The sequence below is a fragment of the Neomonachus schauinslandi genome, chromosome 4, assembly GCF_002201575.2.
Source record: "Neomonachus schauinslandi chromosome 4, ASM220157v2, whole genome shotgun sequence".
In the NCBI taxonomy this organism is placed as follows: Eukaryota; Metazoa; Chordata; class Mammalia; order Carnivora; family Phocidae; genus Neomonachus; species Neomonachus schauinslandi.
This window is the reverse complement of record NC_058406.1, coordinates 67383610-67455698: the sequence shown is the minus strand read 5'-3', so window position 1 is coordinate 67455698 and position 72089 is coordinate 67383610.

Here is a 72089-nt window from a genome sequence, read left to right as displayed (position 1 = left end):
ATATGGAAAACTTCTAAAATCTGCAAGCCTGAATTAACATAAAAGGTGGCACAAAGCCTATAAAATAAACTGTGGTCCTCATAGGGAAGGTAATATATGAAACCTCCTTAGATTCTGAACTAATAAGTACATTTAAAATGCATTTTCTTACAATGGTTTTCAGTTCTCAATCTCATGGGAAATGTATAAGATTTTATTATCAACATTTAGTAAATGCATACATTTATCTCCTCCCTATAAGAGTAAACTTTAAAACATTTAAAAAAATAGAACTTAATATTTTCTCCCTTTCCAGATATTAACATTAACATGACTACTCCAGCTTTCATTGTTTTGTTTTGTTTTGTTCTGTTCTGTTTTGGTTTACATGGTACAGGTAACTAGGATAACCCACTACACAGTCTATTCAACTATTAGTCTAAAGGAGAGAGAGACAGGAAAACAGAAAGAGAGAGAAAAAGGGAGAATAATCTAATGACAAATTTGGGATATGGACCCCAACAGAACTGAATCTAAAACTTAGCTCGGCAACTTACTTGTTGTGTGATCTTGAACCTCATTTTCTTTATCTGTAACACAGAGAATATAATTATATGATAAGGATTAATTGAGAAAAAACATGTAAAATAATTAGCTTGACACTTAGATAGCTATTAATAAATATCACTGCCATATTTCTTCTGTCTTTCCTACTAAATGAGGAGTAAATTGAGAGCATGGAGCCTCAATTGTTTATATTTGTATTCTCAGTGCACTAGTAATATCATTCCTTAGCATAGAGTCAATATTCAATACAAGTTTGATGAATAACTATTTTTAAATTGACACTCAGATAAATTGTATTCTGTAGCAAATTTATTTAAAATATGATTCAACATTAAGTTATATTCTAAGCAGAAGAAAAAATGATGGTATCTGAAACATTGCATTTGGATATCTTATCTGCTGTTATACAATCATTTACAGTTTTAGAGCCTGTGAGAAAGAACTTGTCACAGTGGAAAGAGAATTACACTCTAATTGCTTAGGGGACTTAAGTTCTTCAATTTCTCTGAGCCTCAGCTTTCTCACCTGTGTAATGGTGCATATTCCTTGGGTGTGAGATTGATTAAATGAGATAATACATGTAAAGTAGCTAATCTAGTACTTGACACATAGTTTGCTCAACATAGGTCAGTAAATCTCCCCACATTCCCACCATCTCCATGTCTATCTTATCATTTAGAAACCAACCCACCTTTACAAAATACAAAAGCCATCTGTAATAGGGTAACCAAACCTATGTATGGTAAGTTAGGCAAGAAGTCTTAACGGAGTTGAATGAATCTTTCTGGAAGTAATCAGAAAAGGAAGGGATATATGTCAATGATTCTCATATTTACATTTCCTTCCATAGTGATCCAGATCAGTATATCCAACTGTCTATTTGCCAGCTCTATTTGGAAACTCAGTGGCACATCAATTACACAAAATCTATGCCCCAAATCCTCAAAACCTGGTCTTTCCCCAGTGCATCCTATTTTAGCCAATAGGAAGTTGCTCAATCCAAAGGTGCAAAGTAGTATTTTAAAATCATCATTAACCCTTATTTCTCCAATCATTCCCTCTACCCCCAGCATCTTATAGATAACCTGTTGAGTTTTCCTTCTAAATATCTCTTGAATCTGTCTACTTCTCTTCATCTCCATCACCTTCACTTTGTCCAAGCTATTATCATGTCACAGCTGGAACAATGCAATTGTTTCTTAACTTGGCTATTTATATTCACTCTGTTCTTTTCCAATTTATTCCCCTAAATTGTTGTGATCTCAAACAAACAACTAACAACAACAAAACCCCACTGTGTGACATCTTTGTTTAAAACACTTAAGCTGCACCCACTGACCTGATCCACAGAGCCTTCCATTGCCCATCTAGGCTCTGCTTAACTCTCCAGCTACATCTTCTACCCCTTAATGGCATTCCCCCTCACTCCGCTTCTCTTTATGCTCAATTCTTCAAAGGTACCATACATCTTCTTGCCTCCAGCACTTGGCACATCTATTCCCTCTGCCTGCAAAGGTCGTCTTACTTCTCCAACATCTACCCTCCACCTGATTACATCCTACTGAGTCTTCAGAGTTTTTGTTTCATCCTTACATTCCCCAGAAAAGCTTCTTCTCACCTGCCAGACTAGATCTGTTCTGTTTTCCCTCTACTTTTCTTTCACAGCCTTATCAAGTCTGTATTTACACATTTATGTGTCACTTTATTAATTTTCCCCTTCCATTTTAAACCCTGAGTTTTTTTAAGTCTTTCTGGCTCACTGCTGCATTCTCATTAGGCTCACCAGTGCTGGCATATACCACAGATGCCTGATAGCTACCAAATAAGTTAGTGGATGGATGAATATAAACTAAGCTGAGGCCATCACTACTCCTCACTTGTTCATTCCCTAAACGCTCCTTCCCAGCCCCACAAAACATGGGTGATTTTTGTTTCTTTGACTTTTGTTATTCAGAGAAGAAAAATGAGACCAGAACATTGGAGAACTGAAGCATACGGTAGACAATGGATACCATCTGCTGAAGTGAGATCTATAGGTGATTATAACTATAGTTATCAGGGTAAACAGACGTTAAAGCAAGGAGTATGTTTTGGCCTTTAACAGTAGCTTTTCTATTTTATTTTATTGGTACTAATAATTGGACTAAGAAGCAGGTTGGTACTCAAAGCACAGAAAGATACCCTGGACTCTATCCTCTACTAGAAAAGAAAACAAACAAACAAAAAACAGACAGTAATCTGCTTCCTATTATTCAGAAGTCAAGGAAGGTCCATTTGGGCTTTTCTTATATATATCGTGGGGATCTAAGATCTGTCTATGAGGAGTTAAGAAGGCAGTATGGCTGTTTAGAATTGAAATGGCAGTGATAAAATAGATTTCATCTCAGGAGCCAGTTCTGAACTATTAAGAGTGGCTTCTTAAAGATCTATGTTGCCAAGGATTCTGACATCACACCTGAGTCAAAGAGCCAAGAGTGCTATGATCAATTAGTGATGTGAGTCAAGCTTTGAATGGGTACTGGTGGAATGCAAGTTAGGTATTAGCCTTTACTCTTCAGAAACCAGAAAGTTGATAGGAAGATGGTATGGGAGATTGAATTTGCATTCCATTCATTCCCATTAGAGGATTAAGAAATACATTTCTTTGGAATAGGAGCTCAATATCTGCTCCCTACCCAGGCCAAACACGCTGTCCATCATTCCTGATTAACAATTTGGAAATTGGCCTGAGAACTGTAGATATAGAAATGCTAAGTGGTTTCACCCAAGATATTTATGAGAGCTCATGACAGGGTTAGAAGAATTTTCATTCTAGTGCCTTATCTTAATCAATATGGTCTCATTTTAAATTCACAACCTGTGATGTAAAAATACCTTAACATGTTTAATGAGGTCAATTAAATATTTAGCTTGACATTGTCAACAGGAAATGGAACATTTGCATGGAAATAAGCGCTGCTACCTTTACTAATCTAAGTAATACACTGCTCTGCAGTTCAATTTTCTGGTCACACTTACGCCACAGTAAATGTCCCTGGAGATAATATCAAGTCTGGCTACCCTTAGGGGAAGGTGAAGAGTGAGTATGCCTAGTTTGCATTACTTATTTTTTCTTATTGTGAAATCCAAGCTCAGAGTTCCTTATCAGTGTTTGTTGAAATATACATTAAAGGGTTTACTGAAATCTATCTACTTCCACCATCAGTTGTCACTGTGACATTAAGTATGTAATGAATGTATATAGATTCTCTGGGTCAACCCAGAAAGCACACATATATTGTTTATAAAGACATTTTCTTCCATCTGCTTTAAAATATGTAAGTTAATCAGAGTTGTGTGGGTGGAGCGATATCTGCAGTGCCAAACCACCTACAAGCCATAATATATCACCCATGTCTCTGCGGGTCCAACTCACTAATTACTTCTCCAGAAATACATAACAGGTCACTTGCCTGCTACCTTTCATCATTACTTACCCACCAACAAGAGTGTTAAAATGGTTGTAAAGAGACAAGGGGAAAATGAGTGACAGGCATTTATAAAACCTGGAAGCCAACTTCACTAGTAAGAGCCCAAATCACACTCCAGATATATGCAGTAAATGATTCGGGGAGAGCAATCTCAAAAATAGGATAGTCAGGGCGCCTGGGTGGCTCAGATGGTTGAGCGTCTGCCTTCGGCTCAGGTCATGATCCCGGGGTCCTGGGATCGAGTCCCGCGTCGGGCTCCCTGCTCGGCGGGGAGCCTGCTTCTCCCTCTGACCCTCTCCCCTCTCATGCTGTTTCTCTCTCGCTCGCTCTCTAAAAAATAAATAAAATCTTTAAAAAAAAAATAGGATAGTCAGAAAGAAGAGACCAATAGGGAGAGGGAGGTTTCCACCACCCCTTGAAAGTTTATAGGATTGAATTCATTAAAAAAAAAAAAAAAAGAAAGAAAGAAAAAAATCTATACTAGATTTATACATATATATAATAGATTTCTTTATAATCATTTGTAAACTTTGCAGCGAACTCTTAGCTGTCTGCTATGTATAAAAATGATTATATAGGGGCGCCTGGGTGGCTCAGTCAGTTAAGCGTCTGTCTTCGGCTCAGGTCATGATCCCAGGGTGCTGGGATCGAGCCCCGCATCGGGCTCCCTGCTCGGCGGGAAGCCTGCTTCTCCCTCTCCCTCTCCCACTACCCCCGCTTGTGTTCCCTTTCTCGCCGTCTCTCTCTCTGTCAAATAAATAAATAAAATCTTTTTAAAAAAATGATCATATAAACACATATGATTTGTGTAAACAAAAATCCTATAATTCTTTCAATGTAATATGATAAGTGGTGTTTCCTGTTTTGAGTTGGACTGGGGGATAAAATTGAAGACGTCCAACCTCGGTTTTCAGTGCCCAGATATCATTCAGACACTGAAAGCATCAGGATTGAGAAGTCCTATTGCCCACTCATGGAGCTCATCTAGCATCTGGAGCTCTTCTAGCATCTTTCTCCCCACAACTGGACAAGGCTCACTACAGAGCCTGGAACTGGCCCTTAACCAACTGGTTCAAATGTGACTTTTCTTTACTTTACAGGTATAGGTGGGAAGGTGTTGGGGAGATAATGATAATATCATTGTTCCATTTGGGGAATATGGGAGGAATTCAGATTTATGTCATATTGAAGAATCAAGATATCAAAAATTAAAAAGGGAATTTCTCTTTTCATGCTTAAGAAGTTAATTTGCTCCTGAAACAAACAAACAAACAAATCAGGTCTATTTTAAGTTAGAAAATCAAGGCACACGAATGAAAATATATTTTTTTTTAATCTCAGTAAGTCTAAAATGCATATTAAAAAATAATTTCCAGGACTCAGGGGCGCCTGGGTGGCTCAGTCGTTAAGTGTCTGCCTTCGGCTCAGGCCATGGTCCCAGGGTCCTGGGATCGAGCCCCGCATCGGGCTCCCTGCTCAACAGGAAGCCTGCTTCTCCCTCTCCCACTCCCCCTGCTTGTGTTCCCTCTCTCGCTGTGTCTCTCTCTGTCAAATAAATAAATAAAATCTTAAAAAAATAATAATAATAATTTCCAGGACTCAGATTTAGTTTTATAGTCAGCTGATAGTATATTTTCTTCTGGTTCTCATATGTGAGAATTGACACATATCTAACTGATATGCATGCACATGTAAGCAGGATTGCATGTATTTTCAAAAAGCATAATAACATATCTAACCATTCTTTATGAAGATGAAGGAACTAGGCAGGATTTTTTGGGATTAGTTCTAGGACTCTATATGATATCACCCACTGCCTCAGGTTCTTATAGCAACTGCTTTAAGATCTTTAAGATTAGATATGTCATACATTAACCTTGGACTCCCCTTATGGCATGTGAAGTTTCCTATAATTCTCATTAACCTCATGATCATCAAGATGATCCTCATTAATTAAATACCTAATAGGTTCTAGGAGACCTGGAAGGCCACAGGCATCCGGTAGCTGAAAATTATCCTAAAACAAACCGAGCAGAAAACACAGAGGAGCCTGATGAACTTTCCAGACTGATTTAACCAATTTTTAGATGCAAGATTAGCAAAGGGCTACCTGAATCTCAAGAGACCACTAACTGGCAAATACACGGTTATTTTTCCTTCATGTATTTATTGGTTTTCGTCCAGTGGTTTAATTTTTCTTCCAAACTAACTTTCCAGTCTAGATAAACAAGATCATATATGAAAGAAAAACTACTGTGAAAAGAAAAACAAAAGGGTACTTTTAAGATATTCTGAAACTGAAGGGCAAAATCATGTAATGTTGATTATTTCAAAGGTCTGGATAAACAACAGCATAAATATCTTCATTTACTGTAGGAACTGTAACAAAAAAATAATCTTTAGAAAGAAGCATAGTAAGTACTAGTATCTCCAAAACATAGATGGGTTTTATAAATAGATTTAGATAAACTGATCATATTCATATGACCAAGTAATTGAACCTACATATTCTTAGTCAGTAGTCTCTTATACAATATCTAAGTATGTTTTTATTTTTCTTTCTCACATAAATTTAGACAGTAATGCTATTTGTACAAGTATAAATTCATACCTTAATGATATGAAATTTAAATGGTGTTATTGAACTTATAATCCACTATGCAAAATTATCATTCTATCACAGCCTAACTTTGACAGGGAGTAGACTATATTCAGTATTATCTCGATGGTAAATTTTCAGTGAGAGAGGAACAAAACTTGAACTTTCTTCGAAAACAAGCTAACATGAACTTACAGGAAAAAGAAATCTTAATTTTCTAAGCACTAGGAGTTAAGAGGACTTTGAAAAGTTTTAGGTGGTTTTCATAAAGCAAATTTCCTGTCCTATGCTTTCCCTGCTGAAAACTGACAGAGAAGCCACAAATGGAAAGAAGGTACTCCATTAGTCCACAGTAATTTCCCTTGTACAAATTAATACGAGGTGGACACGGAAATAGCTCGCAGTTTGCCTTCCTGTGGGGGTGCCCATGTGAGCCTGTGCAGACTCCGTCTATGAGTAATTGGGTGACAAGCTTATGGGCACTGCAGGCATAGGAAATCAGCTATAAAGAACAGAGTCCCCCACCCTGATTTCCCACATAAGAAAACCACTTTTCACATGTTTCTCTCTTTGTTTAGTTTAGCTTAGGTTTCCTCCCCCCTTTTTTTTATTCTAAACAACCACAATCCACAAGCCCTGCCTAAGGGTGTATATTGTAAACCATATGGATCGCTGAGCTTTCAGCCCCCGGCTTTCATGGCTTTCTCATCCAGGATGCTAATATTTCTATGATTCACTAACATGACAAGAACAAGATATGCTGCTTCTGGCACCCTTCCTTTGGGGGGAGATAAAAAAAAATCTGAAAGCTGTACTTTACTAGTAAAAATTGCCAGGAAAATCAATCCATTTGATGACACCCCCCAAGGTTGCACTATCATCTCAGAGTTGAAAGTGCATTATCTTTTCCAGAAAAGGGGGTAAAAAGCAAGAGACAAAAGTTCAATATGTGGGTCATCCCACAATGTTGAGAGGAAGTTCACGGCTCAAGTGGTCAGATAATACTCTCAAGCTACTGTTTGGAACAATAACCCACCAGGATGAGACTCATATCTTTGCCTCCATCTGCTTTCCTGTCTCTGCAAAATTAAAAAAAGGAAAGTATCTATTTACTGATAGACAATCCCCTGGTAACATTCTTATAATTTCTACATCCTGCTTAGTCATGCTATATCTGAAACACTGGGTTCATTTTCTTTAACTTGTTTTCATAAGTTATCCTTGCATTTGAAGAATATTCACCCACAGAAAACAAAAATTAGATCTTTTTCTCATAAACCAAAGAAGTAACTCTCTCCTGACCTAGGATTTGTGCTGTTTGATTTCTGCCTCAAGCATCTACAATAAAATATTGAAAACGCTTAGTAGAGGCTTCAGCTCATAGGAAGACCTGAAGCACAATTTTCATTCTGGCACTAGGGCCACTTCCGAGGGAGAGAGGGATGGAATTGTGCAACAGGACTTTCTTCACGGACGCAGTCTTCTGTGACTAATGGGCAACCCTTTTCACTCAATTACTTATGCTCTGCATAACCAACCTGCACACAATTATTTGGGGGAGAAAAATATGCCCTTTGTGTAGATGCCCTCAGGTAGGAACTACATGTCCCTATGATGCATTTTATAGGATACTGACAATTGTTTGGAATCTTGCAGGTCAATCTGTCATGCAGGCACGACTACTTGGCAACATCATTGCCAAGTAGTTATGTAGTGTCTACCATTTATGTATTAGCAAATATTTACTGAACACTAAGTGTAAGCAGTCAGCTGAGCACATGCAAAGATTTTTTTTGAAAAAACCAAATACATAAATCTTGCCCTCAAGATTCTCACAGTCTAGAAGAAAAGAGACACATGTCACCAATTATAAGCACTGTGCTAAGAGAGTAGAAGGGAATAATTAATTCTGAGTGGTTGAAAGAAATGATAAAAACGTTAATAATAGGCTGAGATCTTACGAATGAGGAGATTGTAACCAGATGGAGAAGGGATAAAAGGACACTCTAAGCAAACAAACAACAACGACGACGACTCCATCTGGAAATGTGAAAATTCTCAGTGTATTAAAGTCATGTACACACAGTTATTTCTTTTGGGGCTGCACTGTCTAATATGGTAACCACCAATAACATATGGCTATGGAACACTTAAAGTGAATTCAAATGGAAATGTGCTTTAAGTGTAAAATATACATGAGATTTTTAAAAGTATTTTTAAAAGACTATAAAGTGTATTATAATACATTACTGCATAGCAAGTTACTCGAAACGTTTAGTAGTTTAAAACATGAACGTTAAGCATCTCACAGGTCTGTGGGTCAGGAATTTGAAAGTGATTCTTGTTTATGAACTCTCCTGAGGTAACAAGATGCCAATCAGGGCTGCAGGCACTTGGGAAGGCCTGAGTGAGGCTGGGGGATCCCTTTCCCAGCAGATCATTTGCAATGCTGTTGGTGCCTTGCTAGCTGTTGCTCAGAGACCTCAGCTCTTTGCCCCATCAACCATCACCATAGATAAGAATCCTCAGTTTATGGCAACTGGCTCCCCACAGAGTGAGTGATCAAAGAGAGAAAGCAAATAGGAAGCTGTAGTACCTCTGACGGGGTTCAGGACAGGCCACTCCGAAATATGCCACTTTGGCATATTGATTATTTTGAATTAAAGTTACTTAAGAAATAGCCTGCTCAAGGACACCGTGACCCTTCTCTGTCCCCCTGAAAGCAGGAAATAAATTCCCTTGTGAAAGGTACCTTCCCAGCACCTGGAGGGTAGAAAGTATCATTCTCACCAGCGATCGATCGGGAATTCAGGGCCAAAAAGACTATATACATAAACTTTGTTACTTCTTCATTAATTTGTTAAACCAACCCCAACTTCTTTGTCCTGTCAATTCTTCACAAATGTGTTGTTCTTTGTGTGATTGGTTGTAAAAGCTGCCTGCTTCAGTCACTTTTTTGAGTCTCATATCTTTATGAGCTCCCATACGTACAAAATTAACTTTGTTTTTCTTCTGTTAACGTGTCTTATGTCAACTGAATTATTAGACCAGCCAAAAAACCTAAAAAGGAGGAAAGATTTTTCTTCTCTACCCCATTTATGACTTAGTCTCTACAGTCGAACATCATCACCTCTGCTTTATTCTATCCAGTAGAAACTATTCATTAAGTCCAGTCCACACTCAAGCAAAGAGCAATTTGGCTCTACCTCTTAAAAAGAAGAGATGTGTTGAACACAGTCCACCCTTTGGTTACAAATTATTTATATTCTTCTCACATGCAAAACATGTGCACTCTTTCCCAAGGGTCCGCAAAGTTCATTGTATCACAGTAGCAGCTTAAATTTAGACTCTTGTCTTCCAGATCATGTGTAGGTGCTGACAGAGCTACATGGGTCCAGTTTCTTAAGCAGAGCTCCTCAAGTGCAGTCCTTCTTTACCAGAAGACCTGTGAACAAGAGACAAGTTCCATGGCCCCCACTATGGAAACATACAATGGTGAGGCAGGCATAATTTCACTAGGAGAGACATTCTTGTTTAAAAAGGAGGAAGAAGCACAAAGAAGTCATGAGTCTACAACATTCCTGAACTTGAGCCAGGCATATTTGGAATGTGTCTTGACTTGGTCCCATTCCTTCCCAGGAATCACTGTCCATGGCTTTCAGCTCTATTCTCCGGCCTTTTGGTTCTACTCAGTCACTCATCCTTCCTTTTCCAAGAAAGCAGCCTGTGTTTTCAGCCATGTACATTTCTCAGGCTCCACCCAACCAGTAGAATTCCAGGAGTTGAACGGTCTCTATTTATTTTATTTTATCTCTGTATCTTTTAGTTCAGGCTGGCAGTCTTTCTTTGAATCTACTTGTCTTTAAAACTTTGTGTACCTCCTGGGATTCTTATTAGCATTCTTTCCGTTAGACAAGTCATGCCCACAAACCCTTCAAAATGAGTCCTTTTCTATCTTGTGGTTCCCCTGAGATGGATGAGAGACAAGATCCCTAGGTGTTAGAAGCTGTACAGTTGGAGAGGCTCTATGGGGTATATCCAGAAGGCTTTGAGAGAGACTTTGGTCTGGACTGAACTGTACTACCCTCTGAGGCAATACCTGTGATCTTTCTGAGGTCTTCACAAAGGATTTCAGTCTCATTCATAGCAACATCTTTGAACCATATTTTCTTGACAGGATCCTGGATTGGATCTTCACTCATAAGACATTTCTTAACTTTCACATCATTCACTCTCTGGGTAGGCTAGGAATTTCCAAAAGCATCAAGTTCCTGTTCCTTCCTGTTTAAGTAATTCCTTTATTTTATTTCTCTCCTCCTCACTTTACTACAAGCAGCAAGAAGAACCCCGTTTGCACCTTCACCACTTTGCCTGAAAATCTCCTTAGCTAGATCATTCAATTCATTGGGCACAATTTCTACTTTCCAGATTACTGGAAGCAACAGTGTTGATCAACTTTCTGACATTATATAACAAGCCTTTCCTCAATTTCCCTTAAGCTCTCATTCAGAGCTCCTCAAAGGATAACATGTTTCTGATAAGATTTTATAAGGCTTTCTGAGCTTTTGATATTCCTGTCCTTAAAGATCTAGCTCCTACCCACTGCCTGGTTCCAAAACCACTCCCACATTTTAAATGTTATTTATTTATTTATTTATTTATTTATTTATTTATTTATTTATTTATCATATTTTACAACAGCACTCCTCTGGCAGGTACCCAGATCTGCATTAGTTTAAACTTTTGTGTAACAAATGACTGCGAAATTTTGTATCTATAAACAACAAATATTTATTATCTCACACAGTCTCGGAGGGTCAGGAATATGGAAGTGAATTAGCTGTGTTGTTCTGATGCAGCGTCTCTTATGAGTTCGCAATAAAGCTGTCAGCTGGGGTTGTTGTCATCTGAAGCTTGACTGTGGCTGGACAATCTGCTCCATGATGGATCACTTCTGCGACTATTGGCAGGACACCTCAGTTCCTCGCTGGTTGTTGGCAAAAAGCTTCAATTCCTCTCTTTATAGGCCTCTCCACAGACCTGCCTAAGTGCCCTCACAGCATGGCAGCTGACTTATCCCAGAATGAATGATGCAAGAGACAGCAAGGCAGAAGCCACAGGTTTTTTATATACCTACCCTGAGAGGTAACATACCATCTGCATACTCTATTGGTCATACCAACCAACACTGCTACAGTGTGGAAGGTAATTACACAGAAGTAATCTAGAGCCATTGATCTTGGCAGAGATCAATAAGGGTCATCTTGGAAGCCGGCTAGTATATATATATATATATATATAAAACTATTGATTTTTAATATTGGCTGCATGATTTGCATCATTTATGTATTTAATAAAATAAATTTAAATGTAAATATAAAACATGAATATAAGTTATATACATATCAATATATGTAAATTATATAAATCTAATAGATTACTAAATATTTTCACCTGTTCATATTTATTTTTATATTAATGTGGCTCCTAAATAATTCCAAGTCACATATCTGGCTCATATGAGATTTCCACTGGACAGCATTGTCCTAGACGATACATAAAAGAGAAAAAGTATGATTGGAGGTAAAAAGCAGAAGACAAATTGAGAAGCATCTTGAATCTTCTCTTAGAGCATTTGGATTCTTTTCTTTGAAAAGTAAAGAGACCTTGAGGTTTTGAGCAGGGAAGTGACTTTATCAGAGATATGTTTCAGGGTGATTACACTGAACAGCAGGGTGTTAGACGGATTAGACCAGAGCAGACACTGAAGAGAGATCGAAAAGACAGTGAATCAGACAAGGCTAGAGGCCAAAAAGAAAAATCAGGGTCGAGAGAATAAAAATTTTTGGAGGTGCATTCTCAGGGATCACAGTTGAAGGCTTGCAAAGGATGAGTCCACTAAAGGGAACAGTGTGATGGATCCGTAAAGAAAATTTTCATTTAGGAAGATCGGTGGGTGAAGAGAAGCCAGAGAAGGACAAGGAAGAAACAGACAAAAGGAGTGATAAGAGAGGACAGGAAATGAACTTTTGCCATTCTCATTGGGGTTGTAATTGTGGATTCTAGTTTTAGTTTTTGGTAGTCCCAGAGGCTCTAGAAGAACACAAAAGCATCTAGAACTACTGCTATACAGGATAATTTTTTTTTTCTCCACCGAGTAAACACTGCTTTTAAAACAGTACTGCTTTGTTATTCACAGGTGGTAAACTCCTCCAGATCCGGCAACTGGCAGAGCTCTGATTAAGATATCTTGTCTGTATCTTTTGCCAGCTCCTATCATCTGTCAGACTTCTGGGAAGGAGACAGTTGTGGATAAGCAGTTTTGGTGTCATCCAGAACTCTGGTCTCAATGTTTATGATGTGCTGCTATAGAAGAGGAAGTGAATAGAACAGCTGGCTTTATTCAGTTGAGATTGAAAAGGCTTTTAATGAAAAGTTTTAATTACTCTTCCATCTTAAAAAAAAAAATGCTTTGTCAGTAGCCCTACAAATGGTGAACTCAGTAGCATTTCAGATTATGCAAAATATAATTCTTTAAGTTTTAAGAAACACATTTCCAAGTAACTTTTCCTCTTGTGCCAAACCTGTTTTCAGAGGTTTTTTTTAATAATTCCCACGATATGTTGACTAAGTCACCATTATCTAAAACATGACAAGCTTTTGAATAAAGTTGATATCAAAAATATTAATCACATTTGTTGACAACTTAAAAAATTTAATACTGCAAATAAAGATACCCAAAACAGTAGAAAAAAGCAATCAGTTACACACATGGAATATTCTAATTATTTTTCCATTTGCTACCACCTAAAATTTAAAGCATGTATGTGCTATGATTAAGGCTAAGCTTGTAAATAGAACCCAGGGGGAAAAAAAAAGGAAGTTTCTATTTTAGTGTCATTTTCTCCCTTAGCTTCTCTGGTAATTTGAAAAGTATAGTTGCCAAGAGGATTTTTTTTATGCCCACTAGATCTTGGAACAAGATCAACAATTCTCCTAAGACCTAAACAGTCTTATTCACTGCATTGTTAAGACTTGCTCAGTTGATTATATCTGATGATGAGTGAATATTTATTTTTCCATCAATGTGACAGGTTTTTTTTGATCAAGTAATTTTTATAGGTTAATTATACCCTGAAAATAAGGAAGCCACAAAAGCAGTTGTCATTACAACCCCAAGAATGATTCAGTGTAAAAAAAAATTTTTAAATCTATTCTTTATTCTAGATATGTAACAAGGTAAAGTGAGCATCTGTTAAAGACATGATACAATGTTCCTTTCCTTACAGATAATACTTTGCACACTGTATTTTGTGAATGGATAAATGAAAAAGAAAAAGTGAGGGCAGTGGAATCCCCCTAAAACTGTAAAGAAGCACAGAATTTTTATCTTTCTTTCTTGCTTCCTCTCATGCATTCAGCCAATATTTACCAAACAACTACTTTATCCCAGGCATGCTTATAGATGCTGGGGAATACAAAGCTTAATTACAAAACAATTTCCTCTCTCTGATGTGATTATATATAATCCATCAGGGGAAGCATGCATTTATACAACTAACTACAATACAAAGTGGTAAGTACTATAATAATAACTTACATCTGTATAGCATTTCATACATTGCAAATAATTTTCACATTCATTTTTTCATTTCATTTCATCCTAATAACAAACCCATTTAGTAGGTAAGTTATTATCCTTGACAGCATCAATTAATATAACAGGAAGCTGAGACAAGGAGAGTGCTCAACACCACACACTTTAAAGAGAACAGAAGACATGGGTTGAAGTCCAGTGAAATTTCTCCTAAAAAGTATAATGGATCTTGCAAGAAAAATGGATCTTGCACGTCCTAAGTGAAAAAAGATGATAAGTTTTCATAGAAAAGCTGACGTTAGAACAAATTCTTCATGGACTAATAGCATTTAACTCAGAAGGAAAGAACATTTCAGACAAAGTAAACACCATTAGTTGTGTAGAGCTGTTCCCACAAATGGAAGGTTCTAGCATCAGTAATTCTGGAGTTGTAGGCAATGATGCTGAAAGGTAGATTGTAGCCTGTATGTGAGAGACTTCAGCTGTCATCCTGAGTAGGTTGGCCTTTGTCCCAAAAAGTAAGGAGAGCCACTTAAGAGGCACTTTACATTTGAAGCAAAAGAGTAAAACAATAGGCTTTTTTAAAGAAAACAAACTGGGTGCCTCTATAGAGAACAGACTGGAAACAGGGAGAGCAGTTAGTGACGGCACAGAGGACCAATGAAAGAGAGGGAAACACCAAATAGAGCAATGAAAATGGGTGAAGAAAGGGGTGCATAGAATCTAGAAACATCCTTAGATCAAGAAAAGAACTAGGCAAAGCCCTGAGGGATGTCTCTCACTCTTTAGTGCCAGGAGACCCAATATTCAGAAAGATTGGGTGAAAGAAGCAATTTGGCCCATTGTGCCACAAATGCCTATGTAAAAAATGTAATAAGAAACACCCTACAAAACCATTGCTTGATGAGTCTGCCCAGCAAAAGGTAAACTCTAAAGATGTAAACAAATATCTCTTAACCGGTAAAGAAAATCCACAGCTGAATGCATTTTGTATAAGGGTATAGTACAAGCTGCAATTATAACCACATCCCACAGGCATTTTTGTGTTCTGAATAGGTAGTTAGAAATGGTTTCTTCAGGTTGAAGTGGCATATCTTGCTATCACTTGGCAGCTCTTTGAATGTGTCAGAGTTAGGAAACGTATCATTGACCCCAGGGTTCTTTGTTACAGAGGCAGCCTCTGTGCTCTTCAGCTAACTAGGCAGCAGTGAAGGACAAGGTCCCAGGACCAGTCATCTGTCCTCAGGGAGGGAGCTAGCAGCTTAGCCGGCTATCAAACACTCGTTGGGAGTCATTTCTGCTAAGTAGCGCTCTTACCCAAGGGCACCAAAAAAATACTTCGGTTTTCCTTAATAAAACCGAACTTTTTTGTAGCACTTTCTAATCATTAATTAGTTAATCTGAACACATCCTTATAATTATCCTCATTTTACAGCTGAGAAAACAAACACTAGGAGGTTAAATGACTTTGACAAGGTTATTTAGGGAGCTGGGAAGGCAGAGCCAAGATGCAGAAAACTTTCAGACCTGGAAAAATAAAATGCTCTTTTCTTTACCTCATAGTAAATACAATTCTAGTATATTTAAGCAATCCATATGATGCAATTGTTTTCCCTTTGATCTAGATGACTTGGGGCCTTAAACCTGGTCCAGTGAATCACCATTTAGTGATGGGTAGTAACTAATCGGACGATATATGTTGCTATTGGCTGCCACCAGTGCTAACTGGCTGCAAATGCTGGCAGCAAATTTAAGAGGATTAAAAAAGAAGTATCATAAGCGAGTCACTTCGACACTGAGTTCAAATAAAAAAAATTGATGATTTTAATAGCCCTATATTAAGAAATATGGCTCTCAAGAGTTAGAATTCCAATCAAAGCACATATCAAAATATTAGGAACAAATCAGGATTTATTTTAAAACATATAATCTTAATAATACTGTCAGTCGAGGGCCGTCTGGGTGGCTCAGTTGGTTAAGCATCTGACTCTTGATTTTGGCTCAGGTCGCGATCTCAGGGTCGTAAGATAGAGCCCAGGGCCGGCTCCACTCTAAGTGCAGGGTTGCCTTGGGATTCTCTCTCCCTCTTCCTCTGCCCCTCCCCCAACTTGTGCTCAGGCTCTCTCTCTCTCTTTCTTTCAAAATAAATGAGTAATATCTTTAAAAATAACACTGCCAGTCTACAATGGAAAGGAATCTATAAATGTAATCTAGAAATATCTGCATCAATATTTTCCAAAAATTACCAAAGAACTGGTGGATTTCATATATTTCACTGTAATTGATTGGTTAAGGAGTAAGGTTAAGGTTAAATTTTTTTAAAAATTTAACACCTATAGATATTTTAAATAAACAATTTGTCAAAATATTGGTTTCTTTTCATATTAAGGATCTATATAAAAACAGTGATGCTTTAAAAAATTAAACTAAAATCACATGTTCTCATTCATGCTGCTGTTCCCAAAATGCAATGTTGAATTACCTCAGCAGCAGTTCTTCACTTATGGCAATTGTCATATGAACTATAAAACTATAATTTCTTATCAAGATTAATAGATATTCATAGGGCCGTCACTTGCACATTGGCTTCTATGGGACTAATGTTACACAGCATTCGCATAGACACCAAGGATGTTATATTGTCCAAGAGTAATGAAGTTTACAATTATTTGGTTAGGGTAGGTAGCGCTTGTGATGTTAGATTTTTTTATAACAGATTTCTCAATCTAAAACTTATGCATGTCTTAGGAACAAGCAATCTCCTGGGAAAGACCTCAGGAAGGTAAAAGAAGAAAGAATTCACTGGAAATAGCACATTTAAAACCATTTTATACACAGTTTTATATGCATTCAATTTGTATTTTGTGTCTTTTTATTTTATTTTATTTTATTTATTTTTTTTAAAGATTTTATTTATTTATTTGACAGAGACAGAGACAGTGAGAGCAGGAACACAAGCAGGGGGAGTGGGAGAGGGAGAAGCAGGCTTCCCGCTGAGCCGGGAGCCCGATGTGGGACTCGATCCCAGGACCCTGGGATCATGACCTGAGCCGAAGGCAGTCGCTTAACCAACTGAGCCACCCAGACGCCCTGTGTCTTTTTATTTTAAATTACACATCTTTTCCATGGAAAGGGAAATTTTAAACCCAAATATAATTGAGGAAGGTCTCAATATTCTCTTCAAAAAATTAACTTCCCTGAGTCCAAAGCATTGAAAAGTAAATTAAATTTTTAGTGATCTTTTCGCAGAATGGAGTAGGGAATGTCCACTATTTTACATCCAATTACAAGATTTCCTAAACACCTCCTTGAACCTTTGCTCATTTTGCTCAGTTTATCTCTCTCACTCTTCCACCATAACCCTTCTCTCCGCATCCCTTCCCCCCCCAAACCCCGCCCCTGGTCCTGCTCCTTCTTGGTCTACTCCACCCCTATTCTTCTCCCCCGGAACCCTTGGACTACCTCCAGCCTGGGTCTGTCTATCCCCACCTCACACCTTTTTATTTCTACACCAGTGTTCACCTTTTCTTTACTTTTCTCACATGAATTCTCACCCATCTGCTTAGCAAAACGTTAAATCCTCCTCTTGATCCAATTTCCTTAAATATAGTGCAAGAGAAAGAAAATATAAATATTTGCCCTTTGATATTTCCTCGCTACAGATTGAAGGAATAAAGGAAAAAGAATATAGGACATAATGAAAAAGAATGGAAAATAGAAGGGAGTCGTGTTAACTCTGACATGTGTAAAACCAGCAAAGGTGAAAACTGATAAAGGTCCCGTGGACAGAGAAGTTTAAAAGCAGCCTCACAAGTGTAGGGATTTGCCTCTGTGAAATCAAAAAGGGAAAGGAAAATGATCAGATATCATAGCAGCCAACACGCCTCCCCCAGTAGGACATCGCTTTCCCAGCAGGGGGGCTCTCTCCTGTATTAGCCTCTCAGAATCAGTGTTCACAATCAATCTCTATTGAGCAGGGACAATTTCAGTCCACTGAGTGAATCTTTGAAAACCTACTAAAGAAAATCTCTAAAGAGGGACTTACTGCAGCACAGCGACCCCAACGATGGCAAAGAAAGGTCACAGGCCTCCCACAGGATGGTAACCCAACATCAAAGCCTGGGGGTGATTTTTTTCATTTCTTCTGCCCACAGCTGAGGGCATCAGATCGGTTCGGTAATGCGAGCGGAAAGAATGATTTTAAGAAATAGAAAGACACTAGCAAATCAGGAGTGATAAAGAAAAAAAGAAGGAAATGCTACTGAGGTTTTACAAGAGCTCTGTGTCTAACGCTGTGGAAGCGGCAAGATGAAACGTTATTGTCTTCTGCTGGTGAGGACAGGGATGAGGTGGGAGCTAGAGGTTGCGTGTGAGCATTGCACTTGAGCACACTGAAAGGAAAGTGAGCTATCCTTGGGAAGGTCTCATCCTAGTCTTGGAAATCAAAGAGAGAAGAGTAGACTGACAGTTGATAATGAAGCTACTGACAGACTGAAGTCTGTTAAATATGCAGAGGTTTGTCATTAGGAATCTCCAGTGGGGTGGGGGAAGCCAAGACTGAACTCACTTCTGAAGATATACAAGGGTACATATCATGACTGAATGAAGGTAGAGGTGCAGGTAGGAAATACATACATACAGCAGAAAAACATATCAGAAACAGAAACCAATTCCTTGAAAAAAGGGACTATATTGAAGATGCATCCATGAAATTCCCAAACACTAACAGATAATTCAGATTCTAGGGGAGACTTAGATGTGAGTAGTTAAAGAATACTAATCTTAACAATAGAGAATAAACTGAGGGTTGATGGAGGGAGGTGGGTGGGGGATGGGCACTTATAAATGTGTGATGGGGATTAAGGAGGGCACTTGTTATGATGAACACTGGGTGTTATATGTAAGTGATGAATCACTAAATTCTACTCCTGAAACCAATATCACACTGTATGTTAACTAACTAGAATTTAAATAAAATTTTTTTAAAAATTAAGAATATTAAAACTTGCAATCCACACCAAAACAAACAAACAAAAAAACCCACTAAGTACGAGTAATAAGTAATAGTAATAAGTAACAGTAGTAAGAAAGAGAAAAGTAAGTAAATATATGTTAAAATATGTCTGGAGCCTCTCAAAGTTTAGTGAACATCAGAATCACCAGAAAAGTGGGCTTAATACAGATTTTTTGGCTCCAGTACCAAGGGTCCTGATTTCAGTAGGTCTGGGGCAGGGCCTAAGGTTTTGAATTTCTATCACCTTCTAGGTGATGCAGATTCTGCTGGTGTATGGATCACACCCTGAGTAGCACCGATCCAAAATATGCAACCATATCATGGACATTTAGGTTTCCTGTAAATGCAGATTTATCACAAGCAATCGGTCACCAGGGACCTTAATTTTAGTGGTTTGCTGAGACATCTGACAGCAATCTCTCAATCTCTATGCACCTCAGTTTCCCTTTATGTGGCATTAAGATAGCTATCCTTAATTTTCTAGCACAGCTTGATAATTAGGTTCATTCTTAATGGTGGGTGGGGTCCCTAATTACGCAATTAACGTTCTAAAACCTTTTGAAATCCTAACATGGAGAGTGCTTTCACACAAGCGTCCTTGTTATTATTTTTAAAACCCCTGTAATATCAACCAAATCTAGCAGAAGCAATTCTGCAATCTATAGCCAATTCACACTTGCCCCCAGATAGTAATTATAGAAAACTTTTGACTTTTCTGTTTTGAAGGCTGAAGTTTTTGAGGAAATAAGCAGCTTGCAAACGTCAAGCACTCAGCAGAGCCCCCTCTTCCGTAAAGAGGTTGCTGCAGCTGTGTCTAAGGATGGGAGAGTTTCTGATATTAGAAAAGGGATTTACTCTGACCAGGCTTGAACTGACCCAGGAGGCAAAGAGTCATTTTTTCAGTTGGTCTTTACTGCAAGAAGGAGAACATTTTGACCATATTTCTGCCATAGTCTTTTTATTCTCTAATCTGACCCTGTTTCTGGACTCTTAGCTAAGGAAAAGCAAGTGGATAAAGACATTACTTATTTTTTTCTTATTTTTCCCCAATAAATACAATGAAATCTTATGATTCCTAGAAAAATATCTCCTTTACCAAATGCATCACAAAGGTTTGAAAAATATGTCCATGCTAATATGATAATAAAAGTATTGACAATGACAATACTAAATTAATTAATCTCTTCTTCCCTCTTTACTTGCTTTGTTTCTTCTTCCTTTGCCTTCTTTTTCCATTTTCCTTTCCCTTCTCTTTACTATTCCCTTCTTTCTCTCTTCCTCCTAATAAAGGGACATTACATGATCTGAGTTAAAACTCATCATCATCATCATCATCATCATAAATTGATTCAACATCATTAAGTACAATCATGTGGCATTATCATCATCATTATCTCGGGCGGCTGGAGATGCTGAAGCATGTTCCTCCCTTCCTCTCTTTCTTTCCCACAGCTCCCAAGATAAGAGGATCTTTATCCTCACCATTCACTTCCCTGTGTCTGAATACAAGAGAAAAAGTTATTTTCTCTTTTCTCCTCCCTGTTCCCCAATATACCATATACTGCCAGTGGAATTTCGCTCATGTCTTCCCTCTATTTGTTTTACCAGCAATTATTTACAGCTCCTCAACTGAAAATAAATTGGCAAAGAGAGCTGGCATTGGACAGCATTTTACGTTTCATTCAATGTTGTAAAGATGTGGAAATGACTTCCTGTGAAGTACCAGTGGACTAGATTGTCCTATTAACTATTTAAGTGAGCATGCAAGATGATTACTTCAAAGCTTCATCTCCTGCAATTATGTCTAAGTATGCCTTCACTGAGAAGATCCTGGATGTGATGTCAAAGGGTCATTTCCAAGATAAAATCATGCCTCTCTTTCCATACTAAAATAAGATGTCAACCCAGCCACAGCTCTCTGAAGGAGAGGGCGTGTGCACATAGTCATCTTATCACAGGGTTACAGCTCAAGTCAAGAGATCTTCTCTTAGATAAATAACTTAGTGTTGCTTCAAACATCATTTTATTTCCTAATTGGTAGTGCATACTTCTTTGCTGGATAAATGGAATAGACTAGGTATGGCATCATCCTTAATTAATTGGTGTGCTAGCTACTTAAGAGGGCACACACCACTTGTGTTATTAAACAGTGTCATGTCAGATTTAATGGATGTCATTATGGAGGTTCCTCAGGGATCAATCCTTGGACCATTGTTATTTATGATCTTATAAATGAGCTGACAAGGCAGTGTTCTGACTGTAGTGTGCATCGTTATGTTGATGATACAATCCTGGGTGGGAGTGTTCAGTCACTGAGTGAACTTTGAAGCAGCCCTGTTCAGGGATTCCTTGGACGGAACCTGAATTGTTTTCAACAAGGCAAGGAAAGATTCAGGCATTTGGTGTGGAAATTTTCCAAAATTCTGTGCATGCAAAGATAAAAATGAAATGCTCAAGTATCTCTGTGTTCAGAATGATTTTAGAGAAAGTGCTATTATTGGCTATTACTGACAAATACATTTACATTTAAGTCATCCCAAGTAAATTGTATTCAGAGAGATAGATCAGAATATTTTGATTTTGAAAATTTAGATGAAAATTTACCTTCTGCTATGGGAATAATGGGTAGTAAGAGACCTAACTGGTTTTAGTGTAGGTCTTCCCTCTTCCTAAGAGTGCTTCCTGACCTCCCCAGTCTGCATTAGGTAAGCTTCTTACAAATTTTTTCCCTTAATTTTAAATATATATTTATTTGAGAGAGGGAGAGAGTGCAGGAAGGGGCAGAGAGAAACCTTAGCAGATGCCTTGCTAAGCGCAGTGCCCAATGTGGTGCTCTATCTTGTGACCCTAAGATCATGATCTGAGCCAAAACCAAGAGTGGGAAGTTTAACCGACTGTGCCACCCATGGGCCCCAGTTTCCTACAAATCTTATTTACACTTTGGGCTCATTTTTCAGTCTTTTCATTAGATTTCATCTTTGTGAGGGCAGGACCATATCTTTAGCTCTGCAGCCTCAGAGTCCAGCCCAGCATTCGAAACACTTCAGATACTAAGAAAATGTTTATCAGATGAGTATATCAGTCTGTTTTTCATTCAGGAAAAGAGAGAGAGAGGGAGAGAGAGATTGAAATGACAGGTATTATGGTGAGAAAGGAGTTAAATATAACAAGTGGAATAACATGAATGTGGGGCGTGAAGTTCTAGAAGGCTGTACCTGTACCTGGAGGACTAAAGAAACAGGCACTCGGGACTTTTTCACCTGAAGCACTGCAGCAGATGGAAGTACAGGAGCTCAAAGAGAACTCTGAGAAAATGCAACAACCATGGGACAAATGGGAGCTTGTATAGGAATCTGAGAGGCTGCCATGTCTGGCCACCTTGACCATGAATGTTGAGCTCCTGGCACAGACTGAGAAATCATCACATCTGATAGGCACATCTTCTGAGAATAACTTCTGAGAATAACTCCTCCTCTCTGCCTTCTCGTTGTCAAACTTTAACTGGGGACCATACAGAGAATATTATGGGTAGCATAAGCTGAGGGAAGAAAGGATCTTCCTCGCAGAGGGAAGAGAAAGGAGAGGAGAAATGCAAAGTTGACAGGTAACAATCCCAAGTGACAAAGGAAGTTTAAGCATCCCAGCACAGAGGAATGCTCATTCACCAAGCATTACCCCCAGTAGAAGAAGACTTTGTTTCGGGACTCTATTTGGATAGAAGTTCAATCAACATCAGAGAGAAAGTACCTGCAAACTTGTCTATATTGTCTTTAAAGTTAGGCTGTGAGATAAGAGAACAAACATGGGCAAAGGAATAAAAAAGAATAATCTCTGCTAATATTTCTATTCTGATGGAATAGGAAAATTAACACAGTAAGCAGAATTTAGCTTTTTTATTGAAAATGACTGAGGACACAGGGTCAAATATGATTTATGATTTAACAAGTACCATGAGAATAATGCCAGGTCTCTCCCTCTTGGGGCATCACAGACATCACTGTCATTGAATCTGCCCAAAATGGTCTTGCCTGTCCTGGCTTGGCAGATAGCGATTACACTGTCATAAATTCAGAACCATCCCATAGGGACTCCCCTTCCAGTCACTTCATTAACATCACACTCTGCCTTCACACAATGAGAAACCACAAATAATTTTACTATAAGCAAATGGTGCTTGATTGTTATAGTTCGACACACTATGAGTAGAACTACTGTAATTTTGTATGTCAGGAAATGTGCCACCATTCCTCTCTGGTAGTAAAAATGGTCAGAATAGATTTGGTGCTATGACATCCATAAGACAAAACCCAAGAGGTTTAATGAAAAGGAAGGATCTCTTTTCTTCTTCCTTTTTTTTTTTTTAAGATTTTATTTATTTATTTATTTGACAGAGAGAATGAGAGAGAGAGCACATGAGAGGGGGGAGGGTCAGAGGGAGAAGCAGGCTCCTCGCTGAGCAGGGAGCCCGATGCGGGACTCGATCCAGGGACTCCAGGATCATGACCTGAGCCGAAGGCAGTCGCTTACCCAACTGAGCCACCCAGGCGCCCCTTTTCTTCTTTTTTTACATGCCTAAATACCTTCTTTTTAAAAACCTTTTTCTGAAGATTTGTGCTGAATATAATAATATTGAAGCAGAGTTCTCAGCAAAGTTCCACAGTGAGTAAATTAGAAAATAAAGAATAGTTTGCTTTAGCTTGACAATGCTCTGTACCTAAAGAAGATAGAACTGTTTTTTAGGTAGAATTTATGGTCATATGTCCATAGTTAGCGTTCATTTATTTACTTAGTGAATACTGACCAAGAAGCATGTAGTATGTACATGGCACCATATTAAATCCTATTGGGGATACAAAGATGAATCTAAAATAAGCTCTTTCCATGAATACTCATGTACTGTGGGTGGGAATGCAAACTGGTGCAGCCACTGTCGAAAACAGTATAGAGGTTCCTCAAACAGTTAAAAATGAACTACCTTATGACCCAACAATTGTACTACTGGGTATTTACCCAAAGAATGCAAAAATACTAATTCAAGGGGATACATGCACCCTTATATTTATAACAGCATTACTTACAATAGCCAAGATATGCAAGCAGCCCATATCCACCGAGTGATAAATGAATAAAGAAGATGTAGTATATATATATATACACACACACACACACACACACACAATGGAATTTTATTCAGCCACAGAAAAAGAATGAAATCTTGCCATTTGCAATGCCATGATAGAGTTAGTAAATGCTAAGCAAAATAAGTCATTCAGAGAAAGACAAATACCATATAATTTCACTCATATGTAGAATTTAAGAAACAAAACAAATGAACAAAGGGAAAAAATGAGAGAGATGAGAGACAGAAGGAAAACACACAGAGGAGAAGGTCATATGAAGATGGAGACAAAGACTGAAGTTATGTGCTCACAAGCCAAAAAATGCCTGGAGCCACCAGAAGCTGAAAAAAGCAAGGCAGGATTCTCTTCTAGAGACTCCAGAGGGAGTGCAATCCTGCTAACACCTTGATTTTGGACTTCTGGCCTTCAGAACTGTGTAAGAATGAATTTCTGTTGTTGTAAGCTGCTGGCTTTGTGGTAATTTGTTATAGAAGCCCTAGGAAACTAATAATAGATGCCAAGTTTTCAATGAACCTTACCTTGACCACCCTTTTAAAAATGTCTCTTCCTCTCCCTGGTGCCCCTGGTACTTCTGGTTTTGTTTATCCTGCTCTATTTTTATAGCACATATCACTTTCTAAAATACTGTAAGCTTATTTTTCTAATATATATTGTTTATTATCCATTTCCCATTAGAATATAAAATCCACAATGGCAAGGATTTTTGTATGTTTTTTCACACTAATTTATCTCAACTGTCGAAAACAGTGCCGGGCACATGTTAGATGCACAATAAGTATTTGTTAATGAGAGCACGGTCGCAAACATGAAAAAGCCCATGGAATGTTTAATGAGCAATGGGATCCAAAGTCTTGAGTTTACCAATGGATCCTCGCAATATAAACCTGGAAAATCTGCATTGCAGAAGATAAGGATTTCAAACTTCACTTGTGAACCGACAGAGCTTGGTTTTGTGTCGGGACATGGTGTGATCAGAGCTGTGCCTTGTTATACATACACATAGGACTCCTTCCTTGTTGAGGAAGTCACATAACAAAACTCCTGGCTTCTCATGTCTCCTTTACTCATTTTTCCCCAAAGAGGAGATGGAATTTACTTCATGATGGCTTAGATACGGGAATAAACTACACTAGTTCAGTCCACATTCTTCCTCTTCCCTTGCTTTTGAGAGGCTGCTCGTAGGATGAATGTGCTTTGTTCTCCCATGCCATTACTTTTAAGAAGGCCAGGTCCCTGCATGGAGAGGCCTGTGATGTTCAGTGCTGCTTGTGAAACTGTAGTTGATCTAAGAGTCATAAGAACGGCAATAAAACCTGCATGTCATGTATGCTTTCTACCCCATTATACCGTCTTCTTGCTAGATAAAGTTATCAAAATCGGCAAAGATCTTTTGTTCACTGACATCAGATAATATAAGGTGAATTTCCCCCAATCCATGATTTCCATATTATATTTTGACATAGCATACAGAATCCAAAGCCATCCACAGAACAAAAGATGTGTTGAGAAGATAGAAATTAAGTATCACTTTTAAAATTGAGAAGAATATTTTGGAAAGTGTAGTTAAGGCCATCAGACATGTTGGTTTCTCTGAAAACAAGTCAAAAATGATTGTTTTTCAAGAGTGTAGAAGGAAAATACCTCAGCCCAAGTCTAAGTTCTGTATCCTTCTAGCACTTTTAATCTGGCCAATCATTTTGTGTCTCTTAGCTTCAGTTTCTTCACATATAATTTAGGGGAAACTTTTTTGCTCGTAAGTTTGTTCTGTGTATTAAATGACCTGTGTTTATGGGAACCCCCATACCTCCATGAGAAGAGACTTCTTCTAGAATATCACTCTTGTTTCTTTTCCACTCTCATCCATATCCGGGAAGGAGGAGTAATTTATCCAGTTGAGGTGTTTGAGAGAAAGAAGTGACCACGTTCTGCTCAATCCTTCCCTGTCTCTCTTGGAAGCAGCCAATTATAAGATGCATACATTTTCTGCTACTCCATACCATAAGTTTAAAGAGAAGGCCCCAGTGGGCAGAGGCCTGCAGCCATCTAGGCATGCCATGACTTGGAAGGAACTTTGTCTAATTAGAAGGTAAAATATTAGCAAATCTATTGTGGTCACACATATATTCAGGTTTCAGCCGTAACAAAACTTAATTTTTCTTCTATCTTATTGATTTTTCTATTTCTTTCTCATATGGTTCCAAACTTGGGTACAGAAGAGGTACATTATTAATAGCCTCCCTCAAAACTCCAACATCCTACAAATGCAAATTAATGCGATTATCACACAATATCTTTGAGCTGTGCTTGCAAATGACTATCACGTGTATTTATTTTTGCTTACTTTCTCTGCCAGAAGCACAGAAATATCTTCATTTTAGAGATCAAATCTTCTACACCAATAGCAAATCAGAAAAGGTCAGAGGAGGAAAAAAATGAGATTAAATACTCAGTAAGTGATGTAGATTTGTTGTGCTTTGTAATTATGCAGTCCTTCACTGTACACTCCCTTAAAAATAAAAGTCTTCCTGCTCATATATTTAAATGGTTCTACTGGTTTGGGGGTGTGTGTGTTTATGGTTTTCATCAAAAGAATTGCTCTTTCTTATCTTCAGAAAAGAAATGATCAAAGAGAAGTTTGCTCCTCTATGTTGCCCCTGCTCCCCTCAACTCCTCTGACTCGCCGGTTGAGGTCATTATCCCTGTACCCAGAGAAAAGGAAGAAACTGGCCTTTTGTTTTCTTCTTCAGTTTCAAATGGCTGGAAGACATTGCTTCTTGAGCTTAATCACTAAATAGCATAATATCCTCCAAGCATGGGTTATATGGTTATTTAAGAGAAAAGTGTAGTTGTTTTAATATGGTTATTGTAGTCATACTTTTCGTTTTTATGAGTTTTTATATAGCACTATTACTTGTGTGGTAATCTTAAGGATATTGTTATAATTTGTTTTATGTGTTAAGTATTACAGAGGCCTTGCTAGCACTGCTATAGTTAAAGGTCTGCAAGCATCTCATTTGATTCATATTCTCTGACTTACACAACTTCTTGTTACCATGGGCTCCATACACAGCTTCCGCTCACTCATTTAAGCCATTTACTATTGGAAATTTTTGCCCCTTTTCCTCAAAAGTATACATCATCTCCAATCTCTTCGAAACTATGACAATGAGAAATGGCCCACATTCTACACACTCTTCTACACATGCAAAGCTCTGTGGCTCCCTATTCAGACTGACAGAAGTGGTACAAGTGATATTTCACTTCTTTTGATTCCTGTGTGCCAGTGGACTGTTTGTTTGTGACCCAATCCTTTTTTATGTTTCCCTAACTTTTCAAGCTGTAACATTAGTGCTTTGTTTGTCTTTTTTGTTTATGTTTAAGAAATCATAGATTTTAGATTTTATTACTCATATGCCTTCAACCTATGCTCTCTTTTTTGCCCTAATTCACACAAAGAGAAGGTGTTGCTCTGAGAGGGCCATTCTGAAGTTGCCATGACATCTTATTTTACTGGCAAGACTGTTTATAAGAAAGCCATTGCCGGGGCACCTGGGTGGCTCAGTCGTTAAGCGTCTGCCTTTGGCTCAGGTCATGATCCCAGGGTCCTGGGATCGAGCCCCGCATCGGGCTCCCTGCTCGGCGGGAAGCCTGCTTCTCCCTCTCCCTCTCCCCTTGCTTGTGTTCCTTCTCTCGCTATCTCTCTCTGTCAAATAAATAAATAAATCTTTAAAAAAAAAAAAAGAAAGCCATTGCCATTATTCAAGCAAGAACAGCTTACTTCTTATGCTGTGGATTACGGCACAGGTGATAACATCTGACATCATACAAGAATCACTGGGGACAAGAACCCCATGCTTATAGCTCATTTCATTTTATTAGGAATTGCTCTACACTCATTAGGTGTGTTTGTTATGTTTTGAGAGTTTTTTGGCTTGGGCTACCATATAGAAAGAGACATGCTGAACATTCACCCACAGATGTACATGAATCGCAGATGGCCTCTAATCACCTCATTGTACATTATTTTAGCTTTACACCTCATAATACCCACAGCCAGGTAACAAAGAGAAGAAACAAAATTACACTGTAAATATCATGGTCACTTACAGTCTCAAATAACTAGTCCATTTCTTTAATGACATTAAAAAGGGACCAAGAGAGGACATGCAGTTTGGGTCAGGATATAGAAAGTCGCAAGGTACAAACTTTCCCACCCTAACAATGAGCCAGCTAAACTACAAAATCATAGATTTTTTTTTAAAACAATATGAGAGCTGGGGAAACAAAAATAAACCAAATTCCAGAAAGCGATGAATTTTCTGGAAGAGAACTACGGCTGCTTTCAGTACTGTTAGAGTAGGAGAGGAGCTGGGAAGGGTAAACCTGCCAAACTTTGAACAAACTTGTGCTGACCACATGTGGGCTCGTGTGATGGACGAGAATCACTACCACCACAGAGGGGGTCTATATCTACTTGCCAGCTCTTTCCATGACACTTTACCAAACACACAGCTATGATATGCTGATGGCTGGGGCCCAGCAGGAACTCTGAGAGAGACTTCCCTTAGAGTAAGTCAGTGGCAGGGCAGTGGAGGAGAGCAGTGGGAAATCCCTCTTGGACACACTCAGAGCCTTCATCTAGTGTAGTCACTGGATACTAAAGATTTGAGAAAGAACTAGAGGACTGAAGAAAACAAAATAAAATTCCTCCCAGACACTTGGAGCCTTGACCTAGTGCAAAGCAGAGGTGTCCCAAAGGTTAGTGCAGGAAAACGGAGTGGAGAAAAGTACTCCTGAGGTACAGAAAGCCAAGGGTGGAACTGGATGGAGAAAAGAACTCACCAGTGACTAACAAAACAAACAGCTGCGTGTACAGGACAGAGAACATCTAGAATTTGGAAAGCCAGCAGAAGGACCCTAAAACGTGAAGAAATCTCTGGAGTTCCTCAAACATTTGAAGCTGGTGTTGATGTACAACTACCTAAAGCTGCAACAAAGCCCAAACCCAGATCAATTATCTGATTAGATTCACACCACCAGACACTCCAGCAGATGACAGAAGGGACTATGCCTTTTTCTGGGAAATAGACATTATTTACTTCAGTCTCTAGTGTTCTTTTACACACACTGTGTGGCACATAATTAAAAAGTATAAAGACATGTGAAGAATCAACATAATGTCACCTACAATTAAGAGAGGATGCAATAGAAGTGGACCCAGAAATGGCAAAGATGTTGGAAATATGAGACAGGGATTTCAAATCCTAGGTTCTTATATTTAAATATGTTAAAGAACCTTGGGAGGAAAGTGGACAACATGCATAAACAGCTATGGAATTTGAGCAAAAGAACATACACACACACACACACACACACACACAAGAAAAAAAACAAATAGAAATATAAAAATATAAACTACATTATCAGATGAATAATATATTCAGTGAGTTTAATATAAGTTTAATATAAGAAATAATCACTGAACTTGAATACAGAGCAGCAGGAATTATTCAAATCAGAATACAAAGGAAAAATACAAATGAAAAACCAGACCTGAGTGTCCAAGATCTGTGAGACAATATAAAAATATGAAATGGTCCAATATATGAAGAATTGGAATCTAAGATGGAAAGGAAAGAGAAAGTGGAGCAGAATGAGAATGAAATGACCGAGAATTTTCCAAAATTGATTAAAGATATCAACCTAGGATCCAAAAAGCACAGGTGAACACCAAGCAGGACAAATTTAAAGAAAACCACAGTTAGTTAGGGATTTTATCATCAAAATTCTGAAAATCAGAGTAAAAGAGAAAGCAAAAACTTCAGCCGAAGACGAAGATACATTATATACTGAGACACAACAAGAAGACTGATGGCTGACTTATCATCACAAACAGTGAGGCTGGGACAAAGCTAAGCAACACAAAAAAAAGAGCAGGAAGAAAAAACATCCTAAAATTACACAAACACCAAAAAATATCCACCCGTTATGAAGTGAAACAGAAATATTGTTTTAAATATTGAGAAATAAGCGTAGAGAATTTGCAGCAGAACTGCCTTACACAGAACGTTAAAGAAGCGCTTCAGGATGAAGGAAATTGATGACACATTAAAGACCTGATCATCAGGAAAAACTAAAAGCAACAGAAAGAGTAAATATATGAGAAAATTATAGGATTCTTGTTTAAAAGACTATTGGCCAGTTCAAGTAAAAATAATAACAATGGGTTTATAAGAAAAATAAATGACAACAGAGGGGAAACAGTGATAGGACGAGGAAAAAGGAAAGTGTATGGATACAAAGCTCTTACCTTGTTTGTGAAATAATAAAATACTATTTGAAGGTACTCTGTGATAAGGGCAGGTGAGCATTCAAATCTCTAGAGAAATCACTAAAAAGAATACATGTACAGCAAAAAAACTAATATAGGAGAAAAAAAAGGGATACTTAAAAAAAAGTTGATTTACTATACAATTGTCAAAATGCATCAACCTGAATCTTTGAGGTCTCTACATTTTGTCGTTTGTGAATTAGCTCTCAATTTGAAAAAATATAAATAAATAAGTAAATGTTTTTTTAAAGCTGCATAACAGCTTCTTGAAGAAACACTTTACTGCTTTATAGAGGTAGATCCCAAAGTCTTGGACTAGAAAGAGAGAACAAAAAGAAGACTGAAGAGGGTGTTGGCTCCCTCCCCCACAACCCCACCCCCAGAGAATATGGCACACTGCTTGACATCATCCTTTTACCTCTAGAGACAAAAGGTAGAATAAAAATAGTAGAACTACTTTTCTCTGAAACAAAACAGAACAAGTCTAATCAATTGGTGTTGATTGTAGGTGAAGGGACAGAAGCTTGACACACAGAAGCAACCTCATTAAATTTTTGCACTAATCTACATTTTAAAGGGTAGTTAATTGAAAATAAAGGTATTTGGGGTTTTGTTTTCTTTTGTTGTTTTTTAAAATTTCATGTTAATCCTATCTTAAATATATAGTACCTTTAAGTCAGACACAAACGCAAAACAAAGCTTGCTAATCACACATGGATACCAAGGGAATGGTTTCCTTAGCAATGCTACCCCTAGGTATTAAGCCCCCAGCTCAAACTTAGGATAGTAGCCACACAGAGACAGAGTGCTAAATTGCCTATATTATTACTTGGGGACTACATGTAGGATTTTACTAATTTGTAATGGAAATGTTTCACACTACAAAGTTCTTTCTTTGAAAGAATTTATCTAGCTCTGTAGAGCTATGCATGTCTCATACTACACATATGTAAATACATATATATTTATGCATATATATTTATGTATAAATGATTAATAACATAACATTTGGCATTTTGAGGAATTGAAATTGTTGGAATGTTCTACATCGTTTTTCAACGATGACAGTAGCAAATCTTCTGACAGAGATTGAAGAAAGAGTAATGATGTAGGTGTTTATTTTGGAAGATATTTTCTAGGGAGAGGGTTTTAAGCAAAGATATATTACTCGAATCCTAGGGCTGAAAGGAATTAGGGGTCATCTGGTTCATCTTCCATGCCCAAACTAGAACTCTCTCTACTACTTTGACTGATGACCAACCTGTCTCTGCTTGAATTCTTTCAGCAACAGGGAAGTTTCTACTTTGGAAGTCAGCCCAATGGGATTCCTCTCTTGAGAAAAATGAATGTAGAGTTGCAGATACTGACTGTATTTAGTCTGTTCTTAGAAGCTCTAGAGATGAAAGGTCACAGAGAGTCAAATTTGGAGATACAAATAAGGTTGGGGGAAGGAGAACTGAGATAGCAAAACAGGAGAGGAATGAACAGAGAATAGTAAGCAGAGAGAAAGAGAGACAAGAAATCAGGTCGTCCTAGCCCAAGTCATCCTGTTTCCTTGTCCAAGCATTTTCCATTTTTCTGTGCTTGGGTTTAAGTATTTCAAAATGACAGCCTTCTAGAAAATAAAAAACCAAACCAAACAAACAGGGAGAAGTGTCTGAGATAGTGATTATGGAGGTACATATTTTCTGATCACTAACCACCAGCCTTGGGGGTCTCTTTTTGGCAGGCAGAACGACATTTGGGTTCTCAGGAAATGGAGCCTCGGCAAGAAGAGTCTAGGGAAAGTAGGACTTGGGACAGTCTGCCAAGACCACTGCAAGATGGCACCCATTTTTGCCAGTATAAATTATTCCATGTTAAAACAATGATCTTTTAAGCTAAAAGTAACAAAATATTCTACTGTTTTTTAAGTGAGCAGTGGCTTGAAAACATTACTTTGTTTCTACAAAATCGTAAGAGGAAGAAAAAGACCAATGGATATCGATCGTAACAATAGGAGTTGGTCAAATATCTTTAGCAGCCTTGTCTTGAATGAGTACAATGGTGACAAATCTGAAAAACATGCAGTTCTTACTTTTGTTCCAGAAAATGTATTCACTTCTTTTATTACAACTTCAGGTAAATTCACTGTTTTATTATGCAAACATTGTGCCTTTGTCTGAAAGGTGACTTTTTTCCCCTCACTCTTCTTCCTTGTTACTCCCTCTTGACAGTTTCAGGGTACTTCTTCCTATGGTTTTACTCTCTATATACACTGATTCCTCTCCATAGTATGTATACATCCTCACAATCGTAGGCATTTCTTTTTTTCAGGTTTCAGCTCTAGGAAAAGAAGTTTATCTCAAAAGTTCCCTATTGCTGAATTAGAAATCCAATTCCATCATATCTATGGATAAGAGTGCCTCTGAGTATTATTAAATGATGTGGAATAGATGGATAAGCTTCAGATATTTACCAGAAAATCAGAGTATAATTCTTTCTCCAAGAAAAGAAACTTAGCAATTACATTTTAAAAAGTTTTGTTAATCCCTATAGAGTGCCAAAAAATAGAGAAATATAAAAAATGTTTGAAACATGCTGAATCTACCCCGGTTCTAGCCACATATCAAAGCCATTTAGGGAATAAGATTATTTATTGTCTTTCTACATTTAAAATAAATTCTTAGTTTAAAAGAAAGAAAGAAGCTGAGCAAACAATTCTGTTCTTAAAGGTTTGAAAAGCTTTCCATTTTAATATCCTTTTAATTTAAATAAATATCTTACTCTAAAAAGAACACCATTCTCATGAAATTTCCATGGGACATAAATTGGCACAAGCTTTTGATAAAGAATTTAGTAACATGTGTCAATGTTTAAATGTATAATAACCACCAATATCTTCCCTTGAAATATATCCTGAGATGATAATTGGACAAATGCACACATATATCTATATATTTACACGTGTATGTGTGCATGTTTATAACAACGCTCACTGAAACAATTTGATAATAGAAAATTTGAAAACACCCTAAATATCATTCATAAGGAATCAATTAATAAAATATAGTATAGATAGTATATCAAATCAACAGAGTACTATTCAGCAATTAAAATAAAATGTACATTTTTAAGGCAAAGAAACAGGTTCTTAATAAATTTACATGTGAGAATAGCAGCTATAGAACAATATATATAGCATGTAAAATTGTGTGTGTGTACACATACATTCTGTGTGCATAAACATAGATACAAAAAAAAGAGGCTTATAGAAATGTTAACACTGGGTGCCTGGGTGGCTCAGTTGGTTAAGTGACTGCCTTCGGCTCAGGTCATGATCCTGGAGTCCTGGGATCGAGTCCCGCATCGGGCTCCCTGCTCAGCAGGGAGCCTGCTTCTCCCTCTGACCTCCCCTCTCATGTGCTCTCTCTCTCTCTCTCATTCTCTCTGTCTCAAATAAATAAATAAATAAAGTCTTTAAAAAAAAAAAAAAGAAATGTTAACATTACTTAACTTTCCCTGGAGAGATTGTAGGTGATTTTTAATTTCTTTAAAAAAAATTTTTCTTAACTAATTATCACAGGCATGCATAATTTTACCATAGGAAAACACTACTGCATTCTTATTTTTAAGTAAATAAAGACTGTGTCTGGATGCAGCGCAGCAAAATAGGTGGAGCCTTATGTGTCACAATGAAGAAATTCCACGTAAGTTAATTTTCATGTGAACAGGCCAATAATGCTTTTGATGAAATTAATTTTATTAAGTGTGCAACTGTGCTTATCCAAAGTGTCTTTAAGCCACTTTCATACAAACAAGTAATGTATACTTAGAACACTTAAGACACCTGATTGGGTAGAGAACAATCTATACCTGGGTAAAGATGAGGATATAGAATCTCTCTGAATTTTTTGCTGAAAATATGTATTAAAGCAAGGGGAGTTGTTTTTTTTTTTTAATATGTACTTAAGTTATCATGAATTGAATTTTGAATCATCATTTTATTATACTTGCTTTATTTAAATAAAAATATAATACTTTGGACATTTTTTAATAATCAATTCCATTTTAAAATGATTAGCTAATAAACTACATTTTACTATCTTATCAAGTCATTCAAAACTAGAGTTGAAGGGGAGCATATATTCTGGAAGAAATACTAAAACGGGCTGACAGGCTGACACATTGCACAATGCGTGAGACTATTTGATAGTAGGAGTAAATAGGAAAAATCAGGATTTGGCTGATATCATATGAGTAAAATTTGTTATGAGGTATTTGTTGTATGGATATGGAATTCATCAACATGCCAAAAAATAAATTAGCTTAAGGCCCTAATTTTTGCACTACCACTTAGTGGCTTAAAACAACAACCCTTATTTTCTCATAATTCTGTGGGCCAGGAATGCCGGTAGGACTCCTCGGGGCAGTTCTTTGGTCCCATATGGTATTAACTGGGGTCACTCATGAGGTTATAGTCAGTTGGTGGCTGGGGAAAAAAAATATCCAAAATGGCTTCACTACAAGTCCAGTGCCTTGGAGTGGATGGAAAACAGAGATATCTACTTCTCCCTGTCTCTCTCTGTCTCTGTCTCTCTTTCTCATGTAGTTCTTTCTATGTGACGAGCTTGGGCTTTTTAATACATCTTTGAGTGTCACACATGATCCAGCAGATCTGATGGTATATGAAGTGTCTATGGCAGATAGCAATAAGGTAGTAAGCTTTTGGCCCTCCTTCTATAGATAAATCACAGTTCACAAATTTAGGATTTTGGAGCATAGTTACACTCTGCACATACTTATTCTCCTTTAAGAAACAGCTTCTGGTTTCCTACTGAGATGTAGTAGAAACTCAATACTTGAACATGGGACCCCAAGTTACAGTGCAATGTGAGATACCCATTATGAACTCAGTGTTGTCTCACCCAACCAGCTATTTGGGCAAGCACCCTCAAGAAGAGGTGTTCTATGTAAGATTGAGCTTAAGCAAACCCCCAAAGCACAATAAAGTTGCATGAATAAGTGTCTCAGATTTTCACAGTCCCTCCCTACTGCCTTGCTTCTTCTCTTTCAACCCAGGCCTATGACTTCATGGGGAGTTTCCTATAACCAAATGACAAAAGAAGAAAAATTCAAGCCTGGTTTACAAATGGATCGACATGATATGCTGGCATTACTTTAATGTGGAGGCCCACAGCATTGTAGTCCCACTCGAAGATGACTTTGAAGGAGAGTTGTGAAAGAAAATCCACCAGTCAGCAGAACTTCAAGTAGTGTACCTGGTTGTTACTTTTGCTTGCAAGGAGTGATGGCAAGAGATATGAATCTACATTGATTCACATATAATGGCTGAGTAGTCAGAAACTTAAAGGAAACACAACTGGAAAATCAGTGGCAAGAAAGTTTTTGAGGGAATGATATGAGCACAGAGCTCTCTGATTAGTCACAGACTATAAAGATATTTATGTTCCAAAAAGCAACTTAGCAGAGGAAAGTCTTAATACTCAAATAAACACAGTAACCTGTTTGAGTACCAATCATATACCTTTTCCATTCACCCTTGTTCTCACCCAATAGGATTATGAACAAAGCACCCACAGTGGCAAGGATGGAGGCTACACATAGGCGCAGAAGCACAAATGTCTACTTATCAAGGCCAATCTGGCTAAAGGCACTGCCAAGTGTCTATCTGGCCAACATCAGAGGCCAACACTAAGACCCTATATGGCAACTTTCCCCACATGGTAGAGATCCTCAAGCTATTTACCAAGTGTCAGGCAGATTACATTTGATCACTTACTTCCATCATAGCAGGGACAAAACTTAGTCCTCACTGGAACAGATGCTCTGGATACACTTGCCTTCCCTGCCCACAGTGTTTTTGCAAAAACCACCACTGTGGACTTACAGAATGCTTCATTCACCATCTGGGTATTCCACCCAGCATCGCTTCTCAACAAGGAACTCATTTCATAGCAAATGAAGTGTGGCAATGGGCTCGTGTTCGTGGATTCACTGGTCTTGCCATGTTTCCCATCACCCAGAGGCAGCTAACTTGACAGAACGATGAACTGGCCACTTGAATAATTAATTACAGCACCAAATGGATGCCAGCAGCTTGCAGAGCTAGGGTAATGTTCCCCAGGACATGGTCTACACTCTGAATCAGTAACCAAAGTATGAATTTCGCTCATACCTCAGATTCCCATGTCTGGGAATCAAAGAATAGAAATGGGAGCAACTCTCCACTATCAGTCTTAATTATCCAGTCTTAATGTGTACTTCTCATTCTTGCAGTTTACAGCTCTGTTTGGTTTAGAAGTCTTAGTTCCCAGGAATGATATGTTTCTGCCAGGGGACACCACAATGATTCCATTAAACTGGGACCTGTAGGCTCCTGATGTTAGTGAATCAAGGGCAAAAAGGGTGTTATTATGCTGGATTTGGTAATAGGTTCTGACTATTAATAGGAATTGGTGTCGTTTCTACATAATGACGCTATGGAGGAGTATGTCTGAAAGCAGAACATCTTGGGCACCTGTAAGCATTCCAGCGTCTTATGATAAAAGTAAATGTAAAACTTCAATAACAGGCAAGAAAATAGGTAAGAACACTAATGTCACAGACCATTCAGAAGTTAAGTTTTTGAGTCACCCATATAGGCAAGGAACTATAACCAGTTGAGGTGCTTGCCAAGGTCAGAGGAAATATGGAGTGGAAAAGAAAGGTTATAAATACCATAAATGAGGGCTGTAATAGTTATGAGTAGTTTCTCCTTGCTTTGATATGAATATTTCTAAATATATAGTAATTTCTTCTTTTACATTCTTTTGTTTCTTCTCCGTCCATCCCCCTTTTATCTATAGTTTGCTGCTAATCCTTCTTTTAATGTAAAATATAACTTTTGGTCTTAAGTAATGTTGGACAAGATACCATGATATTGAATAAGACATTTCAACAATCAATGGATGATGGTGATTATGGGAGGATTGTGGGCAGCAAAAGCAAATCCATATTCAGAAGTTTTAATTCAAGTTATGTCAAAGTGCTATCCTTTCCATGATGGAAGAAAACTAATTAAACAAGTTCCACCGAGCAGACTAATCTCTCCTGAGATTGGGGCTACATAGAAGTCTTACTGTTGTTACCCTTTGATATTGGCCAAGTTAGTCCCTGAACAGGGACAGTAGGCACATTAGCAGTAGTGTGAGAAAGTCTATGTGTACAACCCTATGTCAATTAGACTATGACTTCACTTGAACTAACCTGAGATTACAGAAAATTTCCAGGATGTATAGTGGGAGCATTTCAGCCCCGAAAAAAATGTGTTCCTTTTTATACTTTCCTGTCCACTTAAATGATACTGGATCTGTCATCCTCTGAGATATAGACTGATTCAAGTTTTAGTTGTTTCCTACATATGTTACAGCTGTGATTCTGGCAGATGCAAATAGAACAGCATTCCACTGACAACCAAATAATTCTTGTGAATGAATACTGATTATACGTGCATTGCAGTTTGTCAAACACAATGGGTCGTTTTGCCCTATTAAGTATAGTACATGAAATTTATTGAGAATGATAACAATCTCTTGTGTTTGGACCAATGCAACAAATTTCCACTCTTGATTCTTCAGCTGACTGCTACTGACTCTCTGTAAGCCTGGGCAAGCCATTTACACTTTAAGAGTTTTGATCCTCCATCTGTAAAATGGGATAATTAAATAGACTTTGAGATGTTCCGATGAAAGGAATGATGTAAGCACAAAATAATCTATTCATCACTAGGAAGACAAGATCATTGTCTCATGAAAGTGAGTGGTACTAGAAAAACTAAGGTCAAAGGAGAAAAAAAACACTTAAGGAGATTCTTATAATTATAAGAAGCTAATTTGACTAACTTACTCATTAAGACAGGTATGTATTTTATTCCATATATTATCTCCTCTGTAAGATAACGATACTATCTTTGCAATTCTTTAATGATACTAGTATCTCAAAAGAGTAATTCATATGACTTATAGTTCCCATGAGAATTTTAAAAGCATTACTCAATAATTTCTTTTAAATCTTTAAAACGCTCCCCATAAAGCAAACATATTAATTTATTTTGTTCCTATATTTTATTGTTTTGGGATTAACTATAGATAAAAATATGCATCTAGTTCTTTTAGGTTGTAATTCTTTTTTTTTTTAAAGATTTTATTTATTTTTTTGATGGAGAGCGACACAGCGAGAGAGGGAACACAAGCAGGGGGAGTGGGAGAGGGAGAAGCAGGCCTCCCGCAGAGCAGGGAGCCCGATGCGGGACTCGATCCCAGGACCCTGGGATCGTGACCTGAGCCGAAGGCAGACGCTTAACCGACTGAGCCACTCAGGCGCCCCTTAGGTTGTAATTCTATTTAGTTTCTGAATTTGTCAAATTGAAGTATGGCAGAGATTTTCTACATAAGATTTAACCTCTTGTCTTGCCATTGGTAAATAGTACCAATGCGACTATAATCTCAAAACCATAGATCTTAAACCAATTTGATGTTACTTTAAGGCATTCTTTGCAAGTAATTTCCAAGGTCTATTTTTTTTCAAGCTGTACACCAAAATTGGGTACTGATTTTAGGATTACTTAGAACAAATTATGAAAATGGTCAATTAAATGCATAAATACAATAAAATAATCAAGGTTCTCTGTATAATTTTTCTCAGAAATATATTTAAATTCTTTTGAGTACTTTTTTAAAGATTTATTTATTTATTTGAGGGGAGGGAGGGGCAGAGGAAGAAAGAATCCAAGCAGACTCCGTGTTGAGCACAGAGCCTGAAGTGGGGCTCCATCTCATGACCCTGAGATCACGACCCTGAGATCATGACCTGAGCTGAAACCAAGAGTTGGATGTTCAACTGACTGCGCCACCCAGACTCCCCTCTTTTGAGTATTTTTTAAGGCTATCTCTTGATCGATATTATTTGCCAACTAACCTAAAAATAAAATATACCGAGAGAGAGAGGGAGAAAGAAGGAAAGAAAAAGAAAACATCTTCAGGGAAAACAAAAGTTTTTACCTATACTTCTAAACCCCCAAAGCCACTGATTCATTTGCTCCATCTGCAAGAATTGTGAACACCTTCCAGGAGTTAAACTTTTAAGTAAAATGTTTATTATAAACACTACATTCTCACTGTCGTCAATTTATTTTCTATAGACTAACCACAATAACGTTTATATGTAATTGGCAGTGACATAATTTCCAAACAGTTCCAAACTTAGAGGCTTAAAGGGGTAGTAACTCTGGGGAAAAAAAAAAAAAAAACAGATGTGAAAAGTAGGCATCTGCGGGGTTGGTTTTCAGGGGTAGCTCTGTGGCATCCTGCTCCAGTGAAGGGAAGTATCCAATTAATGCAATCTTAGACTTTTAAAACTAAGTGATTAGCTAGATAATTGCTCTAAGTCTCATACCCAAAAGTGTAAATTACCAATAGGTTCCCTTTACAATGCCAGAGAAGAACTTTATTCTCAAATGTATATGGGCACAATTTTAAAATGTTATGGATCACTGCACAAAGGAGTAATAAATTAAGCAGAATTTAAAGTTAAATAGATATTTTTATACTTCTCCTGGATATCTTTTGAATATCTGGTTTTAATTATGCTTCCTGTAGGTACATCCATGTGGCATGCTGGGCTTCCCTGGCTGTTGTGAAAGAACCTGATACATGAACTTTTCCCTGTGGCTAGGGGAGAAAGGTGGAGAATATTCAAAACCACAAAGTTCAGGGATATAGCTAACTTCAGAATGAAATGAGTGAACAATGACATATGAGTTCAGTGTTGTGAAAGCAGTCAAAAGTAGGGATTTAAGGACAAAGAAAATTCTTGCTAAATTATGAGGCAGCCCAGGATGACTGAATTAAAAAAGATCCAAAAGTTGGCTGGAGATATATGAGCAGGGTCTAACTCCCTGAGAAGGAGAATAGCAAGGGTCTAATAAATTGCCTGGGGAGGTTTCCCAGGGGACCAGAATGCAAATCAGAAATAGGGTCAGAGCATGGACATACGGGGTGAAAGACGAAGTCTGATGATCACTTTGGTGTTCTGCGTAAGTTTTCCTATTTGGTTCTCGCAATATTGGGGGGAGGGACAGTAGTAAACTTATGAAGCTGAATATTAGCTACATACAGCTAATAAGAGCGAGAGTGTGCACTAAAACCTCAATCTTTCTGTCTTCACAGCCCATGACTTTGACCTTTATAAACATCTTTAATATATCAATTTCAATTTAATCTTTACATTCACTCTGATAGGTAAATATTTTTAATCACCATTTTGCAGACGAGAAAACTGAAATGATGAGATCTTCCCAAGGTCAAATAAATAGTAAACAGCAACAACAACAACAACAAAAATCATCCTGAATACTAGAGGAAGGTAACAGAACACATATATTGTTGGGATTAAAGTTCCTAATAAGATAACGTACTTTATTCTCAGTGATGCAAACATCGGTTAGGGAAGAGACTTCAGACATGAAGCAGATAAAGACTGGCATGTGTTGATACAAAGACATTTAAAAATTTATCTTAATCCAGAAAAAAAAATGAGACTAAGATTTATTAAACCCTCTTTACTAGAAGTCAAAAGATTAGCAATTCAAGATATACAGAAGGGCTGGCAATTCTTGGCAGGAGCTGCCTGTGTGAGCAATAAATATTCCAGGTAGGAGGTCTGGGGCTACACCAAATAGGGAGGTTTCTATCCACCATCGAGATGCCATGGACGAATGGACAACTAGGAGTGGAAGCCAGAGAACATAGCCAGAAATTGAACTCAGGAAGATAGCCAACCCATGAGTGAAACCAGAATTACTAATCAGGAATGACGCTAGAGAATATGTGAAAGTTGGCAAATGAGAGTGCTCTAAGAGCACCAGACAAATCAAGTGGCATTTCCCATTCCCCCTGACAGCCTATACAGTACACAATCATACTGGGCTAAACATTGAGTTATTATGCTACACCTTACAAAGAACTCACACAATTTAACAAATGTATCCTGATTGTATTCTAGCTGCTACACATACAGTGAAGAACAAGACAAAGGTCCAGACCTCAGAAGGCTTATGTTTTGCTAGATAGATAATAGATAGACAGACAATAGAAAAATAAATATATGAAACATTGTTCAATGGTAGTTAGTGCCAAGAGCAATGCTTGAAAATAATGGAATGGGAAGCTTAGAGACTTTGAGAGGAGAATGTCAAGGAGAATGTCTCTGAGGTAGAGACATTCAAGCATAGATAGGAATGAAATTTTAAAAACTAGACCTGAGAATATCAATGGGAATAGAACAAAAGGACAAAACCCATGAAAAACAAATAAATTCATGTTTGAGCATAAACAGGAAGACCAGTCTTCTAGAGCAGAATGAGCCAGGCAGGGAGGTGTAGATGAGGTGGAAGAGAGAGGCAGGGCTCAGATTATGTAAGGCCATGTAGGTAAGAAAGCTGGTCTAAGTTTGAGCAAGAAAGCGACGACTTCATTTAACATTTTGAAGAGGTCTATAGCGACAACAGAAAATAGTTAGCTCAGTAGCCTAGGTGCAAGAAAGAGGATGGCAGCTTGGACAAGGGTGGTTGTACTTGTTCAACGGTAGTCACTGGAGGCAGTGTATCTGTTGAAAGTAAGGGGGAGAGAATGTGCTCAATCAATACTTGGGTATGAGGGAAAGGGAGGAGTCAAGAACAACTTTCTAGGTGTTTTGGCTTAAGCAACTAAATAAGTAGAGGTGTCACTTATTAAATGGGGAAGGCTGGGAAAGGGGCAGGTGTCAGGTGTAGGTAGGGAGAGGCAGTGAGGGCTGAACAAGGCACATTTGATCAAGAGCTCAGTATTGGAAGTGTTCAGTTTGAGAGGATCATTAGACATCCAAGCAGAGATACTGAGTTGCAGCTGTAGACATGCTTTGGAGCTCAGAGGAAAGGTCCAGGCAAAAACTATACACTAAGAGGCATCAATATACACGTGGCATTTGCATTCATAAGATTGGAGAATACCCAGAGAAACACTGAGAAAGAAAGCACTCTCACTAGAAAAACAACAAAACAGAGGCCTGAGAGGTTGGACTGGATGCCTCATAATGGTCATCTACATAGAAGGAGGGGGTGCCAGGAGTGGAACCAAGAGGTCTCCAAGTTCACTATCTCATTCTGTGCTTTCCAAAACCCTGTAACATATCAATGATGACTTAATAATCTTCATAGCGGGCGCCTGGGTGGCTCAGTTGGTTAAGAGACTGCCTTCGGCTCAGGTCATGATCCTGGAGTCCCTGGATCGAGTCCCGCATCGGGCTCCCTGCTCGGCGGGGAGTCTGCTTCTCCCTCTCCCACTCCCCCCTGCTTGTGTTCCCTCTCTCGCTGTGTCCTTCTCTGTCAAATAAATAAATAAAATCTTTAAAAAAATAATAATAATCTTCATAGCAACCTTGTGAACGAAGTATTTTATGACCATTTATATGTGAGAAAACACTTTTCAAAATTACACATAATTAGTAAATTAAAAAACATCTGCATCTTATGAAAAGTTGAACAAATTAGTATTTAAAAACACAAGCTCAGAAGATGAACTAGACACATCCAGTTCTGGCTCCATTGCTTGCTTGTGTGTCATTGGGCAAGTTAACAAAACTTTCTATGTTTCAGTTTATCTATAGAGATAATAATAATACCTCCCTTACAGATTGTTGTGATGGTTAAAGTTGAAAGACTTTGAAGAGTTCCCAGAACACAGTAAGAGTTATAAGGGTACAGCTAGGATTTTATCTAGGTCAAAGGCAGCATAGTAGAATGGTTAAGAGCAAGTGCTATTACCAGATAGCCTAACAATACTTGCTGGCTCTCCATTCATTGACTATTGGACATTATTCGAGTTAACCTGGGTGTTAGTTTCTTCATTTATATACTGGGCATAAGAAAATACACACCTCACAGGATCACTGTGACAATCCGATACATTAATGCACCTATACCATTTAGAATAATGCATGGCACATAATAAATGCTCAATGAATTTTAAGAGTTGATATCCACTCTAGGTCCATTCCAACATCCAGTATACCCCAACTGCATTTGGGGCATCAGAAAATAACTATTATGAAAAACATAACTAGAACGCTTGCAAGAGCTCAAATTTCGCAAAACCCACCCTTTGGATACTTTTATGAATCAAATCTATAAATATTTAGAGGCTTACTTGACACTAATCACCATCAGTGTTTTCATTACAAGGCAATAAACACCAAGAATTTTCATGAGAGGTATTGTGAGTAGGACAGATGCTTTTGTTCATAAATTGGGTGGTGACCTCAATCATTAATAAGCAAATCATGGCCGGAGCAGCAAAGAATGTAAAGAGTAATTTGGTAAGGAATCCAATAAATTTATTCAACACAAATAATCAAAACAAAGAATTTATTCTTAATCCTGCCATGCTAATGGCTTCTGTTAAAATGAAAATGATTAAATCAAATTTGGCTTTAATTTGTTGAGGCTAGATGCAGTTTTCCCCAATGTGATAAATTACTGTGTGAGCAAGTCAAATAATGTGAAATTTACTATGAGCCTGCTGTTGCATGAAAGTGGAATGAAACAAGAAACAATTCAAGAGTTATTCAGCATATAGTTCACTGAATTCAAGAAGGGAAAAGTATTATTAAAACCTCATATACCTTTACTACTGTTGATCTGTTGTTATAGAAAAAAACAACTTTTACATCAAGGCTGTTATGTATCAAAATCTTCCATGTCATGGCCTACTGTGTGCTTCTTGGGACAAACTATTCTCTGTGATCTGAATTTTCTTTCAACTCCAAACGCTTCTGCTCTGAGACATGTCAGAAATGGCTTATTCCAACTTTCTCAATTTATAAACCATGAAAAGGAAGCCCAGAAAGGTTTAGTGATCTCCTCAAGTCCCACTTGGGACATAGCCAGAAGTCGGATGCAGTCGCTTTGAGCTCCTAGCCCAAACAGGAAAGAAAGATGGAAAAGAAGTGAAGAGAGTAAAAAGAGAGGTGCTAGTCTCTCAGCCTGTAGTTGATTTAATATTCGTAAAACACAATTTTCTAAAGCTCTTCTTTCTCCAATGAGAAGGTATTAACTGACGCTTCAACAACATAATAGCTCTGTCCCAACTTTTATTTCTTTACTATTTTAAAAGTTGTGCTAGGGTAGAGTTAGTTTGGATTTGTCAACTTTAAACATGTTTTTAAGAGATTATTTCAAAGAGCTTGTCTATTTTTGTCCTGTCAAGCTTTCAGAGAAATTGGTGGGCAACATCTGTATTTCTCCATCATAAAAAAAAAAAAAAAAAAAATGGAAGCATAATTGAAAATTGTAGGAAAAGAAAGTTGAAGCACCTGCAAACAGAACAGAAGGAAAGGCCACAGGGGGTAATGAAGGGTCACAGCAGAAAGAAGGAGAAAGATAATCAGAATGACTCAGAAATTTTCACTTGGTGTCGAAACAGAATGTGGTAAATTTAATCTGTCATGAGGAAGCTGGTCTACTAGACGCTGACACAGAGTAATTAAGGAGTCACTCTCCAAAGAAAACTATTTTTATGAGTGGAAATCAATGGGTGCATTCCCCCCCCCCCCACCACCACCGTCTGCCACTGAATTTGTGGTTTTGCATTCCACCTGAAGAGGCTGATTAAATCACTGACACTTGGAGCAGGACAGGGACTTGTAATCTTTACACTGTGCTGCGCTAATTGGGCCAGAAACTGTGCAAGGGACAGTGAGACCTGAACTTCTGTCCTGACAGCACTAAGTGGAGGAGAAAGAGACATATTCAATATCTTAAGCTATTCTGGGGCTGAGCACTGGTTATTTCAGTTTAAGAAAAAAGACAATATGAGGAGACTTGCCTAAGGTCAGGACTTTAATCGTGAGAAGAAAAGATGATTTGCTGAACCTTGCCACGCCAACCCCTGCCGAGAATACTTTTTTTCCTACGTGCTACTCAAATTACGAACTAGAAAGAATGAGGAAAGGGCTAAGGGAGGAAAAAGGAAAAAAAAAAAAAAAAGAGTCCAGAATGATATCCTAGGGTCCGGGTTGGTTTAAGCTTTGCTCAAATTCATGCACTGGTGATACTGGGCAGAGGGAATAATAGAACATGGTTCCCCTCTCCTAGTCCAGGGCCCTTTATATTATGGCAGAAGCTCTAATCCTTGCACTGAACATCAGGGCTTAGGTGATAAATGGGTCTTTCTTGAATTCAGCAACTTCATACGGGTTAAAATTACAGTGAGAATTCCACAGACGCCAGTTTGTAGAAACAAAGTATTCCTATCAGTGAACAGGCTTACCTATCAACAGCATATGCACAATTTTCTCCATCCAAGATAGTTCAACTCCCCAGATATTCTGTCTTCAAGACTGCCCAAAACTCGCTGTCCTTCACATCCATTCTGACAAGTAACATCTTTATATTATTTAATGCTGTGCAATATGGATAATTTTCCTTTCCTTTCCTTTTCCTTTTCCTTTTCCTTTTCCTTTTCCTTTCCTTTCCTTTCTTTTCCTTTTCCTTTCCTTCCCTTTCCCTTTCCCTTTTCCTTTCCTTTCCTTTCTTTCTATCATTGCATATAAGAAACTATAAGTACTATCTTAGTCACTCAGGTTACTGTAACGAACTACCATAGGCTGGGTGGCTCATAAACAACAGAGATTTTTTTTCTCAACAGTTCTGGAGACTGGTAAATCTGAGATCAAAGCACCAGTAGATGTCTGGTGTCTGTTGAAGGCCTGCTTCCTGGTTCATAGATGGCTGTGTTCTCCCTCTGTCCTCATATGCTGGAAGGGGAAAGGGAGTACTCTGGAGTATCTTATAAGTGCACTATCACCCATTTATAAGGGCACATGGCTTAATCACCTTCCAAAGCCCCACCTCTAAGCAATATCACCCTAGGGATTAGATTTTAATAAGAAATTTTTTTTGGGGGGGGGCACAAACATTCAGTTCATTCTACTGCCTTAAAAGGGTTTGGGTTCAAAAGGCACCAAGCCAGTTTCCATATGCCAAGAACCAGTATCCAAATTAATTGATGGCATTCTATTTAAATTTCATTTCTATGAACAAATATTCAGGTGCTTGGTCTAGATTCAGTTGCTTTTTAAATCACTGTCAAATTAATTTGGCATGTAGAAGAGATTTCTGGCACAATTTACAGTTTATAGAAAGTAAACCACAACCTTAAATTTTAAATTTCTGGATGACCCATAACAAGTCAATCCAAAAATGTAGGATTTGCAATGAGTTTATAATCTGCCTCCACATTGTAACACAATAAAGAGGCAGCACATTATTGAGACATCTTTGACCCTGTCCCACAGGATCCATTTTTTCTTGTAAACTAGTCCTTACAGTGTCAGAATCAGTGTCATGACTACACAAAATAAAGGAGCGATTTTCTTTGCAAGGATTGGCTGCAGATAGCTCAGATGCCTCACTTTCTGACAAAGGAGAGGAAATAACAAAATCTCAAATTGTTCGACTGGACTTTGAATCAGGGTAGAGCTACCATTAAAATCCAGATTGAGACTTGCAGTAGCACTTTTAATGGATACTATACCTGAAGAAGCAGACTCAGGGCCCATCGTCTTTACTCCTTTTCCAGGAGGTTTGCACTTAGTTAAGGTGTTAAATAAATCTGAGGAGGTGGTGTCTGGAAGGTAGAAAAGGTGCTGAATATGCAGAACACTGTAAGCATCATCTTTCTAAATTGCAAGTCTGAAACCTGCCACTCTTCTCCACCTGAAGTCCTTGAGTGACCCCTGTTATCCTCTAGACAAATATGAAACTCCTGAACCCACTTTATCACCCCTGATGCTTCTCCATCTCATCCCTCACTAATTTTCTTCCCTCTTATCTGCAGCTGTGCAGTTCTCAGCCATACTGAGCTCTTTTTACCCCGTGCCTTTTCACACTGGCACCGATATAGCTGCTTGGTTTACTCAACTATATAGAAGCCTCACTTTGGTACCTTATTCACTGAGCCAGCTAAAATCACATCTCCCATTCCATTTCAGCCAGTGTTCTAGATGTGCCATAGGCTCCATCAGTCAGATGCACAAGAAAATGAGGAAGAAAAATAGGGGACAATGGTTTATTCAAACAGACATCATTGTGTCAAATATTATCTCAAAAATTGAATGGATAAAGAAGATGTGATATATATATATATATATATATACACACACACACACACACACACACACACACACACACAATGGAATATTATGCAGCCATCAAAAGGAATGAAATCTTGCCATTTGCAACGACATGGATGGAACTGGAGGGTATTATGCTGAGCGAAATAAGTCGATCGGAGAAAGACATGTATCATATGACCTCACTGATAGGAGGAATTCTTAATCTCAGGAAACAAACTGAGGGTTGCTGGAGTGGGGGGTGGGGTGGGAGGGATGGGGTGGCTGGGTGATAGACACTGGGGAGGGTATGTGCTATGGTGAGCGCTGTGAATTGTGCAAGACTGTTGAATCACAGATCTGTACCTCTGAAACAAATAATACATTATGTGTTAAGAAAAAAAAAAAAGAAGAAGATAGCAGGAGGGGAAGAATGAAGGGGGGAAATCGGAGGGGGAGACAAACCATGAGAGACTATGGACTCTGAGAAACAAACTGAGGGTTCTAGAGGTGAGGGGGGTGGGTTAGACTGGTGATGGGTATTAAAGAGGGCACGTACTGAATGGAGCACTGGGTGTTATATGCAAACAATGAATCATGTAACACTACATCAGAAATTAATGATGTAATGTATGGTAATTAACATAACATAATAAAAAAAAATTGACGGGTCAGTTCCTATTTTTCAAGAGGACTTGCCAACTAAAGGAAACATTCCCTTGAAGGAACCTGTAATTCTAAACATAATTCCACAGAAAAATATCAAAAATATTAAACCCTGTAAAGTGAATGTGAGAGCAACCATATGTCATCATTCATTCATTCTTTCAAACAGGTATTTGTTGGCTCCTTTCTATGTGCTCAAAGAAAGAAGTGAAATCAATACATGTATTGGTGACCCAGTGTCTGCCAGGGATGATGGGATGAGTTATGCTGTGGTATCAAAGAATCCCCAAATCTCTGTAACCTAGAACAAGAAAGCTTTATTGCACATTCATGCTAAAATTCCACCATGACTGGAGGCTCTGGATCTTTTCATTCTGGGATTCAGGCTGATAAAATAGAGAACACTTTGAATATTCCTGTTTACTGTGTCAGAGGACAAAAAAATGTCTTCAGAAGGGTCTTCACTCTAAAAATTATATATTACTCTTTCATTCACAACAGATTAGCCAGGACTGGTCATGTGGGGCAATGCAATCACAAGGGAGCCAGGATGTACTCAGAAGGAAAGAGAACCTGTAATGTTTAACAAATATCACCAGTGTCCACTACAATCTACCCTTCTGGGGTCACCAAATGTTTGGTTCATCGTTCTTTCTGCAGAAAAATATGTTCATCTTCAGTATAGGTGAGAAAACTTCCAAATTCCATGTAGTCATGGCATCAAGCTCTGGGCTCTACATGGTGGTTTCTACACTGGGGTTATATGCAAGAACGTGTGTCATATCCAGGCTGGCCTTCTCTTTATCTGAAGAACTATACATGAAAAATGCAAGTTATCCGTATCTTCCACAACCAATATGAAATGTTGGAACAGGAACAAGATAATGGCAATAAACACTCATATTCAGAAAGGGGAGAAATGAGAGACACACACCAGACATTCATTGATCTACAGTCCCTACCCTGGAGTAGGGGGATATTTCTTGATCAGGCCAAAATTCTTCCCCTGGAAAAGGTTCTCTAATTCAGGGTTCTCCATGGCTCTTAGATCTGATTTTTGTCCATTATACTTTCTGGCCATTTTTAAGTAGGCATCAATGAACAGGTCACACTTGTAGGCCAAGAAGCTTCTCTGGTTCTCTTCCTACCTACTGAAAATTGGAGGCCATAGGGCCATCTTAAGTATCAAGCAGTCATTAAATCATGTTAATCCAGGTGCTAGTTTCTTATTCATTGGTGTCTTTTTCTCTTTTTTGCTCAATAGCTGCGTGCGCCAACAGCTGCTCCAACAATTCCCTTCAAGGCATGTCTCACTGTCTTGACTTAGTTGCACATATCTGCAAGTTGTATGGCTTTGGTGATAGAGCCACACCCTAATCTCCTTCCCGAAATGATTTTCAGTTCAAAACTGAAAAGATTTATTGGGCACTTCTTAATCCCTTTAGAAGTTTCAACCATAGATTTGATAACCATGTCCTTGATTTTATCCTTGTTTCTAGGATGAGTTTTAATAGGTATTTACAGTGTAAACGGTTCTCAGTTTTGGCTTTTACTGTTTGCAGTTTATTTTTTTTTAAAGATTTTATTTATTTGACAGAGAGAAAGACAGCGAGAGAGGGAACACAAGCAGGGGGAGTGGGAGAGGAAGAAGCAGGCTTCCCACCGAGCAGGAAGCCAGATGCAGGGCTCGATCCCAGGACCCTGGGATCACGACCTGAGCCAAAGGCAGATGCTTAACGACTGAGACACCCAGGCGCCCCTACTGTTTGCAGTTTAAAAAGAATTGTCTCTTCTAATTTCTGGACTCTCTCTGTATTCTTCCAGTCCTATATGCAAATTGAGCAGTTATTTTCCAAGCTTGTTTCTTTTTCATACCATCCTGTCAGATGCCACCAAAAGCAGTCAATGTATCATTCTAATACCAATTCTTTCCCTTAAAGCTGCAAACTGATGGGGTCTATTATCTTCCTTCCCTTGGCATCCCAAATAACATACTATCAAAGTTCCATCATCACAAAACATGGATTGCCTTTCTTCCAGCCTCTGATATCAGTTTCCCTGACACCTGCAAACTGCCCCCACATCAAACTAATCCCATGTGGATCTTAATTTTTTATTTATTTCAGTAGCACTCCACTCTTCATACCAACTTCTGGAGCATTCAGTGTGTGTTAGTTTAAACTGAATCAAAACTACCCCCAAGTGACTGGGTGATAGACACTGGGGAGGGTATGTGCTCTGGTAAGCGCTGTGAATTCTGCAAGACTGTTGAATCTCAGATCTGTACCTCTGAAACAAATAATGCAATATATGTTAAGAAAAAAAAAAAGAAGAAGAAGGTAGCGGGAGGGGAAGAATGAAGCGGGGGAAATCGGAGGGGTAGACGAACCATGAGAGATGATGGACTCTGAAAAACAAACTGAGGGTTCTAGAGGGGAGGGGGGTGGGAGGATGGGTTAGCCTGGTGGTGGGTATTGAGGAGGGCACATTCTGCATGGAGCACTGGGTGTTATGCACAAACAATGAATCATGGAACACTACATCTAAAACTAATGATGTAATGTATGGGGATTAACATAAGAATAAAAAAAAAAGAAAAAAATTTAAAAAAAAAATTAAAAAAAAAAAACTACCCCCAAAATCTCAATAACTGATGACATAAAGATTTTCACTTTTTTTATAGGGAGAAATCTAGCTTTTCCACTCTATATTTTGCCATTGCCTTAACAGAGAAGACACATATGATTTTTCCCTTAGGTCATTTCAAAAGTCTCACTCTCGAGTCTTGAACTCAGAACACCACAAATGGCCTAGAGAATGATCTATGTATGATACAAAATTTACATCTTTCAATTCTACCCAATCATATTGAAAGTAAAATCATTTTCTTTTTTTTTCTTAGTAACTTCTTTCATGATCTAATCATTGACTGCCTTTCAAGCTCATCTCTGGCTGTTCACTGACATACACTTATGTCCCTGCCACACAAAAACACGCTGATCATTCTTGCCTCCATCTGGACAGCTTTCCCCCATTTGCTCCCTTTTGTTAATACCTACACTTTTTTTTTTTAAGACTCAGCTCAAACACAGAGAAACCATTCCAAGACTCCCTCTGCAATTTGGGTTACTTAAATTTCCTCCTTCATTAGTATCCCATGAGTAACTTTATCATAAATTGCATATTGCATCATATTTTATGGTATATTTTTATTCCCTAGAGTGGATTATTAGCCCTTTGAAGTCAGTAACTGTCTTTCTAATTTGTCTCAATTCCTAGAACAGTGACAGACACATGATAGATGTCCACTATTCATTAATTCATTCAGCCCATATTTAAGGAGTACCTACCCTGTCACTAGGCACTGTGCTAAACTGAGAAAAGAGAGAATAATTTGAATAACTTTTTCTTTCTTTAGCTCATGACCCCCTCTCACTGAATACAATTGATGTCATTTCCTGACTGTGCCATGAAACTCTTCTGATCCCTGAAGGCATAGATGGAAACATTGTATTGTGAGAAAAAAAAAAAGGTCTGATTTAGACAAGTGGGATGGTTGTCTCATAATTTTATGCTGTCAAAATCTTGACCTTGATCTCTAAACATACCAAAGGTAGCCTGATTCCATTACACAGGGTTTTGTAATATGTTTTACTAAGTTTAATATAAGTCATAGGACAGAATTTCAGTTCTCTTTTTTCCTCTCTGGCACCATTTGCTTTTATTAATGAAAAATTAATTTATGAAACTTAAAGGTATTTATATATTTATTTACTTGAGAGGTTGCAAAACCTTATTCATAATGATTATACAGATTTAGTTTTTGAACAACTGGAATAAAGATTGTGAAGTCTTAAGTCTAGTTATTCTTGCTTTAGTACATGGATATTTCCATTTCCTGTGGATTACCCCAATACCTATTACTGTTCGGGTTTCTTACTACTCAAAAATCTACTTAATGAAATATTTTATGCTACTTTCAGGGTTATGCCTTTGTGCTCATAATTTTAAAAAATTATTTATTCCTTTTTGTAATAACTGCTCATAGCCCAGGGGGTTTACTTTGCCATATGCTCACCAAATCACTTCAAAGTTCTCTCTGCAAAAGTTGTTGTTTTTGCTGTTGATTTTCTTTTATGTTTAACATTTTAATTACAAACTAATACATGAATTTATTTCCTTTGTAAATATTACAACGTTTCTAACCATTCCCAAATATCCACCCTTTCTTCAGAGGTAACAGCATTTGCTATTGATTTTAATTTGGAATTGTTAAAGACTGGAAAAGAAAGAAGGGGAATTCCAAATAAATAAGAAGGAAACTTAAATTTTGTGTGTCTATTAATGGTAATGATGGAAATGGTACAAGGAGAGTGTGCAGTCAACATGCCCCTAACCCAGAGCCCAACTAGATGGGGCCTGACCTTATTTCTAAGGTCATTTTGACTGAAAATGAGACATACAGAGGCTGTATGCCATGATGGAGAGAGAACAAACTTTGGAGTCAGGCATAGCTGAGAATAAATTGAGATTGTGGCATACACTAGCTCTGTGCCCTAACCCCTTACAGACCACTAACCCTTCAGCAGTAATTATCCTTGAATGTTCAGGACTGCTGCAAGAATTAGAGATGAAGTAGATGACACACAATAGACACTTGAAGGGATATTATTTCTTATCATCTTTTAAGACATAAAGGAGATTATTCTCTTTAAACCTTTATAATTTACTCTATCAATTATTTGGTGGCATTTTCTCCCTATTTTTCATAGATTAGTATTTCTTTAAAAACAGACAAAAATTATGATTACGTTATTTTGCATTCCAACCACAGTTATGAATAATATTATTATAAGAAAAACTCCAATGTGATCAGTGAGGATTGATTTTTAAATAACAAATAAAGGGAATGTTGTAATATGCCAAGCAATTAGGGAACTGGAGTTGAACAGTTAGAGTCTCCATGGTTAGCAACCTGGAATGGAAATGGTAGGGCCCTCCTGCCATTCACATTACCTTAAACTTAAGTCTTAGATAATCAAAACATTTTAGGGAACGGGAATCCTAGACTAACAGATGGTAATAACCTGACAACGTAGCCTAGTAGAGAAGGTAAACAGTGATGGCGGCTGATCAGTGTACACCTTGACTTGGAATACAAATAGGATACAAGTAAAATTGACAAACTTGCACACACTGCTCTTAATTTATGCGACAGAAGAGAGATTTTTAATGAACAATCAAAAATCCAATAGAGTGAGCTCTCGATAACTGCAAATGCAGAGCAGGAAATATGTGGATAGTATCTTTAAAAAATCAACAGCAATAAAACTTGCTATATGATGTTGAAAAGCAGACACACTCTAAAATAGCATTATACATTTTCAGATTTTTACACACTCGCCTCTCAGACTTGAAATCTAAGGTAGTCATACTATTAGTTGCTCAGATTCTGTATGTATGTGAGGAAAATAGTCTAAGATTATCATTTACAGAATTTGACGTCCATTTGTATCCTTCTTTGACTTTTTGGGTTTTAGTCTACCAATTCATGGGTCCATGAATTTTTTTATTTATTTAAATTCAATTAGCCAACATATAGTACATCATTAGTTTCAGATGTAGAGTTAGATAATTCATCAGTTGCATATAACACCCATTGCTCAACACATCACGTGCCCTCCTTAATGTCCATCACCCAGTTACCCCATCCCCCCACCCACCTCCCCTCCAGCAACCCTCAGTTCGTTTCCTAGAGTTAAGAGTCTCTCATGGTTTGTCTCCCTCTCTGATTTCTTCCCATTCAGTAATTTTTAAGTTATATTTCCTCCGTGAAAGGAATTACTGATTTCAAGGTTAGCTGCCATCAATTACCAATAACTGGGGCCCTTAGGGCCCTGAAGCCTTAAAAACACTAGCCAGAAGACAAGGATATGGTCCTGGGTTGACATTGGGTTCACAGCTTCAGTGGGGTGGTGGTGAGGAGGGTTGGTGGCAGAATTGAGAAAAATGTAAACACAATAAAATGTCCATTTTTGTTCTGCTTTCATCATATTTTGTTCTTCTGGTCTGAAGAGAAAATGTCAGATACCTAACAAAACAATATATCAGGAGGACCTCAGTTCACTTTCATAACACCCCAAAATGAGCTTTATAGGCACTGACTTCTCCAAAGGTGAGTTATAAGTAATCCAAACAGTGGCCAAAGTGGCAGAATTAAGGTGCTTGGTCAGCCTTCTGTATGAATTTCCTAACCTTTTAGAACTTCAGAAGTTTAAAATTACAGCATTCCGGTAATAGAAATTTTATTATGACATTCCTACACTTAAGAGGATCCTGAAGGTGTCATTCTTTTTCAAGATGCAGTCACAATAACTTTTAAATTTCTACATAACTTTTAAATTTCCTGTACTGGAAAAAACCAAAATGCTCCATGTAAAAATCCTCAGATTCTGATGTGCCCTCTTGTTTAAGTGAAAAATCCATCAAAAACCTCCACTTTCTCTTTTTATGAAGTTTGCCTATAGTTTCACACTTTTCTTTGAGTGACACAGTGCCCCTGGAAAGGTCAGTTTTTTATTTTCCTTAGTGTGTGTGTGTTGTGGGGCGACTAGTTGGAAAACTACACCTGTGAATGACAACTAACCTACTCAGTCGATGCCACCTTTTAGCCATTCAACTGATATTTGTCACATATTGAACATCTATGAAGTGTATGTTGCTATGCTGGGAAGAGAAACATGCAAAATGACACAACATAATCGCTGCCTTTATGAGAATTAGAGAGAAACAGACAAAACCAAAATGCAAGGAGCACATTAAAAATGCCCTATGTGGGGCGCCTGGGTGGCTCAGTCGTTAAGCGTCTGCCTTCGGCTCGGGTCATGATCCCAGGGTTCTGGGATCGAGCCCCACATCGGGCTCCCTGCTCAGTGGGAAGCCTGCTTCTCCCTCTCCCACTCCCCGCTTGTGTTCCTGCTCTCGCTATCTCTCTCTCTGTCAAATAAATAAATAAAATCTTAAAAAAAAAAAAAAAGCCCTATGTGCAGCATGAATAATACTTGGGCAAGGGAAAAGATCATTTCTGCCTAGAGCAAACTGCTTAATATACTCTTAGAATTCCGTGCTCTCTCATATAATTCATGTGTTTTAATAGACTTGCTGTCTCTTTGCATGGAAAAATTTCCAACACCCCCAATCGCTTTTTTTTTTTTTTTCCCAATCTGGTAGACTTCTACTTTTCCTTCAGTGTCATGCTTCCAGAGGGCCTGCCCCAGGCTGGATTAGGATGTCTGCTACTGTAGCTCATGATAATACGTTTTGTAGTGTATAGCTATATGTTACCTATTATATATTACATCACATGGTGTATTTGTTTTAATAGGGACAATGCCATTAATTTGTTTCCTCAGCACACTGCACAAAGTCTAGAACATAGTAAGCATTTTTTAAAGAGTTTATAGAACGATTAAGAAACCTGTTTTTATTGGATCTTCAAGGGGTAGGACTTCTCAATGGCAGATGACAGAGAGGGGACTCTAAGGAAGCGCAATATGTGTAAGAACACAAGACATATTAAAGAAATGAAAAAGGGAGATAAAGTTTCTAAAACAGAATAGGTAGCAGGAGATACAATTTAAAGATAGCTGAAAGAAGATTTCCAAAGACTTTAAATTCAAGAGTAAGATATTTGGTCTGCAGAATCTTCTTCACTGCTCTTTCTCCCAGGTACACCCAGTCTCCTCCACACTTCACTGAATAGTGAAGATACATCACAGGAGTTGATGAAACAGCCAAAGAGCTTAATAGGGGTAGAAAAGAACAAGGGAAAACTTTTAAGAACAGCCATATTTAGGGAATAGGAAGAGGAAGACAGATCAATGAAGACAGAAAGGAGGAGTAGTCAGATTTACTTGAATTATGAAATTGCAAAGAGGCACAAGCTAAAGAGTTCTAAGAAGGAAAAGTGGCAAATGTACTAAACTGGCAAACGTGATGAGGCAAATTTGACCTGAGGAAAGGTTACTGAATGTGGTAACTCAGAGATTTATTACTGACTGACAAATGAGACAATTCAGTAGACTAGTCAAAGCATGAGAAGGGCCTCAGGAAGGGGCAGGGAGAGGAAATCAGACAGAGATGTAACCAACTGGGAAATTATCTCGATATGCCAGAGGAGGGGATTTGAAGGTACATGGTATATATTATGGAGGTAATTTTATGCTGTACCAGGACCCATGTATATGCTGATGAGCATGTATTTTATGTGTTGTCAGGAGTTTAACATTTTGGAGGTGGAAAATTCTCACTCCGTTGACAATCTCTTTGTTCTTTATCTTTCATAAGTAAAAATAAGAAAAGTTCTCATACATTCACTCATTCTACAAACATATCGCTAGCCAGGAGAAAGAAATGAGAAAGGAAGGAAAGGAGGGAGGGGTGGGAGAGAGAAAGACTGGTTTATAACTGTTCCTTCTATTTCTTCAAAGAGCAAGGAGCCCAAATGCATTTATAGTTAACCTTTCAATTTCCCTACTATCTGGAAGAAGGAATGTCGTTTTGGCATGCATCTGATTCTGGATGCTTTCCAGACAGATTCTCCAGACAAACCCACTAACTGCACATATAATCAGTTTACTACTTGATTTGATATGAAAAACCCAAAAAGTAAAACTACCACTTTGGGGACCCCCTGATTGACTTGAGCAGGAAGTTCTGAACTATAAAATAGTGCTACCACTTCAACACTCGGACCCTCACCTGTGTGAACTGCTTTATTTCCTCCCCAAGCAACCACATTCATATTCACATTTTCTAGATCATTACTTATGATACCCAATTCACTTTGTGTTTGGGGACATGGCTAAGAATCATATGATTTTAGAGTTAGAAAGGACCAGATAGAAGGTATGTCCCAACCTCCTTATTAACAGATAAAAATTCAAAGCTCCAAAAACAAATTCGAGCTTACACAGCTAGTGAGTGTCTAAGAAAGGTCTAGCATTCACGTTCTGACTTGAGTTTCAGGGATCTTCCCCAGTCATGCTTTGCATTGTGTGTTGCCAGCCCTTCTTACCACTCATCTGTATTTCTACTCTCCATTTTACCATGAATTATCTTTTTCAACCATAAGCACATGACTCTACTTATAGGCTTCAGTTTTCTCAGGTGCAAAATGGGGGGGTTAATGAGATATTTATTGTCTGTCTAGCTAAGAGATAGTATGATTCTACGACCGTCGTGAAACCCAGTGTCTTATTCCTAGGTATTCCGTTTCATGTAACAGAAACCCAGTCAAGCGAGTGTAATTAAATAGGTAGATTTATTATAGGGACACAAGGCTATCTCATAGATCCCAAAGTGAAGAATTGTGGGGGTTTCACCAGGAACTAGGACTATACACTGGTACTATCACAAGTTTATAACTGATTTCTTCTGTGTCTCTGAGGGACCCCCTGCATTCTTCCCTGCTAGTTTCTGAATATTAGTCTAATTTTTCTTTCCTTTCAGATCAGTTCTCACTGCTTCACCAGGCACAGAACACAGCTGTCCAGAAAGGCAGCCTTCCCACTCAGTTCAAAGACCACCAGAGCCTAACTAGCATCTCTGAATCCCAATTCCAAAGGTCTTCTCAATCTACTCTGATTGATCCAGCCTGGGTCAGATGTCTACCAGCCTCAGTAAGCTGGGAGCCAATATGGCAAAGCCAGAATTCACTTCATCTTCACAGAAGGACAATTTGGTCTAAGCAGGGTCCCCAAAAGAATGCCAAAAATTCAGAACTACTAGAATCAGTTGTTACTTGATTGGCATGAGGATGACAACGATTCTGTGGCTAAATCAAGGATGACGTAAGCAGAAAGCCCAGTGTGAATGTCTTATTCTCTCAGGGTTTGACCAAAATCTACATCAATAAAATAGATAACTATTTACCCTACTTAGCTATTTCAGATGGTCTATATCGGAAGGATTCCATATTCAGGTTTCGAAAAAAGCCCACATGGAAAAGAAAAGTAAATTCAAGTTAACAGTTTAGAATGAAAATTAAATGTAGAGCCAGGAAGTAAAGAAGCAACAAAAACCTCTCTAAAGAGAAGAGTGAACCCATAGCAACCACTAAAGGAATCACACAAAAGACAATAGTTTCCAGATACTGAAGAAGTGTAGCTATCCCTCTGGGAGGGCCTTGGTTTAAAGGGATTAAGGTAAATATTTAGGATAAAAAAAGAATCAACTAGGACAAGACAGCAAGGAATTCAGTGTGATTTCTCTTTGAACAGGAGCAGGTTTGTTATTATAATGAAACAAGCCCCCTGCCGGCACCTTTTCCTGACTTGTTTCCAACCCTATTGAGATTTCTACCCTTCAAAAGAAAGGATGTGGATTATTAGACTCTTGGCAGGGGGTACAGAAAAATCTGTGTTGCTCTAGGTCTAACCCAGCAGTGGCGGATTAAGGTGGGATTGAACGGATTGGTAATCAGGCCCCATATTCAGAAGAGAACCTCCAGATTCTGTTAGGATTCTCAACAAGGCAGTTTTCCCAGCAGAGTTCCTCTTTGTTGCTTCCATGTCTTCTTTACATTTTTTCATTCACCTTCTTGAATTCCACTGGTGAATTTACTGATCTGCCACTAGGCTATGTTCTTTCAAATACCATATTTTCAAAAGGTGTTAAGGAGGGGAGAAGGGTATCCTTAACTACTTTTGAAGAAAACACAATGTTGGGGCATCTTTATTTTTATCCTTGTATATCTTGAATTATTTGAATCAATCTGCTTTTATCAGTTTGAATCAGGCTATGCCAGAGAAACTTTTTATGGCAATTTAGTCTGCTATTCTTTTTTTTTTTTTAAAGATTTTATTTATTTATTCATGAGAGACAGAGAGAGAGAGAAGCAGAGGGAGAAGCAGGCTCCCAAGGAGCAGGGAGCCCGATACGGGACTCGACCCCAGGACCCTGGGATCATGACCTGAGCCGAAGGCAGACGCTTAACCATCTGAGCCACCCAGGCACCCCCCTTTAGTCTGCTATTCTTAAAAAAGGATAACATGTTTCATCTTCTGTTGCTTTACCCTACAGACTTCCCAAATTTATTTTACAAATTAAAAAAACACCAAAATCTCAAATTCTTATATGTTTATTGGGAAAAAAAATTGAAACATATCTAAATATTATCTATATGTGTTTTATCTATATTATCTATATTCATGTATATATATCACATTAATATACATACTATACATATACATATACACATCTATGCAACTATTTTCCTGTGTATATGTATCATATATAATACAGGCTGACTCTTCCTAATATCTATGCTATATCAGAGTTTATATCATCTTATGCTATATCAGAGACAAAGGCAAATGACCTGAATGATTATCAAATTCATGGCCCATATTTTATTTAACATTCATATCTGGATTTGGGCATAAGCAAGATAAAACTTCTCAAGTAAGCCTTTGAGGACTTCTTTCCCTAACTTAGAAGGCTTTATCTGCCTTTTTTATACCATTATCGACTATTTGTAAATAAAAGTCAGTTTGTTTTTGCATTGGCACTTTTCAGCTGTGAATGACACTGAAAAAAAAGCAAAAGACCTTTCTTTAATATGTTACTCTTAAGAATTCAAATAGAAACAGAACTCTGGTGTGTCACTTTAATGATCATACCTCCCTCCTGTGGACTGACATTAGCCATTTTCAGTATTCACACGTCATGGCTATTATGTAGAAACACACACATTTTCTGTTTAGCATGTTTTATCCATGCAAGAATTTGGGAGCTCTTACCAAAATATAAATACTTCCAAAACTCTTAAGATTATTTTCTCTTTATTTTATTTTTTTAAAGATTTTCTTTATATGTATTTGAGAGAGAAAGAGAGATTAGCAGAGGGGAGGGAGTCCTCGGAGAAAGAATCTGAAGCAGACTCCATGCTGAGCGCGGAGCCCTACACGGGGCTCCATCTCACAACCCCAAGATCATGACCTGAGTTGAAACCAAGAGTTTCATACTTAACCGACTGAGCCACCCAGGTGCCCCAATTTTCTCTAGTTTTAGATAAGCAAGGTAAAGACACATGCTCTAATGAAAAATAGTTTGCTGCCCTTTCCTGCTTTTCTGAATTATCAAGACCATCTTTTTGAACTAGCACTACCAGAGCCTATCTAAAGTCTCCGAATCCTAATTCCAAATATATTCTCAGTCAAATCTGATTGATCGAGCCTGGTCAGATTTCCACCCAGCTCAATAAGCTAGGGCCAGGAGGGCAAGGCCAGAATCCTTCTGTCTTCAGAGAAGGGCCATCTAGTATAAGTAGATCTAGTTAGAGATTAGATCTCTAGAGATACCTCTAATTTGGGATTGGTTTATTCAATCTACACTGTGAAATTTTCTCCCCTCTAACATTAAAAAGAAGAACAAGACATTTTATAGCAGTGGTTTCCAAACTATTCCTTACATCCCACATTCCAAGTTGGGGAATGTAAAGGGTTCTCTGTTTTAATAAAGAACTAGAGAGAAGTAAAATAAAATCATGTCAATAGCAAACAGTAGAATGAATGATAGCCCAATTTCCTTCGGAATAATAGTGTATGGAATTGCAAGTCATTTGGCTAAAGAACTAAATACATGACTTACTACTTTTATTTTTCCACGTGGTTGGGAAGATAACTGTGGCCCACTTGAGGCTCAAGGATGGTGTGGAGGAAAGCAGAGGTCCAGAGATAGAGTTCTACAACTAATTTCATATCTAACAACTGAGGACTAAGTCAGGTCTTAGCTACATTCCTTGAGTGATAGTTTTGTGGGGTCTCATTCTCCACCCATTGATGAGAAAAAAGGAAAAACAAGAAATTTATGAATTTTTACTGTTCTTCTTTCAGAGTCTTTCCTTCCTCTTTATAATTATTCCCTCCCATTAGCCAAGCATGATGAGTATAGTATAGAAGGGGAAAAAAAAGTTGTGATTGCTTATTAATTGTTTGCTTATTACTTAATTGATATATCTACCTATTATGTCATGTGAAAGTTTGTAGGAATAGCTTTTATATTTAAGTGGAGGATGAGATCTAATTTATGTCACTTTGTTCATTTTTGTTTTGTTTGGCTTTTACATGCTAAATGCCACGTATGTCAGGAAGTACCTTTACTTCAGCCTGCAGTTAGACTACTTTGGAATTTTCTAGATTTTTGCTGCTGACCAGGGGTTTGTACTTCTTACACACCCCATGATATTAGTCCTCAAAAAAGCCTCCTGAAATTCAATCAATTATCAGAAGTGATACTACTTCCCAATATTAAGCAGTCAGTAAAGTCTTCTAAAATTCTACCAAAACCTAATATGATGCCATTTTCTTGAAGAAGTTTGATTTTGGTCTCAACCTTGGCCAAGAATGGGAAGAGATACGAATTTACAAATCCACTTGGGGGAAAATTTTTTTCTCAGTAATTGAAGAACAAAAAGTTTAACCAGTGATTTACTGCTCTTAACGAAATGATAGAAATGATTATTCATTGCACAAAACAGGTATTTTACATAGTATTCCAACCAGTGTATCTAACTTTTTACTTTTATACATTCCTGTTAGAATTAGGAAATGTTCTTAGGAATCTCAACAATTGATGATCAATAACAATAAAGATCAATCTTCAATTATGGAGTTGTTAAATTAAAACTATGCAATTAAACCAGTAGTAAATTAGAATTCTATGTAGAAAAATAAATATTTTACATATAACTTTTCATAAAGTAATCCATTACTTCTGCTTTAAATAGACCAGATCTTTTGGATAATGCTTAGACTATATTGTTTGAAAAGTTGCTGCAGAACCAGAATTAAATGATTCTGTCTCTTTTAGCTACCATGTACTGAGTGTTTATTATTTGTAAGACATTGTACTTCACAGTTAGTATAATATCTAGTTTAATTCTCTCAGTACTTCCTCAAGTCATTATTATCATCCTCATACTGAAAGTGAGAAAATCAATACGTAAACAGGTAGGATCACATTCTTCTATCGTATGGAAAATTTGGAATAAAAATCTATGCTTATCTGTCTCTAAAACTGTGTTCTTAACTACAAAGCAGCTTTACTCAAGAGTAACAAAAGCAAATCCCTTGCCTTTGCCTACAGGAAAAATAATTAAAAAAAAAGTCCTAAAGGCTAAAGACTTATGTTTTAAATTTATGTAGGGAGGAGAACCTACATTTCTTTTCTCTCCCTTAAAGGAAGTTTGGGGGCCTGACATGAAACTGACAACCAAAGAAGAAGTAAATATTGATAATATCCCAGGTGGTTGAATGGGCTTCTAATTTTTTATTACTATTCAGGAAGTGTCACTCAAACTAGATCCCTTTATTGCAGCGGTGCTGTGGATCACTGTCATAAATTTTCTGTTTGTACAATTTTCCCTCTCATATTGTCAAGTATCTTGTGGTTTTATTAGTGGCTTGCCTGTAATTAGATTCTAGGTATGGACTCACACTCATCTTTCCAGTCAGGAAATCAGAAAGACTATCACTTGTCTTCTGCTATTCCAGTGAATTCAGTTTGGGATATAAGATACGTTAGTGGTAATTTCGTTTGTGGGTTGCACAATACCCAGTGACAATGGACTCTACTCTCCTGATGTTTCCATAACCTCTCCTCATTTGGGATTTTGTTTCACCTGAACACTTACATTTTTAAGTGATAATATCTCTTATATTTGGGGAACTATACAAATTAAAATCAGAAAGAAGAAAAACACATATAAGTGTAGCTACTTCATTTGGATCTTCAATATTCTCAAGTATCTCAATGGGTTCCTTATACTTTTGTTGTAACTCTGGCATCAGGAGAAGGAATTAATTTTAAATAAAGTATCCTTCCCATGAACAAAAGCCCCAGAGACCATTTATTGTTTTCTTTTTCTGAAATCCATAGGTTAATGACATTCATTTCTTTTTATTTGTAGTTCTACAGGCTGAGTATACACTCTAAAGTGAAGTTCTTGGTGATGCATGCTTACTTTCTTCCTGACACTCAAATGAAATGTTCAAATGATATGACTTTGGTTTAGATAATTTTTAAAAATCTGTCAGTGAATCTGTTATTGTTACATGTATGAGCACTCTGTTCCCAAGGGCTATCAAGCAAAAGAGCAAAGAAGCCTGGATAAACATTTTACTACAAGAAAGGCCAAAAACACTATTATAATCTATCAGATCATGAAATGGCCATCTTTTACCTATGTAAGAAAACATGGAGGTTCCCTTTTTCCCTGTCAGCCCAGAAACTCACAATTCATCACACAGATGCACTTCAGAACAAATTAAGGTAAAAAGATTCTCAGATATTAATGGAAATCTCCCATTTTCTTTTGATTAATTAAAAGGGTTTTAGGAGAAAACTAATAATGGTCCACAGGGAAGAAAAGGCCATTAAAGTCATGGAATATATATTAGCAATTATCTTACTTTATTTACAACCCATTTTTCTGCTGAAAACTGGAATGCATAAAATATATAAATTGCATAAAATAATAAATATATGTAAAATTCATGAAAACCTGATAACAGATCGTGAACATAATATTATTAAGAATTAAAATAATTCGGGCGCCTGGGTGGCTCAGTTGGTTAAGCGACTGCCTTCGGCTCAGGTCATGATCCTGGAGTCCCTGGATCGAGTCCCGCATCGGGCTCCCTGCTCGGCGGGGAGTCTGCTTCTCCCTCTGACCCTCCTCCCTCTCATGCTCTCTGTCTCTCATCCTCTCTGTCTCAAATAAATAAAAATAAAAATTAAAAAAAAAAAAAAAAGAATTAAAATAATTCAGTATTTTCAGCAGCCAAAATACATGAGATGAGCTTTCAAATGATGTTAAATAAGTAAAGTAGGATTGTAATTGGATGTAGGCCTAATTAGATTCTCTTCATTTTGATCTTCATTTAAACATCTTCTAATTCCCTTTTACAGAAAAACATAGATTAGAAATTGGTGTAAGATTACATAATCAACCAGGCAAATTCAGGGGTTTATTATTGCATAGAGGTTGGAATATTGAGATGGATTGATACATGAGCTTTGAACTTCAACAAATATTAACAGTGTAGTCCGGGTCGAGATTTGTTCTGGGTGCATACTGACCCCTTTACTAAAAAATGGGGTAATCCCAAGAAATCTCTATTTTCCAGTACCTGATCTGGAATTTGGGTTACAATATACGGAAATTCCTGTTGGGAGTCCCAGGGTTCCAGACTAAAGAATTACAGTATTGTGCATCTGGACACTGACGTTCACTTTAGCAGACCCAGAGGTCAAGTAAAGGGGTAAGTCTAAGTACATTTTCCTGAAATAAAGACCCTCTCTGAAATGAACGGATATGAATTACTAATTACCAAATATTTATTGAGCAACTTAAGTGCACAGCACACTTTCTGATTACAGAAAAAAAGACGTGTTTTAAGTTTAATTAAAAAAAATAAACTATTGATAAAAGATAAGTAGCATGGGATGTAGTGGGGAAAACTTAATCTTTGAAGTTAGATTTCCAACCAGCTTATACATTTCTTCACCTCTTTAATCCCTCAGTTTTTTCCTCTTTAAAATGGGAGTGAAAAACATCTACTTCATACTGTTATTCTGATGATTGAACGGGAGTTTGTTTACCAGGCATCTGGCACATGGTGAGCACTCAATTGATTGTAGCCATTAAATAGATTTAAAATACTTAGTAGTATATTAGATGCACTTGATAAAGACTAGATTCTTTTCTCCTAACAACATGCATCAGTTTGGTAAGTGCCAAAATAACCTTTCAGAAAATAAGGATCACAAAAATTCACTGAGGATTAGGAGAGTGACAAAACTTCCCAGATAATGAAGGGCTTTAGTAAGAATGTGGGAGAAGACATATCAGGAAAGTAAATGTATAGAGGAGGGAATTATTTGAATATTTGAAGAATAATAAATGGAAAAAATTGGTCAAACTAGAGGCAAAATAATGTAAAACAAAGTGAAGAATATTAAGACTGGAGAAGAAGCAGTTGGAGAAATATCTAGTTTTTCATGAACATCACATAGAATATGGATGGCATTTTAATCAAGTAGAAAGAATTTAAGGAAAAGTCCTCTGAAGTGCTTTCTAATAAGACATTCAAAAAGAAAGCTTTTCAGCAGTGAATGTTACATGAGTTATATCAAATTGCACTTTGACCATCTGTACCCATTAAGTAAATGGTTGCTGCTGTGACAAGCAGACCCCAAATCTCAGTGGCTTAGCACAATAAAGTTTATTTTTTATTCACATAAATGATGTGTTCCTGGTCAGTGAACAGCCTTCCATATTGCCAATCATGGAGCCAGACTCCTGTATTACAGTTTTGCCCTCCTCTGGATCCATAGGGCACTCTCCATTTGGCAAAAGAACAGGCAAAGAGGAGGATTACTATAGAAGGTTTAATTGGTTAAGCCTGGAAGCAGTGCCCATCATTTTTGTCTAAACTCCATTGGCTAGAATTCAATCACATGAGCCCCATCCAACTGAAAGGGAGGCTGGGAAGAAAGAAAAGTGCTTTATTTTTTTTAAAAAAACACAGAGTAATCTGCCATACCATCTAAGGTGTTTTTCCATTCAGGCTGGAATTTATAGCACTCAACTTTTGATAAACATAATATATGAGCAAGAAGAGATGAAAACTGATGTCTATATTATTAATCATAGCATCATTCCTATTGAGAATTGACTTATTAGCCTCATAAGAAAACACTATAATTTTTTTTTCACTATAATTTTCATTATTTTAACAAGTAGATCTAAATCAAGATGGGTGACAACTTGCATTCTAAACTATCTAAAATTTAAGAAAATATTCTAATCATTTAGGTCTGTCTTAATGGCTTGATACAGGCAACTATCTCAATATTTCATTTCAATATTGTCAATGAATTTTACATATGGATTACTGAAGAAAAATTTGTTGTTAAATATTACAAGAGTAAATACCATGGGATATCTAGATGTAAGATACTGTAAAAATTTTAAATGCACCTAAAATACAGACAGAAATTTCTTAATTACACAAAATATTACATAAGAAAGGATATCATATAAACTAGCTTATAAGACATTTAACAACTGAGGAAGTACATGATAAAATTTCTTCCTACTAACTTAAGTAGTAGATATAGTGTACTATGATGCTACTGTGGGCTGAACTGTGCTCCCCCAAAATTCATAGGTTGAAGATCTAACCCCCAGTATCTCAGAATGTAATAGTATTTGGAGACAGTGCCTTCAAAGATTTGAGTAAGTTAAAATGAGCCATTAGGGTGAGCCCTAATCCAACGTGACTGGTGTTCTGCTAAGAAGTAGAAATTTGGACACGCAAAGAAAGAAGAGGGATCCATGCACACAAGAAGAAAGACCATGTGAGGCTACAGTGAGAAGGTGGCATCTGTCATCCAGGGACAGAGGCCTCAGGGAAAAACAAACCTGCTGACACCTTGAACTTGGACTTCCAGCCTCCAGAACTGTAAGAACATAAATTTCTGTTAAGCCCCCCAGTGTGCGGTACTTTGTTATGGCTGTCCAAGTAGACTAAGACAGATGCTTATGAGATGACACGACCGATTTGAAATTGAAGGTCTCAAAGGCAAATATTCACCATAAGGATTTTACTTAAGGTACTTCTGCAATCAGCAAGTCCAGGAAATAGCTGAATTATCACCAGAGACCTGGAGCACAATTCCTTTGTGTATAATCCTGGAAAATAATGGAATAGCACCCAAATTCTTTATTGAAAGTTGTTTATAGCCTAATTATTTGGCATGCAGAATGCAAACTCTTATAGAAACAGTAATGGTAGGGAGTTATTAATAACAAAAGACTACATTTATCAGGAAGATAGAAAACATTAATTTGTATTCCCCTAAAAATATGATCTCAAAATACATAAAACAAAATTTGACACACATGAAAGAAGAAATCAAAAATATATAATCCTGAAAGGGTACTTTAATACACTTCTCCCACTATGTAATAAGACAAGCAAATAAAAATCAGTGAAAATATAGAAATCTGCACAACATGAATCACAAATGATATAATTGTTGTATGGAACATTGCATCCTACAACAGCAGAGCATTTCCAAAACTGACCACATGCAGGGACATAAAGCAAGTTCAACAGATTTCAAAGAGTTGAAATTATACATCATTTGTTTTTGGAATACAATGGCATCAAGCTAGAAATCAATAACAAAAGGTAAAGAAAAAATCCTGACATGTTTGGAAATTAAGTCTACACTTTTAAATAACTCATGGGTAAAGTATAAATTTTAATGAGTATTAGAAATATTTTTAACTAAATGAAAATCAAAACTAACTTAAACCTTAAATATACATATTGAAAGAAGAAGAAAAAAAGGCTGATAATAAACTATATATGTATCTACCACAAAAAGTTAGGAAAAAAGCAGTTACTTAAACCCAAAGTTAGTAAAAAGAAGAAAATAAAGAGAAAATAAGGAAAGTGAAATAGGTAAAAAAAAAAAAAAAAAAAAAAAACCTCAAAAGAAAAAGACTAATGAAGCCAAATTATGTTCTTTGAAGGACAAATAAGAATAGCAAGATTCTAGCAAAAAAAAAAAAAAAAAAGCAAAAAATAATAAACACACAAATATAAATAATAAATATTAGGAGTGAAAACGAGACATCAATAAAGAACTTAAAGAGATTAAAAATATAAAAAGAAGCAGTTACACACAACCTTAAGGCAATATATATGAAAATTAGGATCAAAAGATAGATAACTATAAAAATATAACAGCACAACTGATAAAAAAAAACCTAGAAATCTGAATAGTTTTATATGTATTAAAGACATTAAACTTGGAATGAAAAGCTTCACCTCATTAGCCATTAGAACAATGCAAATTAAAACCAAAATTAGTGCTATCCACACTAGATACAGAACTGTTAAAATTAAAAAGACAGAAAATAGTAAGTGTTCACCTGATATGGAGCTAGTGGAACTTCCACTTGCCACTGGGAGTGTAAATTTGTGCAACCACTTAGCCACATGAAAATCCAGGGATCAATCTCACACATAAGATGTGACAAAAGAAGCGTGACACAAAACAGTTCATACTATGGGATTTCATTTGTATTATGTTCAAAAATAGGCAAAACTATTCTATGTCACCTTTGGCATAGAGAAGAAGAGATACTGGTTAGTAGAGCATATGTAAGCAGCTTCTAGGATTCATGCGATGTTCAATTTATTGATCTGACTGGTGGTAAAAGGGGTATGTTCACTTTTTATCAAGCTAATTACTTGTGTGTGTATATTTCAGTAAAATGCCGATATAATGAGATATGATAGTTATTTCACATATGTTGAGTTCTGTTACATAACTCTCTGGCCCTTTTATTCTAAAACAAATGAGTCAAAGAGTCGTATGATCTGGGGAGAACAGGTCATTGTGAATTAATCATGAGCAAATGAAGCTGTGAAATATTTGTAACAACAACAAAAAGAGCAACATAGAATTTCAGCTGAAGAAAGGTTATTCCAAGTTTATTCCAGAATCAGAAAAAAAATTATATTTGTTACAGAAACAGGACAGAAAGATAAAAAGTAAGGTAAATATTGAAGATGACTATACCATAAAAACTATACAGAGTTTGATTCCTCTAGAAGAAAGGAAGAATAGAACCAGTGAATTCAAAAGAATCAATTGAGACATTGTTGTTCATGCTAATTAACAAGGAAGTGTTAATGTGGCATTTAACACTTAGATTTTAGCCCCTGAACAGATGAAAATACACTGGGAAAACTGGGCCCAAAACATTAGTAAAAAAGCCTCAGCGAACCTGTGCATGCACTAACTTCCAGCATCACCACTTTCCCCATGTAGGCAACTTAACCTCCACCATTTTCAGCCCCCAGCTCTAGTCTGATTTGGCTATCTAGACTGGGGCCGGATCTAGGAGGTAAGTCTTGATTAGTCCAATCTAACAATGAATATGAGTTACAGCCTCCTTGTAGTAAATAGGCATTAAAAAGATTGTGTTGCCTAATTTTTACCTATGAGAGGGCTTTGCATTAAGGTAGCTCTGAAAGACAAGAAGATTAGGCATTTGTTTTTTCCCCCTGACTCCGAACACTGACTGGTGTGCCCTGAGAGGCTATGACCAGCTTGCTCCATGAGGGAAGATGATCCATGTTTCTGAGAAGAAAGAATAATGTTATTGTTGAAATGTCACATTAGTGAGCCATTGAAGTATCCTACCATCCTTTACAGAAAGATAATACATCCAATTGTTTAACTCAGTGATTCTCAAAGTATGATTCTCAAGTCAGCAGCATCCGGATCACCTGGGAATTTGTCAGAAATGCAAATTCCCAGACACCACCCCAAACCTACTTAATCAGAAATTCTGGGCAGGTGATCTTGATGGACCCTTAAATATTGATAACTACTGGTTTAAGTCATTTTGAGTTGGGCTTTCTGTTACTTGTGGTCAAAACTTCCTATTTGATACAACACACAGTAGCAAGTAAGATAAAAGTAAACAGAGATTATGAGATAAGAGAGATAAAGAAAAATTTGAGGAGCAAAGATTTAGATAAAACTAGGATCTGGTGAATTTTCTTGTATGTAAATTATATCTCACAAATACATACAAGAGGCCAAGATTGAGTTTATCCCTCAAAGTCTATGCTACATACCTCAAGCACCTCTGAGGCTGACAGCAGATTCATATGCTACAAATACCTCAGGATCTCAGCATCATCCTTGTTGTTGGATTCTTTATATTAGTGAAGATTCATTACATTTATTGTAGTCCTCCAGGATTAAGAAGTCAAGGAACAGAGTACTTACAGGCTTGCTTCTACCTCCTCTTAGAAATCACTGAGAAACAACGAGCATAACCGAGGAAATAGAATTACAAATACTTTTGTCTTTCCAAAATTACAGAACATTGTAACCCTAAACCTTAATATTTTCTGAAGAACTGCCAAATGTAGCAAAGAGGGGACAGGTGTGGGAAAACACCAAATGAGAAAGTCTGCAGATCCCAAACAAAGCCAACAGAGCACAGTTATTCTTGAGTAAAAACTTCATCTAAGGAGCAAAAGCAATGATCTTCTTTAAAATTTTTACTGTCTATAAAAAACAAACAAAAAAATGGAATGCCAGGCTAGTGGGAAAATGCCATATGGCACCATGATGTAACAGGAATTCCACAAGGAAACACACAAACATATTTGGCATGATTGGAGAGATTGGAGATGGACTGGAGAAGAGAAACTGGGGATTTGGGAGCCTCATGTAACTGTTGATCTTTATTGGCTCTGGAGAAGTCATGACTAAAATAAATCTCTCACACATTCATCTTGGATTTCTTTGTGTACTAAAGTGAATTCTTACCACCCCACAGGACTACCATGATCCCTTTCTCACAAAAACTTCCTGCAAAAAGCCAGGCCAGGAAGAACTCAAACAGTCAGACTGAACCAGTATAAAATCTCCCCCACCCCCATACTAGAAAGCAATAAATGAAGGCTAGAAACAACAACCAGGAGAAAACAACAACAACAAAAACAACAACAACAAAAAAACCCCAAAAACAGAAAACAAAAATAATCACAATGCCAAACAATTTTTTTAAATCAATAAAATCTCCAAAGAGTTCAAGGCAAGTACAGTAGTATGGTACATAGGGTTTAAGGAACATACATGATGGGTACAAAGAAAAAAGGAGCAAAGAGAGCTCAGGAAAGAAGCTGAGTAGAAAAAAAAAAAAATTATTGAAGCATCACTGATCACAATGCAAAGGAAAACATCATGCTAAACAGACAAAACAAGTAAATGGAGGTCAAGATTGAGAAAGAAAAAATGTACTATATATAGAAACAATGAGTTTTAAAAGCAGTAGCAATGATCAGGATGGAAAATATTCAAAAATGTAATTCAAAAATATTTTCTAGAATCGTAAGACTAACCTACAGAGTAAAAGGGTATACACTATCCAGGAAAACATGGATACAGAATAATCAATGCTAAAACATAGACCATACGGTTGCCAGTCTTCTCTAAACAAAACAAAACAGAAAAGCTCTGTCAGGCCTCAAGTCAAAAATATAAAGTCACCAACAAAGTGAAGATTCAGGTCAGCCTTAGAGACTTCTGTTCAGCATTCTTCAGTGGTAATTGAGGTTGGCAAATGGCTACAATGTTTTCAGGGAAAGAAAGTATAACACAAAAACTTTATAATCAATGAACTGTGGATGAAAACAAAGGCAGAAGATAGGCATTTGTACATGTGCAGGAATTCCAATTCCCATGAGTCCTTCTTTAAGGAAACCAATGGAGCTAAGGAAAAGATTAATAAAGAAACTATGGGAAACGATTGGTTAGTACTTTGAATTCATTTAACTGCAGGAATAAGAACAAACATTTTTTTCTTTTTTTAAAGATTTTATTTATTTATTTGACAGAGAAAGACACAGCGAGAGAGGGAACACAAACGGG